The 66219-nt window shown below is 36.8% G+C and overlaps 1 pseudogene across 1 annotated transcript; it reads left to right on the forward strand.

Moving 5' to 3' along the window:
• Positions 1–31244: 31244 nt before the first annotated feature.
• On the forward strand, positions 31245–60642 carry LOC143623112 (uncharacterized; annotated as a pseudogene). Its single transcript, XR_013151837.1, has 9 exons — positions 31245–31464; positions 31604–31725; positions 32267–32364; positions 46600–46963; positions 56215–56664; positions 56740–56900; positions 57152–57225; positions 59714–60347; positions 60448–60642. The product of XR_013151837.1 is annotated as an uncharacterized LOC143623112 (transcript).
• Positions 60643–66219: the final 5577 nt, after the last annotated feature.

Genomic DNA, 66219 nt, shown 5'->3' on the forward strand with positions numbered 1-66219 from the left:
ATTGAATTCCACATATCCACATTGTTATAGCAAACAACTGCTTCAAATAAGACTTTCCATTTCGTGAAATTTTTCTGTCAATTAAGTCTAGGTATCTTATTAGTAGACACCTCTTGTTCTTCGTAACCAGACATTTTGAAAGGCAAAATCAGTTGATTAGTAAAAACAATTTTATTGAAAATAATCAGATCTGAGAACCGGATCTTCAGATCTGATGTATTTGGTTCGATTAAAGCAAAATTAAGTAATAAAGATGAGAACTTTAAACAAAATAAGTAAAAGAAAACACCGGTAATATGCAGATCTGGATGGAAATGAAGAACAGAGCAGCTAACGTCACTCTTCAATGAAACAGTGTTCTGCTTACGTCATTGTTCTTCAATAAATCTTCAGTCAGCAACAAATTCTTTACCCAAATCAGTAACAAACAAGCTCTGATACCACTTGTCGGTCCTGGATAATCACTCACAATCACAATCAAGTCATAACTCACACAATAAATGTGTCGACAAGAGAGTTATTGACAATTTCTATTTTAGGAAAGAAAATTGTTTGTTTAAGGTGGAATCAGAAACAAACAGTGTAGTTTCTAAAAGATTAATTAAAGGTAACTAACAAACAAGAATCACTCAAAATATTTCCATTCATATAACATAAATCATACAAACGATAATCGATTTAGGGTTTCTTGATAGGAAGTTATATCTGTACTATTCTATGACAGCCGTCACACTCAACAAATATTCTCTTAATATTAATTGGCTTGTCCGTCCGGAGGCGTGCCCTAAAATATTCCTTTTATAGGCCTGACACCTCCAGACAGCTGTCATTCCTTCTAGAAACCCTAAATAAATAATACATATTCAAATTACATATTCAAAACTATGCTAAGTGTAAAAAGAGGTCTTCCAGGTAGACTTTGCATAAGTTGTCTTCACCGGGTAGGCTTTGTGCCTTTGTCTTCTTCGGGTAGACCTGGTAACCTTGAAGTGTGCTTGGACAGTTCTCTGGTTAGGCTTTACTTAGAGTATTTTCCAAAGGAAAATACTTACCTAGCATACTTCAATCTTCTTGATCACATCAAACTTTTCCCGACATGACCTTACGAGCAACATTGTTCTTCAATGGTCCCTTCAACTCCTTGCTGTGAATAGCTTATAAGCAAAGCCAAGTGTGCTTGGTAACACTGTAGCCTGCTAGAGTTGAACCCTTCCCGATGTTACTTGAGATATTTCATCACTCACATCAAGCTTACTCGGACCATTGTTTTATTGATAAATACCTTGCCCGATCTTCCAATCACTTGGCTTCAAGAGCTTGGTTAGCCAAGAGCTTACCCGGAGGTAAACCTTACTCGGCTAAGAAGAACAATCTTGCTAGACATAGTGAACCCTACTCGAGTATACACTAAAGAAGAATTCTAGAAGATAACCTTGCTCGATTGACAAAATACCTTGCTAGGGTAGGAAAACCTTTCGCGGGAATCCAAGTGTGCTCGGATTCCATACTTAGCGATTTCTGAGGAGGTTGAGAAGATTCCAATCTTCCTTATACTTTTCTTAGGTTAAATCTTGACTCAAAAATGGCTCTGATAGTTGCAGTCTTAGCCTCAGAACTAGTTGTTGCCTTTAGAGTTTCCTTCTTGACATCTTAGGGAGTAATCATACTGTCGATATCCTCCAAGGAGAATTTGTTGGCAGACTTCTGAGACTTCTTGGCGCCTACAAGAATAAATTAACGGATAAGTATTCTATCTATCATTATTTATTTCAAATTATTACATTAATCTTACTTGACATGTTTGAATCTGAGGAAATCTCACAAAAAGCTTCGATGAAACGGACTTGGAAAGTTCTGACCTCGGTATCCAGTACAAGGAACCGTTTTGTTTTCTCTTCTGTACCAGGTAACTTAACCAACGAAGTGAAATTCTCAATTGAAAACAAAACGAGGATGCAAAGTTAGATTAGTCATCAAAGATCCTATCGTTACTAAGGATCTAGGATCCTACCCTTTCTGACCCACTTTGAAGGAAGCTCAGCCCTCCGGGTATGGAGTCACGTTTCACGAAGAAAAATTGATTCCTCTAGAAGGAATCATTCAATGTGACTTTCAAAATCGGATGGGGTTGTCGAGGTTTGAATTTCAATATGAATCGGGCTGGACCATGGGTAGTATGGGTATACATATGGGATAACTCTTGAAGGCCGAAGTCAACTTTCTCCTCTTCAATGATTCTTTCAATAGTGCCGAGGACTCTCCACACGATAGGCATAGCCTGGATGTAGGATATGCCAGTGGAATCGAAGAAGCTCTGTGTGAAAGTGGGGAACGGATAACGATAGCCAATAAGGAAAGGGCAAGCCGGAAAACACACCCAAGTCTGTGAGTATACGTCGCAACGTACGCTGGAGTCGTACGGTCGGAACACGGTCTCTGGCAGAAACAAAGAACGGAACTCATCGACTTCGGGATCCGTGAGTTTGCAGATTTCGATAGAAGGGTTGGCTATTAGGTCTTGTGTTTGCATATCTGACAACCCAGAGTCATCGGAAGATTGGTCGGACAGTTTAGGAGGAGGTAAAGAAGATGAAGTGACAGACATTATTATCAAAGCAAAGAAAATAACAGAGAAAAGAAAGGATACCTGCTGTGTCGCCTGGATATGTTGTTATAAAAGATATAGGGACGGCATATATAGGCGGTTATGATTAATATCAAGGGCTGGATGGTAAATATTTCTGGCAACCGTCTAATCACCCAGTGTTCGCAGAAGATTAAAATTTCAAAATGCCAGATGTAAAGCATAAACACCCGCCATTTTGGGGGCAATTGTTAGGACTGATATTTTCAATACTGAGGATATGTAGTTATCCTCTTGAAGAGTTCCAGAGCCATGTCAAAGATCAAGGATCCTCATAGGTTGGTATTATTAACAATTGTTTCACGTGTGTAGATTATTATTCAACAAGAGCAACGACTCTATGACTGGATCTACCAAAATATTCGCTACTGGAAGCTCCCAAGCACGTGGTCAATGAACGTTGGAGGAGTTGTGGAAGAGTGGCGGATAGTTAGGAATTCTTGTTATTTGTTATTTACTTTATAAACATAGAGATAACGATCAACTAGCAGACACTTGCTTTCACACACACTCAGAGCAGAACTCATAATTCTCTCTACACGCTATCATTCATTGTAACATTGATCGTAATCTCCAAAACACTTGTGTAAGTCCCGAATCTGGATCACTACAATTATGATATCAATATAACAAGTATAGGTGCGGAATAATGATACTTGGTGATTCAAGAACACGAATAAACCCAAGTAAGTAATACAAGATTGCTTCAAAACACACGTATATTAAGATACGTCGGGTGCTTAAGCACTGATCGTAATCTCCAAAAACACTTGTAACCTTTTTATGATTAATAAATTGAAGATCGATGAGTTGTCATCACCCGGGGTTTTTTTTTCTTTTGATCTGAACAAGATCAAAGGATTTTTCCTCGGAACATATCGCTGTGTTCATCTCAATTTTGTTCATATTTTCATTGTTATCAATTTAGCACTAAACCTCACCTAACAGATTTAGATACATTATCCTTAACTGATTTTTATCCAAAACACATGTCAAGATCAAAATTGGAGAAATGCGATGGATGATGAAATAAAATTAATTATCAAGAATGAAACATGGGACTTGGTAGAACTACCACATGGGCACAAACCTATTGGGGTAAAATAGATATACAAAACAAATCATGATAAATATGGAAACATAGATAAATATAAGGCAAGACTCGTGGTGAAGGGATATAAGCAAAAGTATGGGATAGATTTGTTGGGTTTTAACAAGATTATCAAAGTGATAAAATCCCTATTTTACCAAAAACGCAGCGGATATAAAAGTTTTAAATCTTGTTAATATGATATGTATAAAACCAACTTTTAAACATGCAAAACCCAAACCCGGATCCAAATACGAATTACACACTATCAAATGCATACATGTCACTATAAGTCCATGCATGTTACTACTACCTTTCAATATGACAAAACCGGGTGAAAGAGATGATGATTGAAAGGTAAGAACTTGAATATGGAAGCTCCTCAAGCTAGCATACCCCAAGCTTCAACAACACACCACTTCTAGCTAGGATTTGCACTTGAAATTTTCTTCTTCTTTTCTTATGTTGGATGAAAATACACAAGAGAGGAAGAGAGAAAAGTTTACTTGGAAATTATGTGTCTTATGAAAGAATGAAAGAGAAAGACTTGGTTTTATTCAAAGGCATCTTTCTCTCCACCAATAATAACCATTGCATGTCTCCACTCACCTTGCATGTCTCCACTCAAACATATAATAATATTACATTTGAAAGAGTATTATTCCTTTCCCTTTTTTTATAAAGTTTTATATATATATATATATATATATTTATTTATTTATAAGTTTATAACTTATAACTTATAAAACTTATTATATGTTAAGATACATGCTTGGTTATTATTATTCACATATTGTTACTCAACCAACTTAAATAACACTATGTAATGTTCTCTCATAAAACATAAATCATCCATATGATTTGTTTATTACATAAGTACATTTTATTTAGAAACCTCTTTCCAAATAACTCAAGTGTTAATATTCATTTGTTATGATCACATCATATGTAAACAAATATTATCGGTGTTTGTCTAGCTTTTTATTGGGTATAACCCGACTTGGATCATAACGTACTAGCCACATCAATTATAATAAACCGAGTCCAACAATCTCCCACTTGCACAAGATACATAGAAGATTGATGCAAGTAGCAAATACCGCCTAACTACGGTTTACTACCCCTAATACGCATGACGAAGTGCCATTCAATAACATCATCCCTTTCAAGTCCCATACTTGAAAATGATTTAGGTGAAACTAACATTTATCCTTTTGCCACAAATGTCATGTTAAATCCAGAGACACAAAGTGATCATTCTCTGTTGATTTAACTTGCCAGGCCTTAGACATTTAACTCTCAATGAATAAGAGGGACAAATCCCATATTCACTACATACGTCTCTCACTATCACCTTGTACTATACTTGAGCTTAGCCTTATGTACTGACATATTTCAGAGCAGCGAAGAACTAAGTCAAAGCATAATAGTCGATGAATATCAAGACCCAATATGTATCTCATGTCGGAGGATACTATGAAGTTCGCCTTTACTCAATTTACTTATGATCACAAATCCCAAGGATTCCATGCAGTAAAATTGAGGGCGGGTCAGTCCAATATTTATCCCATAAATATCTATGAACCTTGGCAACAACCCTTTTCTATATTCATACCTCATGAATATCTACCAATCCAAGTTCATAATAGTCTTACTTTCACATTTGTTCCCACAACTATGAACGACTACGGACGTTTAGAATAATACAAATTATTCACGGATTTAAACATACTAAAATGGAACATAACTTAAGAACATGACCATATGATTGAGTTAAAATAAAATTGTTCCAATATCCAAATACAAATTTTGATCAAATCCAATCACTAGAATATCGAAGTCCTAAGGCGCAAGTATGACTCTCATGCTTCGGCCTTTCAAGGAGTTTCGTGAGTGGGTCCGCAATGTTTTGATCAGTGTGAACTTTGCGAATACATATATTTCCTTTTTCAACTCATCCCTTATGTAGTTGAATCTCTGCTCAATGTGCCTTGTCTTTTGATGAGCACGAGTTTCTTTGATTTGAGCAATTGCACCCTCGTTGTCACAAAAGATCTCTAGAGGGTCCTGAATGGTACGAACCACTCCTAGATCGGCAATGAACTTTCTAATCCATGCAGCTTCTTGAGCTGCCAGGGAGGCGGCGATGTATTCAGATTCAGTGGTGGATAAGGCTACCACATCTTGTTTTGCACTCTTCCATGAGACAGCACCACCATTGAGAACAAAAACATATCCCGATTGTGATCGAGAATCATCTCGATCAGTTTGGAATCTCGCATCAGTGTAACCCTTTACAACGAGTTCCTCCTCACCAGAGCCATATATTAGAAACATATCCTTAGTCCTTCTAAGGTATTTCAATATGCTCTTAACAGCCATCCAATGGCTAGTTCCCGGATTTTATTGGTATCGACTTGTCATGCTCACGAAGCATGACACATCCGGTATAGTGCAAATCATGGCATACATGATGGATCCTATAGCATATGCATATGGGATACCACTCATTTTGTCTTGCTCATCCTTTGAGCTTGGACATTGAGAAGCACTCAACATCATTCCTCTTTGAATAGGTACCAAACCTTTCTTAGAGTTTTCCATCTTGAACCTTTTCAAGATCTTGTCTATGTATGCACTTTGATTCAAACCTATCAACCGCCTTGATCTATCCCTATAGATCCTTATTCCCAGAATATAAGCGGCTTCACCAAGATCCTTAATGGAAAAACAGCTTCCAAGCCAGGCTTTTACACCTTCCAAGGTTGGAATGTCATTTCCAAACAGTAATATGTCATCGACATATAATACCAGAAAGGTTACGATGCTCCCGCTAGCTTTCTTATACACACAAGCTTCATCAGCGTTTTTGATGAATCCAAATTTCTTAACTTCATCATCAAAACGGTGATTCCAACTTCTAGATGCTTGTTTCAATCCATAGATTGATTTCTTCAACTTGCATACTTTGTTAGGATGTTGTGGATCGACAAAACCTTCAGGCTGAACCATATAAACATCTTCATTAAGATGCCCATTTAGAAAAGCAGTTTTGACATCCATTTGCCATATCTCATAGTCATAATATGCGGCTATGGCAAACAATATCCTAATAGACTTTAGCATCGCTACGGGCGAGAAAGTTTCATCATAATCAACCCCTTAAGTTTGAGTAAAACCCTTTGCTACAAGTCTAGCTTTATAAGTATCCAAGTTTCCATGCATATCAGTTTTCTTCTTGAAAACCCACTTACTTCCAACGAGTTTGGAATTTAGAGGTGGAGCAACCAAGTCCCATACTTGATTGTCATGCATGGATTGCATCTCAACATTCATATCTTCTAGCCATTTGTCACAATCAGATTGCGACATTGCATCTCGGTATGTGGTGGGTTCATCCGAATCTACCACGTAGCATCCATCCATGAAAAATCCATATCTCTCAGGTGGGGTGCTAACTCTAGAAGATTTGCGAATGTTATGTGTGTTTTGATCAACCATTTGATCATCCTCAACAACCTCTTGTTGATTGCTAGCGTCAACCAAACGTGTATCGGCTTGTAGTTCTCGATCCTCTTCGAGTTCTACAGTTCTATCAGTTCCTTCCATAAGGAACCTTCTTTCCAAGAACTTAGCCTTTCGAGCTATAAACACTTTATGCTCGCTTGGATTGTAGAAATAATATCCCATCGAATCCGTGGGATATCCTACAAATATACACTTAGTGGATCGACATTCAAGTTTGTCAGGGGTGTAGATCTTAACATAAGCCTCACAACCCCATACCTTTAATTATGAATATTTTGGAGCCTTTCCATGCCATATTTCAAAAGGTGTCCTATCCACTTTCTTGGTTGGTGCCATATTTAAAATACGGGCAGCGGAGATCACAGCGAAACCCCAAAATGATAGAGGTAATGAGCTTCTAGCCATCATGGATCGAACCATGTCCAATAAAGTTCGATTCCTCCTCTCGGACACACCATTATGTTGTGGTGTTCCAGTTGGAGTAAGTTGTGAGACAATCCCACAACTCCTAAGATGTTCTAGAAACGCATCATTGAGGTATTCACCTCCTCTATCAGAACGTAGTACTTTGATTGTTTTGTTGAGTTGATTTTGTACTTCATTTTGGAAGACTTTGAACATTTCAAAGGCCTCATTTTTGTGTCTTAACAAGAACACATACCCATAGCGACTATAATCATCGGTAAAGGTAATGAAGTATCTTTCACCATTTCTTGTCATTGTCCTAAAAGGTCCACATACATCCGAATGTATGATACCTAATAAGTTTTTTGCCCTCTCATTTGTTCCATTAAAGGGCTCTTTGGTCATCTTTCCCAATAAACAAGATTCACATTCATCAAATGAATCAACATTTGATTTCAAATGACCATTATTTCGAAGTGTATGAATACGATTCTTGTTTATGTGACCAAGACGACAATTTCAAAGAAAAGTATTACTCAAATCCATTTTGAGTCTTTTGGTGTCAGCTTGGTACAACGAGTTATCAATGTATGAGTCATCATGAATTAATTCATAAATGCCATTAAACGGCATCGCTTTAAAATAAAAAACATTATCCATGAAAACATAAATACCATTATCAACAAACTTAAAGTCATAACCAGATTGTCTTAATACAGAAACAGAGATAATATTCCTAGTCAAACTAGGGGAATATAAAATGTTTTTCAAAATAATTTCCAAACCATTTGGAAGTTTTAAAACATAATCTCCTCGGGCTTGGACATCAACCTTTGCTCCATTGCCTATGAAAAGACTTATATCTCCTTTCTTCACTTCATTTCTTCTTTTGAACCCCTGCAATGAATTGCATATATGAGTTCCACATCCGGTATCCAATACCCATGTGTTAGAATAAATAATATTAAGATCAATGTGAATCATGAAAGTTGTACCTGAGGTTTGCCCCGCATCCCTCTTAACTTTCAACTCCTTGAGATAGGTCGGACAGTTTCTCATCCAATGACCTATCTCACCACAACCAAAGCACGGATCCTCGGCGCTAACCTTTAGCTTCTTTAGTTTTGGTTCCGCCTTTGCCTTTCCCTTGAACCCCTTCTTGACTTGCCCCTTGCCAACGGCAACCCTTACCTTTGGTTCCGGGTGATGCCTTTTCTTTGAGCCACCCTCATTGATCGCAAGAACGGGTAAAACCTTTTTACCCATGCCGGCTTCGGCTGTCTTAAGCATTGCGTGAAGCTCACCAATGCTTTTGTCCCATCCGTTCATGTTGTAGTACATGACGAATGTCTCAAACCTTTTAGTTAAGCCATTTAAGATCAAATCTGTGGCTAACTCTTTTGAGACGGGACAGTTAAGCCGTTCAAGCCGATCAATGTGGCTCTTCATCTTAAGTACATAAGATGAAACAGATTGGGTTTGTTCCATATGACATGCATGAAGCGCTCGAACCGTTTCGAATCGCTCAACCCGAGCTTGAGTAAGGAACATTTGCTTAAGCTGGGTAATCATGTCATACGCCCCATGATTCTCGAAATCCTTTTGGATCTCGGGAATCATTGTTCCCAACATGAGGCAAGAAACTTGCACCGAATCCTCGGTGTATTTTAACCAATTCGCGTAGGCATCTAAATCGTCAACGTTTGGTTCATCGGGAATAGGATCATCTAATATATAAGACTTCTTTTCTTGCTTGAGAACAATTCTCAAGTTTCGATACCAATCCATGAAGTTGTTATAGTTTAGACGATCCTTATCCAAAATGGATCTTAGTGATAAGTTATGCACGGGTGGGATAATAGCGTTTGGTGCGTTGTTTGCCGCCATCTAAAAGAAATTTTAACAAAGTTCAAATTAGTATTTTCGATATTAATAAAATTTTAATCTTTAATACCCTTTAATGTCTCCAAGACAATTATTGATTAAAATCTAGAACCCAACGTTTCATTCAAATAATAGTTAGGTGACCTTTATCCTACTATTCAAATTAACAAGGTAGTCAACGTTTGACGATTGCAACCCTTTGAAACTTCTAGTTTTATAGGATCGGTTAAACATCATATGTTTAGTTGGTATGTTTAATCCCATCAACACCTTTGAACGCCATGTTAAGGTGATCCTATAGTCATGGTTTCAAATCAAGTCGTTCTACTTATACACACGTGTGAGTTTACTCATACAAGTGGTTAGGTGATCCTAATGCCAAAAGTACTTGTAAAATCACCTTAAGATCACAAGTTTTCTTAAAAGTGCTTAGGTGATCCTAACTCACTTTCAAGTCTACAAGTGACTTAAGTGTCGTATAAAAAGATGGTGTTTAACTTGTTTTAAAAGGGATTTAAGTTTTCTAAATTCTAGATTGGAAAACTATTTATTGTACCTTTCATTTGCATGCATTCAAATGTATGGTACTTAGTTGGAAAACCCATTTTCAAAGTTCCTATTAATAAAACCCATTTTATTATGAAATCATTAGTTATTAATAAAACCAATTTTTTTATTACCTAACGATTTCTAAGGAACCAATTTTATGCTAGTTGATGTTAGTGCACGGTTTTGCGTCTAGAGTCTTTGTAATTATCATTAATATTTATTTGATATTTAAATGTAATATTTAATGTTTATTTTAGTCTAATTCGTTATGTTTAAGTCTAGTTCGCTAGGAATGTTAGCGAACTAAGACTAGTTCGTTAAGGTTAAGTCTAGTTCGCTAGGGATGTTAGTGAACTAGGACATTATAATGTATTCCCTCCTGATTCGTTAGGGGATGTTAACGAATCAGGGGGTGGTTCGTTAAGTTAATTTATTTAACGAAGGGGATGCCGGTTCGCTAGGGGATGTTTGCGAACCAGATCGTCTTCTATAAATAGTGAACCACTGTGCACTTGTAAAATGTGGAAGTTTTGAGAGAACTAATATTATTCAGAAAATTTAAAAGTTTATACTCTCTCTAAAGCTTCACGTTAAACTTATTTAATATATATACATACGTATAAAACCGAATCAAGGTAGATTATGAGATAGATCTATAATATTATAACTGACAGATCTGAGATCTGTGTTAATCGTTATTTGATTCGTTGAACTGATTCGTTATAATTCGTTTGATCAATTCGTTAAGTTGACTTGGTCAATTCGTTTGATCAATTCGTTATAAGTTGACTTGGTCAATTCGTTTGATCAATTCGCTATAAGTTGACTTGGTCAATTCGTGTGATCAATTCGTTAAGTTGACTTGGTCAATTCGTTTGGTCAATTCATTAAGTTGACTTGTGATTCGTTACACCTTCATCACATTCGTTATCTGTTTCGCCATTTGGGTGATTCGTTAACTTTATTTGTGATTCGTTAAGTTGACTCGTTAAGTTGACTTTTGATTCGTTAAGATACTCCATTTTTGATCAGTCTTAACTTCGTTAAGGATTGATTCGCTACAACTGTTCACAGTTCGTTACAACTGTTCACAGTTCGCTACAACTGTTCACAGTTTGCTACTGCTGTTCACTGATTCGTTAAGATATTTTATTATTTGATTAATTTTCAAAGATGGCTGGTATGTATGCATTGGCGTCTCAAAATATGTTGATGCAACAAATGTTGCAACTTGATACCGAGATAGGTTCACATTCTAAATGTCCAAGATTGATGAAGTTCAGTGACTTTGCCAAATGGGAACCTCGGTTTCGTGCACATTTGTGTTCGGTTCATCCTGACTGCTCATATTGTCTTGATGAGGTATATGTTGCACCAATGATTGGTGATGATACTATTGGGTATACTCCTAAAGCTGTCTCTCAATACTCACAAGAAGAGAAGAAAGCTTTAGAAATCGAGATAAAGGCATATTCTACTTTGACTATGGCTTTACCAGAGAATATTTTTCATCAAGTTGGAAGTATCAAGAGATGTGCATCTTTGTTTCAACATCTGCGTATGAGAAGCATGGGAAACACAGCTGAGAGTAAGAAAGTGATGCTCAAGTTTCAATTTCGAAACTTTAATTTATTGAAAGGAGAAACAGTTGAAGAGATGACTACAAGATTTAGTCATTTAATTGCTGAAATGGACAAGATGAAAATGGAAATTTCTGAAAGAGATAAAATTGACACTATCAAGAGTGTACTTCCTAGTTCCTACTCAACATTTCTCATGGTTTTGAAAGAAAATGATTATTTTCTGAATGAAGACTTGACAGCACTTGAATTTCTACAAAAGATCGAAGCTAGAGAATATGATCTTAAGTGTCAAAAATCTTCCAAAGAAAATCAAGATCCGGCTTTCTATGGTGGAAGTATGCCCCTCAGTTCAACAATCTCACCAATCACTGCTTTTCTTACTCATGCCGCAAGTGAAAAAGAATCTGTTATATTTAATGATCCAAAAGTTTGTTTCTACTCTGTTGGTAATTCCGGTGGTTCTGGAAGTTCTACTAGTACCAATCCATTTGCTACACCACCTAGTGTGAATATGAAGGAAGCTGAGCAAAACTTTGCTTTTCTGACGGCATTTATGTCTTCATATGAAAACTTGGTGAGTAGTAAAATTGCCACAAGTGAGTTAACTGATGAAGATTATGATCAGATAGATCCGGATGATCTAGAGATCTTGGATTTGAAATGGAATATGGCCATGATTGTTCGTAAAGTTAAAAGATTCATGCAAAGAACTGGAAAAGATCTTCCAGCGTTAAACAAGAAGTTGGGTTTTGACAAATTAAAGGTAAAGTGTTATAATTGTCAAGAATTCGGGAATTTTGTGAAGGAATGTGACAAACCAAGAAAAGAATACACTGGACCTCGTGGTCAAAGTCAAAATGTTTCTTCACCACGGGGAAGTGATACTGAAAGGAAACCATCTTCTTCAACAACACAAGCAATGTTAGCAGACGGGACTGATTGGTCACAACGGCTACTATGCAATGATGTTCAAGAAAATTTGGCTATGTTTGGGTTACATGAAGATTGTCAAGATGCTACTGGTAGTGTGATGTCTTCAGATAATGATTCTGGATCTGATTCTGACGATTCTTGCGACAAGCCTTCTGAATCAATATTTGCTTGCATGGCTAAGATCAATGAGGTTAATAATTATATTTCTTCTACTTCATTTGTTAAAGCATCATGTGTTGACTGCGAATCTAACAACTCTAAGTTAGATGCTTTGAAAAATCAAAATGATAATCTTATAAGAGAAATTGCTTCTCTTAAGGACACTTATCGACAATCTCTTGAGTCTCAAATGAAATCTCAAGAAAAGATTGAAGCATTGTCGACAAGTAATCATGATCTCAAAGCTGAGTTATCTGTGAAAATGACCATTAATGACCAAAAGTTTCAGGAAATCTTAAAACATCGTTCTAAGATAACTGAGCTTGGGAATGAGGTTCTTGAGTTGAAGAACAAGTTGGGTAAATTTCGAAATTCTTCATTTTTATTGAATGAAATTATTGAAGTTTCTGGAAAACAAAAGGACTCTAAGAAGGGTATAGGTTTTGTAGAAATTCCTCCACCTTTTCACAACGACTATAAAATGAATCCTTTTGCTAAAAAGGAAGAAGAGGTAATTTTGAAAGAACCTGTGATTTCAGAAAATGTTGAATCTGTTAAATCTAAAAATATTAAAACTCAAGTTGCTCCACAAAAATCTCATGTCCAAAGCAAAAAGGTGTTTGTTGAACACAATGACGAGGTCATTATCGAGGATGTGTTTGAACCAGAGATTATACACAAGAATAAGAACATTCCCAGTTCTAATCATATTATGTGCGAACCTCACGAATTTGAGAAAGCAATGTATGGTTCACACAAACCTTAAGAGAAAAAGGAAAATTTAAAGAAAGTGAACTCTATGAAGGCAAAGAAGTCAGTTAAACCAAAAATTTCTGATGAGGATTTAATGCGTTTCATTAATCCTTATAGTTCTAAGCCATCTGCTGCTAGAGTTTTTAAGTTAAAGGGAATGGACACAATGTTCACTGAACAAGATATTCCAATAAGTATTATCAAACCTGAACTTATTGAGAGTGTTTTTGTCAATGAAACTTCAAAAATTCAAGAACTTGAACGTGTGTATGCTCAAACAAAAACATCAGTTCAATCTGATCCATTGACTAAGGCAAAACAATTTTTAAAACAAGCTAAGAAGATTAACTTTGTTAAGTCAACTGGAACAGATACACTAAAAAGCTTTTCGAACAGTTCTAATTTAGATTTTTATTTAAAGAAGAAATCTGAATTATCTGATGAGTTTGCTAAGAGCATGACTAAAAATGTGAGTCATCATCAATCATCTGCATCATTTATTCCAATTTCTTCTACACATCATCATGTAGACATGCGAACTTGTTTATTATGTGGTCAACAAGGTCATGTTGGGAAGAATTGTAATCAACAAAACTTTCAAAATCTTCATCCTTTCATCAAGGACAAATCTAAGCCAATTCCAGTGGTTAAGGAGATTCTGAAACAACCTGTGTTGTATGCTGATGATACTCATATTTTGTTCTCTGATGTGAATCCTCGGAGGGTGTTTCATATCAATGAGACACACGGTCAAGTGAAACCAAAATTCATTCCAACTGAACCTATATGTCAAAACAGGAATTCAAACATTGTTCAGGAAGCATACTTAAGACGAAAGTCTAAGAAGCCAGTAACTTATTCACAAGTGGCTGAACAACAATTGAAAACTGTTAAAGTTAATGATCAAAGAGAAAACCAAAAGGTGCCCAAGACTGAGGCCTGGGCTGCCTTTTTGAACTAATCACTTTTGTTTATGTGTAGGGTTCATCCAAGACCATTTCTGGTGAAAACTGGATCATGGATAGCGGATGTTCTCGTCATATCACTGGAAATCTCAACCTATTAACCAACGTAAGAAATATTCATGGGGGTTATGTAGCGTTTGCTGGGAATTCTGGGGGCATGATCACACAAGAGGGTGATGTTTCAAATGGTCATATTACATTTGAAAAAGTAAATTATTGTGATAAGGTTGATCATAACTTATTGAGTGTATCGCAGATATGTGATAAAAAGTACACTACAATATATACTGACAAAGAGTGTCTTATCTTGAAACCGGGTTTTATTATTCCTGAGGACATGGTTGTCATGCGATCACCACGATCAAATGATATTTATGTCTTAAACATGAGTTCTAAGATATCAACATCGATCGAAACATGTTTTTTCTCGAAAGCAACTGAGAAAGACTCGATTCTATGGCATCGAAGAATGGGTCACATTCATGTTAGAAAGATGAATTATTTAATGACAAATAATTTAGTTGAGGGTGTTTCGTTAAAGAACTTTAAGTTATCTGATCACTGTGTTGCATGCAAGAAGGGCAAGCAGATGAAGAAGACACATCCTTCTAAGTTATTGAATTCCATTAATACTCCTCTTGAACGACTTCATATGGATTTGTTTGGTCCAGTGAATCGTGCGAGTATTTCTGGAGACTGGTATTGTCTGGTAGTGACAGATGATTATTCAAGATATTCATGGGTGTTATTTATGAGTTCAAAAGATCAAACACCTGTTTTGGTACAAAACCTTATTACTAAGATAGAATCACTGTATAAACAAAAGGTGAGGAGAATCCGAAGTGATAATGGTACTGAATTCAAAAACACTATTTTGGATGTCTTTTGTATTCAAAAGGGAATTCACCCAGAGTATAGTGCACCTTATGTACCACAACAGAACGGTGTTGCTGAAAGGAAAAATAGAACTCTGATTGAAGCTGTACGTACAATGCTTGCTGATTCAAAGTTTCCTATTCAATTTTGGAATGAAGCAGTGAACACAGCTTGTTATACACTTAATCGGGTTCTAACAGTAAAGCGACTCAAGAAGACAAGCTATGAAATATTAAATAACAGAAAACCTAATTTAAAGTACCTGGAACCATTTGGGTGTCCGTGTACAATGTTGAAGAAGGAATCGGGTAAATTTGATGAAAAGGCTATCGAAGGATATTTCTTGGGATATGCGTCTCCAAAGAAAAGAGTATTTAATTTTACATCTGGCTGTGTTGAAGAATGGTACCATGTGGACTGTCAAAAGTACACAACTCCTTCTCAAGGGAAAGGTCCAGACTGGATGTTTGACTATGATAGTTTATTTAATTCTTTTACTCCTTCAGCTGAACACATCGATGAAGATCTGGTTAGAGCATACTTTGAAGAAAATTTGAACATTCCGAGCTCTTCAAGTTCTAATGCAGTTGAAGTTCAACCAGATGCTACAACTGAAGAATCTCAAGTTGTTCCTCCAGTTGTTATTGACTGTGCTTCTACTTCTTCCGATGATGATCAAGCTGAGATTCAAGTTATTGTTCTTGATAGTGATAATGCTTCATCTCCCGAGTTGGGTGAACATTACACTAATTTATTTGATAATGTTGTTGTTCCTGAAAATCCTACTCTTCGGATTCATGGATATCATCCACAGGACAATATCATTGGAGAACTTGATGTGGGTGTTCGTACACGTCATCAAGTTGCTTCGTCAAGCGACAATAACGTATTGTGTGCTTACACTAATTTACACTCTTCGGGAATTGTGAATATTGCTAAATTCAATTGCTTTCTATCTCAAGTTGAGCCAACGACAGCTCGTAAGGCACTTGATGATCCTTCTTGGGTAGAAGCTATGCAAGAGGAATTACAGCAGTTTGCACGATTGGGTGTTTGGGATTTAATAGACAAACCTGTTAGAGTCAAGAAAGCTATTCCGACTAAGTGGGTATTTAAATGAAAAAAGGACGATCGAGGGGTGATTGTCAGAAACAAAGCACGTCTAGTGGTGCAAGGTTTTCATCAGCAAGAGGGTATTGATTATACTGAGGTTTATGCTCCAGTTGCAAGATTATAGTCGATTCGAATCTTCCTGGCTTATGCTGCTTACAAGAATATCAAGGTTTATCAAATGGATGTTAAAAGTGCTTTTCTCAATGGTGAACTACATGAGGAAGTGTTTGTTCAACAACCACCTGGTTTTGAAGATCCTGATTATCCAGACCGTGTTTACCGTTTAAACAAGGCCCTGTATGGTCTACATCAAGCCCCGAGAGCTTGGTATGGCACGCTCGCCGACCATCTGACAGATAATGGCTTCAAACGAGGAACTGTAGACTGCACTTTATTTCTTAAAACTGTTGGTGATGATCTTCTTCTAGTCCAGATTTATGTTGATGATATTATATTTGGGTCTACAAACGACACTTTATGTAAGGAATTCGAGAAGTCCATGCAAACCAAGTTCGAAATGAGCTCGATGGGAGAGATGAATTTCTTTTTAGGGCTGCAGGTTCATCAATCTGATACGAGAATCTTCATTCATCAGACAAAATATGTGAACGACGTCTTGAGCCGATTCAAGATAACTGCCGGAAAAATCCCTTCAACTCCTCTTCCAGTGGGTCACAATTTATCACCGGATGAATTGGAGGATACCGTTGATCCGACCCTTTATCGTGCTATGATTGGTTCTCTAATGTATTTAACTGCTTCACGACCTGACATAATGTTTGCTGTTTGTGTGTGTGCTAGGTACCAAGCTAGTCCCCGAGTGACTCACCTGGCAGCGGTCAAGCATATTTTGCAATATCTAAGGGGAAATCCTGACATCGGGTTATGGTACCCCAAAGATAATACTTTCGATTTTACCGCCTACTCAGACTCAGATTATGGAGGATGCAAGATCAACTTCAAATCAACGACTGCAGGATGTCAATTCTTAGGAAACCGACTTGTTTCCTGGCAGTGTAAGAAGCAGACAACGGTCTCTACTTCAACCGCCGAAGCTGAATAAGTTGCAGCCTCGAGTTGATGTTCCCAGGTTCTGTGGATACAACAACATCTTCGCGACTACGGTTTGAAGTTTCTTACTACTCCCATCTTGATTGATAATTCTGCTGCTATTTCTATCACCAAAAATCCCATACAACATTCTAAAACAAAACATATCGAGATTCGATATCATTTTATACTGGATTGTTATGAAAAGAAATTAATTGATCTTGAGAAAGTGCACACAGATTTTCAAAAAGCCGATCTATTTACCAAAGCGTTTGATAAAACACGTTCTACTTTTTTGCTTGGTTTAAATGGATTGAAGACCCTTGCTGAGATCCTAAAATTAGGATAATTATCTTTTAATTGCTTTAAAGATTTAGTCTTATTTTTTTTATGTTTTAGATTTTAGGGGGAGAAAAGTATAGAAAATACAAAAAGAATGTGTTTTAGCTTGTATAGATAAAATCCAAAAACATTAAAAAAAAATTTCAAAATTCAAAAAATATTGTGATTTCTGTTCTTTAATGTTTTTCCTTTAAAATTTAGAAAAATCAAAAACATTTTAAAATCTGAAAAACCAAAAAGAATGTGATTTATGTTTTTGTACAGAAATATCTGAAAAACCAAAAAGAATGTGATTTATGTTTTTGTACATAAATATCTGAAAATCCAAAAATATTGTGAAGTTTATTTTGTTTATAAGAAATTTGAAAAAGACAAAAATATTGTGTTTTAAAGTTTGTATAGAGAAAATCCAAAAAGATTTTTAGATTATTTTCTCGCTGAAAATTACGTCGGTTATTTAAGTTTGTAAAGCATGCTTGCATGTCTTGGTCCTATGATTCACTTGTGAATTGATGGTTAGCCATTTATTTATTCTCTAAAGTTAACTGGGGCGATTAAATTTATCTTTTATTTTTTTTATGCTCCTCAAAATTTTGAGTTTTTGAAGCAAAAAGGGAACATGATAGTACATTGATTATCTTGACCCCAAGTTCAGCAAAAAGTAAGCTTAAAAGACTGTGTGCTTAATTGCATTGGTGCATTGGTAGGTCGTAAAACAACCCAGTAGAGTAAAGTATGTGATATAAACATAAAGAAACGCCAAATTGAAAGGGGTGTTAGTCTCTAGCAAAAGTCTTGGTGAGGATGGCAGAAATGTAATAACCAGTCATACTCAAGCCTTATATTTGTTGATCACCCAAAAATCAAATAAAGCAAATAACAAGCGTTAAGATTCTGGACACTGTGAGTCTTTATGCGGCTTAACCATCTGGGTATTCATATGCATGAATATTTCACTCGCTTTCTAGAGCAAACCCAAAGTCATTAAACTTGATCACCGCTGTACTTCATACAATTTAAATTACTGACTTGATCAAAATCCGCTGTTAGTCATACAATTGTTCCTCCCTTGTGTGCGTCTTAATACCATTAAGAAACGGACCCCAAGGGATACAATGTATGTAAGCCGACAGATGGACTCGTGCATACTCACTCACAGTAAAGGAAACTTGATGCATTGCTCAAAATTTCTACAATTGGTATCAAAATTTTGATCAACAATATAATGGTTTAAGTCAAGTTGGGGTGATTTGGCAAAAATCAAATTAAGCTTGAACCGAGATTAGAGGCTAATAATTTCTGATATTCTGTGCTCTAATTGAACTATTTAATCATATCACAAAAATACTTGAATGTGTGTTATTAGATTTATGTGGACAACAATACCAATGACCGACTTATCGCCAGTCATAATATCGCTGAAATATAAAACTGTGACGAAAGGGCAATTTGGTCAATATGATTCTCTGCTCAAACTCAACAAAATTACAAAAATATGTACTGTTTTTGATAAAATCATTGAAAAATACAAAAAGATTGTCTGTTTTTTAATAGTTCGGATATTTTTTTTTTCTGTAAATACATTCTTTAATTCTTTAAATTTTTACAAAATTCCAAAAATATTTTCGTCTTCTTTATACAATATATTTAAAAAAATTTTTAAGTTAAGTTTCGGTAATCTGAAACAATTTTAACGTATTAAGTTGTCGGGATATAAGGGTTTCTCGATAATTTAACTTATTGATTTAATTTAATTCTTTATTTATTTCATTAATTTATTCATTCATTTAATTATTCACTTTAAAATTAAATAAAAGGGTTTAATTCGCTAAAATCCAATTCGTTATGTATGGTTAACGAACTAGATGATTCTTTAGCGAACTAGCTTCTGGTTCGCTAACCTAATTCGCTTCCGCACTCTGTAACGAATCATCCCTTCGTTATACATATTTAACGAATCATGACACGAATCATGTCTTGATTCGCTATCGTTAATTTAACGAATCACATTGTGATTCGCTAACATAAGGTAACGATTTGAGTTAGCGAATGGGCTAATTCGCTAACTTTAAGTTAAACGAATCGTCTGATTCATGCAAGTTGTGCCTAGGGGTTCGTGCACTGCTATATAAGACAAGATAACGAATAGGATTCCATTGTTCGTCTTCTTTCTTCATCTTTAAGAAACTATTCAAATTCTCTCTGATATTTTCGATCTTTAAGTTTGAACATTTCAAAGTTCAATTTGAGTTTCTAAGGTATAAATGTTCTTGGCGATATCATTTTCGTCAAAAATGACAATGAATTAACTGTTGAATTATGTAGTTTTAGGGGTTTAAGGGTTTTGAACCTTTGAAACTCGTTTGTGTATAATTTATGTTCTTAGTTGTCTGATTTTGATATCATTTTGATCGGAATCACTTTCCGATACCCTTGGTGGACTCTAATCAATATTTGATTATTGTTTGCCGGGTTAATTATTGTTATGTGTTCTTGATATTCACTGTTGGTTCGTTTGATTATTAACACATTTGGGTTATGAGTCTCAATCTCATTCACCTACATTAACGAGTATGTTTCCAAGCTTAACAAGCTGATTATCTTGATGGTTCAACGATGGTTATGGCCGAATTGAATCTGGGTTTAAGTTGTTGACTATTATTGTTCTTGATAATTTTGACCTTGACTTTGTGAAGTCAAAGAATAAGTCTTAATTTTGACCATTCATTAGTCTTAGCGAATTGGAACTGTTTCGTGTCCAATTCGTTAAGATTTTACACGAACTAGCTTAGTGAATAAGACGTCACACGAATCAGAGTTTGATTCGTTTAAAATATGACGAACTAGAGTTTAGTTCGTTAAAATTAATTAGTGATTCGCTAAGTCCAGTTCGTTAAGTTATTTACTTGATAGCGAATCGCCTGATTCATTATCTTTGTATAACGAATCAGTGTGATTCTTAACGAATGACATTAAAAAAAAAAATTAGTTAACTAAATTTAATATTCATTTAATTTAATTAAAGGATTTAAATTGTCTAATACGCGTAACTAGATTAATTATACATATCTTTTGATTATATATGGTGATATCTATTCTCATATTGGTTTTATTTATACAGTAAATCATGGTTGAACAAGAACAACCACAGGAACAACCTCGTCAAGAACAACCACAACAACAAGCTCAACAAGTCGAAATGATTCTATTACCGTTCGATAAGAAGCACAACATCTGTGCTTATGTCGATCATGATGTGGCTGATTTAAGGACGTTCGGAGCTATGTTAAATTTCTTACGCCGTTCGAAGATACATTATGCAATCACTGCTAAACCTAAGGTGTATCTTAGTATAATCAGGCAGTTCTGGAACACGGCGGTATATGTTGAAGAAAATAATTGGGTTCAAGCTACAATCAATCAGATTCCTATTACGATTGATGTTGAGGTCATTCGTCGGGTACTTCAATTTGACGATAGTGATGATTACCCGAGTGAATTTGACAGGACGCTGGTTAGGGGTCTATCCACAAGATTAAATTATGGGGGTGATATTCGTCGGTCCATGTTGAACAAGAATGGTTTGTGTCCACATTACAAGTATTTGTTGCATGTCTTGCTTCACTGTATGAGTGGACGTCGCGGTGGTTTTGATGAATGCAGATTAAGTCTACAATCAGCTTTTGCTGCACTAATCCTGAACAAGCCCTTCAACTATTCAGAACTCATCTTTGATCATCTGAAAGAGCAAGTTCAGCAAACTCTACCGTCAAAGAAGTTCTTGATGTATCCACGCTTTCTACAATTAATTATTCATGATCTGATACCGGATTTGGTGATCGATCGATCGTTGGTGCACGATGTTCTTGATATGGAACATATGAAAGCTGAAACGGTGCATCGGATGTTGATTTATCGAAAGGATAAGCCACATGACAAAAGGATGATTGGTCATATAATCAATCCAGATTATGTATGTCCTCCTAATGAGCGATGGATCCATGATGATTCGGACTTTTTTTAGCGTGAAGGGGGAGAAGGTGGGAACAATGATGGTGGAGATGATGATGATGATGGTAATAATGATGATGATAATGGTTATGGTGGAGCTAGTGAACGTGCTCTGAAAGAACAACAAGATGCAGTTGATGCTGCCCTAGCTGCCACCATGAAAGCTCAGCTAGAACGAAAACGAAAGGACAAAGCGGTAGCTACTGATGAACCATCGAAGAAGCCCCGTGTGTCTGCTGGGGCTGGGGTAATTATTGGAACACCACTACCACGTCAATCAACTACTCAAAGCTCGGCGGTGCCGCTAACTACTAGCACTCTGATGCTCACCTTGACAACGACGATGGTGTCACATGAGAGGCTCGGTTTAATTCCTCAAATGGCGTTGACCGAAATACCGAGGCCTCCTGTTGTGCTGTCAACTGTTTCTTCCACCACTTCAATGGGACCTCCCCCTCTGCCAACAACTACTTTTCCTCCGCCTCCGCCTAGTGATGTCTCTTTCATGAGAATCACTCGGCCTCGGGGACCTATTCAACCATTTCATCCATCTATATACAATTTGTCACCTAGACGTCAAACGGAAATGTTGCTTAATCTGCTACATTTTTATGAAAATCAAATGGCAGCTGACCGACTCAATCAAGAACGACTCATGGAGAATCAACGAAAAATGATGAGTTATATTTCGTTCTGTCAGAAAGAGACCAAGTCGTTGCGTGCGATTGTTGAGTCTCAGGGGGTGAAATTAAAAGAACAAGATGAGTTAATCTTACAATTAACTTGTAAAGATGATGCCCTCAAGAAACTCAAAAATGACGATGATGACCCTGACGAGTCTGATCCAGGAGGTGAGCCTAAACAATCGCACGGTTCATCCTCTGGTGCTTATGTCAGTGGCGCTGATGATTCGAACAAGCAAATAATTTCATATCAAGATCCAACAGCAGCCAAGCCAATAGAAATGATTGAGGCTAACACGGTGATATTTATTGATGAATTGGGAATGGTTAGAAGTATGGTGAACAAAGATGAGATACAGATCGGTGAGTTTGTGATTAGATCTTTGACAAAGGAGCAGATCTCGATTCTACTTGGGCTGAATGACGATCAGCTGACTGCATTAGAGACTGAGCCCGATGTTAAAGTGATCAATGAGGATGAAATGGAAGTTGATCCATTATTTTTGGATACGGATTTTATTTATGAGAACGAGGAGATTGAAATGGAGGATGTGACAGCTGAAGAGTACCCGGACTTGTATCAACACGCAAATGTTGATCAAGGTGCTCCGGTATTTAATGAAGACGTAATTAAGGAGACTGAGAATGAACTGGAGAAGATTGTGCAACGGACTGTTCCTTCACTCAAAGAAGTGACTGATGATGACATTGAAAGATGGTTCAAACGCCAGAGAGTGGGTAAGATCATCAGTGCTTATCGGTACGTAGATAAAGAAAGAAAGGATACAGCTGCTGCTTGGATTGAGGCAAATCAGATGACTACCTTCAAGACTGTTTCTATGGAACATGGTGATATTGTCTCCTGGCTCTATGATTCAGACCTTAAGGTATGTATTGTTAAATGGGAAAAAGGTGTCCAATATTACGAGAGGATAATGGATGTTTTAACATTACCCGCGTTGGGATGTACGCACCCTCGCGAGACGTCCATTTATCAATCGTGGGGGTAACCGAACTGCTGAGTGGTTTCATCAACACTTACTGTTCGAGGTCAATCATGGCTTCAAATTCTTCAAGCCCCAGGTCCCAAGACGTAAACGTACTGATGAGATTGATCCAAGGACCGGCTGGAAGAAACTTGTTTTGAAAGTGAAGCCACCAAAGACAATGAGAAGGGTTCCTGTGAAGACAATCCCTCAAGATATTTATCTGTCTTTCAACCGTTGGTACTATGACAATCGTACTGGCGAGGCCGTTATAGTTCGTGGTCGAGGACTACAGACTGAGCTCATCAAGATAATCGATCCGATGTGGTTGGTTAATTTATCAGAGACAGACAATGACGTGCTACACAGGAAGCAGATTTTGTTTGAACGCCAAGAAGATTACGACCTGGCTATGCAATTCCAACGTGTCGTTCGTGTATACCATGAACATGGGATTCATAGTTGCAGAGATTGGCAGACAAAGCGTTTCAAATAAGTTAAAGACAAAGAGCTCAAGATGAGGGGATGTCTGTTAGTGCACGGTTTTGCGTCTAGAGTCTTTGTAATTATCATTAATATTTATTTGATATTTAAATGTAATATTTAATGTTTATTTTAGTCTAATTCGTTATGGTTAAGTCTAGTTCGCTAGGAATGTTAGCGAACTAAGACTAGTTCGTTAAGGTTAAGTCTAGTTCGCTAGGGATGTTAGCGAACTAGGACATTATAATGTATTCCCTCCTGATTCGTTAGGGGATGTTAACGAATCAGGGGGTGGTTCGTTAAGTTAATTTATTTAACGAAGGGGATGCCGGTTCGCTAGGGGATGTTAGCGAACCAGATCGTCTTCTATAAATAGTGAACAACTGTTCACTTGTAAAATGTGGAAGTTTTGAGAGAACTAATATTATTCAGAAAAGTTTAAAGTTTATACTCTCTCTCAAGCTTCACGTTAAACTTATTTAATATATATACATACGTATAACACCGAATCAAGGTAGATTATGAGATAGATCTATAATATTATAACTGACAAATCTGAGATCTGTGTTAATCGTTATTGATTGTTGGTTATTGTTCAAGTACGGGATCAAACAGTTGATTTTAAGCAAACCATATTGCAAATAATACAAACATAAGTAAATCAACCATGCAAGCATAAAATATACACAACCACAAGTTCATAACCATAGCCTCCTAATGTTGACCACACTTGTTGACCGAAGACAAGTGTGTCAAAAAGTCTCTCCTAAGGGACCCAAAAGAACATGCACTTGTGTCGGTGAACTCCCACTTGATTCCGCATCCATATGCTCCAAGTGTTTACCCCGGTGTTGTGGTCTCCATCATTTTATTTGGGCTTCCATCCATGCATTTTGTTTTACAAAATATATCCTAATACATTTTTCTTGTAAAAGAAATACATCTAATCTACTTATTATTACAAACCAAATGAATGAATAAATAGATTACAAACCCAAATAAATATTACAACCAAATCGAATGAACAAACAACCAACACAATCATTCAACCAAACACAAGGCCATGGCTAGGTTATGAACATCTATTACACATCCAAATATGCAATAATACAAGACCAAAATGGTTCCCCTTTTTGCCTCAAACCTTTTGGCCAAAGCTTAAGCAAACCGAAAGTTTCGGGTTTTGTCCAAACAAACTAAACAATCATCCAAATGACTTGGTTTTTCAAGATTACCACATGCATGTAAAGTATAACCTTGAAAAACCATGGGGTAACCAAAACCCCAAAAAGTTTCGGCCAAATGGTGAAACCCACCATAAACCCGAAAAATTTTGGGTCTAATGAAGCATGCATTCGTATAAGCGGCTCTGATACCATTGTTGGGTTTTAACAAGATTATCAAAGTGATAAAATCCCTATTTTACCAAAAACGCAGCGGATATAAAAGTTTTAAATCTTGTTAATATGATATGAATAAAAACCAATTTTAAACATGCAAAACCCAAACCCGGATCCAAATACGAATTACACACTATCAAATACATACATGTCACTATAAGTCCGTGCATGTTACTACTACCTTTCCATATGACAAAACCGGGTGAAAGAGATGATAATTGAAAGGTAAGAACTTGAATATGGAAGCTCCTCAAGCTAGCATACCCCAAGCTTCAACAACACACCACTTCTAGCTAGGATTTGCACTTGAAATTTTCTTCTTTTTTTCTTATGTTGGATGAAAATACCCAAGAGAGGAAGAGAAAAAAGTTTACTTGGAAATTATGTGTGTTATGAAAGAATGAAAGAGAAAGACTTGGTTTTATTCAAAGGCATCTTTCTCTCCACCAATAATAACCATTGCATGTCTCCACTCACCTTGCATGTCTCCACTCAAACATATAATAATATTACATTTGAAAGAGTATTATTCCTTTTCCTTTTTTTTATAAAGTTTTATAAATTTATTTATTTATAAGTTTATAACTTATAACTTATAAAACTTATTATATGTTAAGATACATGCTTGGTTATTATTATTCACATATTGTTACTCAACCAACTTAAATAACACTATGTAATGTTCTCTCATAAAACATAAATCATCCATATGATTTGTTTATTACACAAGTACATTTTATTTAGAAACCTCTTTCCAAATAACTCAAGTGTTAATATTCATTTGTTATGATCACATCATATGTAAACGAATATTATCGGTGTTTGTCTAGCTTGTTATTGGGTATGACCCGACTTGGATCATAACGTACTAGTCACATCAATTATAATATGTCTCTTGGGCAGACCGAGTCCAACAAGATTATCAAGAGGTATTCGCACCTTTAATTAGATTTGAAATTGTACATTTGATTTATCTGCACAACATGGATGGCACTTACATCAAATGGATGTACAATCAGCTTTTCTAAATGGCTATTTACATGAAAAAGTCTACATAGAACAACCTCAGGGATATATCCAGCCTGGAAGCGAACATAAGGTATGTCTACTAAAGAAAGGCACTCTATGGTTTGAAACAAGCACCACGTGCATGGTATAGCAGGATCGATGAGTACTTTGAGAAAAATGGCTTCAATAAATGCTCCTTCGAACATACACTATTTCTGAAGTTCACAAACAAAGTAAGATTAATGATATGTTTGTACGTTGATGATCTCATTATTGCAAGTAACTCCTTAGAAGAAATTCACAAATTTAAGAGTGAAATGAAAAAGGAATTTGAGATGACAGATGTGGGAATATTGCATTATTTCTTAGGAATGGAGATAACTTACTCAGATAACACTATTGCAATATCTCAACGCAAGTATGCTCAAAACATGCTTGAAAAGTTCGACATGATGAAATCCAAGCCAACCATCACTCCTATGGATTATGGATTAAAGCTAAACAAAGATGATGCAGAAAAACCTATTGAACCAAGTATCTACAGAAGTCTAGTAGGTAGTCTTATGTATCTTACAAATACAAGACCGGATATAATGTTTGCAGTCAGCAAAATAAGTAGATTTATGGAAGAACCGACAAAAACTCACTGGGATGCAGGTGTAAGAATCCTACGCTACATAAAAGGAACATTGAATCATGGAATTACCTACTCTAACAATCAAGGTAAACTAGTAGGATATAGTAATAGTGACTATGCTGGAAATTTGGATGATAGCAAAAGCACTTCTGGTTATGCATTTCATATGGGATCAGGAGTAATATCTTGGCAATCTAAGAAACAAAAGGTTGTAGCCTTGTCATCTACAGAAGCAGAATATATAGCCTTATCCTTAACAGGTTGTCAAGCCTTATGGTTAAAAGGAATATTAAAGGAATTGCACATTGAATCTGATGATCCGTTGACCTTATATTGTGATAATAAGTCTATTATCTGTCTTACAAAAGATCTTGTACAATATCACTTCATTCATGACTTGGTAAAGAATCAAGATGTAGACATACAATTGTGTGCTACAAAGTTGCAGATAGCGGATATCTTCACTAAAGCTCTCCAGCCTAAAGATTTTCTTCGCTTCAAGAAACTGCTAAACATTCTATCAATCTAGCTTACGGGAGGATATTAAAAGAATGAAGTTATTATTTGTTAAGCTAGATTTGTATTTATTTATTTGTATATATTATACTTTAGTTTAAATATCATTACTTAAATACCATATCATACCCACCCGAATGTATGTGGGTCGGATGATAACATTATGTCAAAGGGTCTATATAACCATAGGCACATTCATATTGACGGTTAATCGATTTCACTTTCATACAAACATATTCAATTTAACTTCCAGTAGCGATGGTATCGCAAGAATTGATGTAGTTCTCTTCTACTAAACTATTAACATGTCATTTTGTGGAACTTCATTTCATACCTTGCGAAACTGTCCTACTTTGTCTTATACTATTTTTTATGTAAATGGCGAAACTAGAAAGTTTAGTAGCGAGTCTCTGGTAAACTATCTAGATTTGGCCTGTACATTTGCTTGTTTTTCTTCATTTTTAGACACTCTAGCATATTTCCTCAATGATATTTGGCCTTATCTATTGTGTTTGTGATTGATTACTCATGGATTAGCTTGTTTATTATCATACTCTTCCTCTTTACTACACTTATTTCTGATCAAACAAAAGATCTGATTGTTCTTCGAGATATGTAGTGTGAAACTTCATCTACTTCTGTTTGGATAGATAGTATCTACATATCCCACCAAGGTGCCTGTATCCATGGTTGAGTGTGTAGATCGATATGTACACGACGAACTTAGGAAAACAAAAATCCAAAGGAAGTAAGAAATTATCAAGATTCCCCAAAAGTGTAACACGATGAAGGGATACGCCTAACACTGGATGCATTGAGAATTAGACCTTAAGTTTATGTTTATGTTTGTTTGGCACTTGTAATATGTTTTACAAAAAGTCAATAAATAAAGATTTTCTATTACTCCTTGTATTAACTTGTGGTGACGATAATGGTGGTGGTGAAGGTGGTGACGCTGATTGCGACGGTGGTGGAGACAATGGTGGTTATGTAGTGGTGGGGGTGGTGGAAACAATAGTTCTTGGCGGTGGCGATGGCGGACAGTCGGCGGTGGTGGCAGCGGTGGTGGTGACGACGACAACGACATTGGTGGTGGTATGGTGAGGGTGGCAATAGTGGGAATGACGATAATGGTGGTGATCAAATGGTGGATCGGTGGTGATGGTGATGGTGGGGGCGATAATGGTGGTGGTTGTGGTAGTAGTAGCGGCGATGGAAACGAAGGTGGTGGTGGTGGCGAGGGTTGTATTGTGATAGTCATGTGCTGGTGTCAAGAAAGTAGGGTGAAAGAATGAATTAAATAAACAAAAAACTATATAGGCGGGGTGGAATGATTTTTGTGTGTTTAAAGGGAATTTGATTTCTTGTATGATTGGTGATTTTACTCCTTGACTAACAAAACACTTTACTTTTTCATTCCTTTACAATGATCTATTAAATACCACCTACCATTCCTACATTCCGGAAACAAGCTTTATAGATGGGTTCATTATTTTGACTAACCAAAACACTTTGATTTTTCATTCCCTCATAATAATCCATTCCGTTCCACCTAACATTTTTTGCATACCAAAAACTAATGTTTTAAAAATCAGTTTTTTACTCGTATCGGATTAAGCTAAAAAAGGATACAACCGGGAGGTTCAACTGGTTGAATAGTTTAACTTATAAATTCCTATAAATGCAACTTTAACTCCAAAAATAACTCAAATGTAAATGTAACTATAACAAAAAAATATCCCAAAAGTTAATCCATATTAAAATAATAATACAAAAGCATTCAGTTTTAGATAAATAGTACTAAAGTTTACACGTTTAAATGTTAATTGTTGGGTTAAAAGCAATTTTGAATAAATATGGGCCACGAATATCAAAATTTCCCCAGACTTAAAACCGGTTTCCGGTAAAAACCAGTATTTTAGAAAAAAAAAACGGCGGTACGATATTCTACCAAATCGGCCAAAAATACTGAGCACAAAATACCGCCTTGTTGTGCGAAATCCATTTCAACTGGCCGGTTTAAACCGGTTTTTAGTACACTGCAAAATAAAAAAGATTTGTATTTAACTTTTATGTATTTGTAATTATGTTTTTTAAACAAAGAAAACATACCAACCTAATTATCTTAATAGTTCTAGATTGTGGCGTATAAGTGACATTCACTATTGTAATTGACTATAATCAATCAGTATTTTATTAACTATGAGCTCAACCAGGTAAGGTATAAAAACCCGTTTTTGTAAAATGTTGTAATAAATTGATTTATTTTTATATATTTTTTTTTGGAAACGGTTTTTTTTTTCTAAAGACTTTTTTAACGACCTTTATTTATATTGTTTGTCTTCGATGGGATGTGATAGCTTATCTTTTGTAAAAAGAAACTCTTGTTCAACTCCTTGATACCATTAGGGCATAGACGCTTGGCTATTTGTTCATTTGTGATGTTGTTTTTGAAAATCGTTCTTTTATCAATTTTCTTCTTTATTCGAAACGTTTATATGATTGCTTACTACGTGTTTATTGAACAATTACACACTAAACAAAAGGTGGTGTTTGAAGCCTTCGGGCTCCTCGGGCTCAGGATTTTCTAACGACCATCCCCATTGAAGGATTAGGCCAACGTATGTCGGGTTTGGAGTATCGGGCTATCCTTAAATACCGGTTAATGATCTCTATGTTCCCGACTGATGAGCCTTGCCCAATTTGTCGCAAGGTCTGTTTGGATTCTTTTGGTGACCATGCGGTGCATTGTAAAGAATTGTCTGGCTTTAAATACAGACATGATTTGGTTAGGGATGCTGTATGTGATGTTTCTTAAACGGGCAGAGATTTCTACTAAAAATGAGGCCCCTGTTAACTTTCTCACGGATCCTCTTGAAGGGAGGTCTACTTTACGACCAGCTGATATTCTTGTATTCGGGTGGGAAGGGGGGAAACACGCATGTGTGGATCTTACAGGAGTGTCTCCTTTTGTTAGGCTCAGGGACCGTGGGTTTGTTGTGGGTCAGGCTGCGTTGAAAGCTGAATCGGGCAAAGTTGTTAAACACGAGAAAGCTTGTTTAGATTATCAACATGTTTTTCTACCATTTGTCTTTGACACATTTGGTTTTATGGCTCCAGAGGCTGTGAAATTTTTGAGTAGGGTTCAGCGTGTCGTAGATGAAACCTCTTCAGCTTTTAGGTCCCAAAGCTTCGTTTTTAGCAGGATTGGTTTTGCTATTCAAAAGGGGGTTGCGGCGCAGCTTGTTGTCCGTTTGCCTGCCACTTTATTGTAATCATCTTATAGTAAATTATATATATTATAAGACCCAAAACTAAAACTATATATCTATTTTGATAAAAGGAAAACAAAATCGGTAAATCCATGTAGTTTTAATCCTAAGACCTAATCCGTGTCTTGTAAGATGGTAATCGTCGCAACCCCATTTCGTCATCGACTACATTGTTGTCGACTTTTATATTTGGACGGCAGAAGTTTTACAGAGATTTATTGGAATATGCTTACAGATGGGTACCATATAATAATTATATATTACGAAATATACTAGGAATCTACTCTAAGCATACAATGATATTTGCCATTTTGTACCGCCAACAAGAAGATAGAGATAAAGGTATTAGAAATTGGCTGGATGAAGATATTTGAATCATATGGGGTTTGGCTTTTGAAACAAGTTTTGTTGTGAGAATGGAATACAACAACTCTTTGATGACGGGTCGTCTGATCTTGGCCTTCGATGCAACAAAAGATCGAAATGAGCAGGAGTTTATGAATGTTATTAAAGAGATTATATCGAGCGGTGGAGTGCTCAATCGGGGAGATACCATTGTTGTGTTTGGTGTTCTGCACAAGATTTCGCATCCCTGTAAGTGTGCATATTTCATCATGTATAGTATTGTGCTTTTGTTTTTGTTTTCGTTTTTTTTTTTTTTTTTTTTTTATCAACAGAAATTAGTGCATATGCTCGGGATTTCTAACGGATTAGTTTCGTTTTTGTTGCTCAGTTGGTGTCCAAATGCAGATAGATGGAGTCAACATAAGAGCTATGGAAGAGGAAATTCAATTAAAACTAGATATGTATGCCAAAATGCTAAGAAGAAGTGCCGAAGATTGTAAAGCAGAAGGGGTAACAAATGTTTTAACCATCTTGTGTCTGATGAAATACGACTTAATTTATGGTCTAGGAATCACCCATACCCCTCCATGGTTACATGCCCGTTGAAACTAATTGAACCGCATATATCAAATCAAGTCAACTGAAACAGTTGGGTTAATGGTTCCGTCAGATTTAATACATTGAACCGACTGTTTAACTTTGTTTATTTTATATACTTATTTCTAAAATATATATTTTAGGTATATGCCTTATAATTATTAACCATCTTTATCATTTTAATTGTTTTAATACAACATTTTTATAAAAAAAATTAAATAAAAATAAACTGCTTTAAACTGGTAAACCGACAAAAGTAAACCGCTAAATGGTCAATTTGACCGGTCCGATCAACCCACCTTACGCACCCGACCAATTTGGTTTGTTGTTTTCTGAAACCGCAAATAGCGGCACGGCTCGGATTTTTTGACAAAATGTGCCAAACCGGACTGTAAACATCCTAAGTGGCATGTGTTAAGTATGTTACTTCTCTTTTCTTCTACACATGATTTAGGTTGACATTGAAGTCAAAATTACTTGTGGAACTCCTATTAAGAAGATTATTCAACAAGAGGCTTTAGCTTGTAATGCAACATGGGTGGTCCTTGACAGGTAAGATTTTATTGTGATCTACTTTAAGCTTTAACTCATGCACGGTATTTAACAAATAGTATAGTTAAAAATAGTAAAGGGAAAATTCTTAATCCTTGACAATCATTGGATCAAATGCATTGCTTAGCCTTGATTAAGTTTCACATAATCTCAAAAGCGTTAACCTTCTAGTCCAATGGCATGGAGTCAGTGGTGGACCCAGAAATTTTTGTTAATGGGGTCTCATATTTTCGGTGTACAAAATTTTTAGGTTGGTTGTTGTTCGGGTGAGGTCGAGTTGAAGAACATAATAAAAAAACAATATCATAATAGAACATTCTTTCAATCATTACCACTCAACAGGTGTCACACCCTCAAAATCCACTAACAGAGTTTTACCGTCAGAGGGTGTGAACTAACAGGATCGGAATCATCAGTTATAATCAAACCATAAAATAAAGTTTCAAAACCATGAAAACGTTTACGAGTAATTAAATGCGGAAGCGTAAAAACCTTTAATCTAAAGTTGCGTCACGCAGGACGACTTAAAACCAATGATAACCGTTAAAAATAAGTTTGCATAATAAAAGCGTTTTCAAGCAATGCATGTCCTAAACCGCGCGTCCGCCTCGGCTACCTGATAATAACATACTAAAAGTGTCAACACAAGGTTGGTGAGTTCACAAATTATATAAAAATAAATCGTTTAGCGTTTGCGTTCAGCGTTTTGCGTTACAGCGTTTTGCGTTACAGCGTTTTGCGTTACAGATAGTGTTACGTCAATTATATATCTATAGGTAGCTAGCCTATAAAGCAAGTATTACTAAGTGTTCGACACCGAAGCTGACTCGTTTATTAAGTGCCTTGTCACCAGGTCCTCCAGACCATGGTACGTGTTAGCCAAAATTACACCCGCTCGACCTCCAGTCGAGTTTAGCGTTGAGTGGGGTTTGTCAAACCCAGTAGTACTACTCAACAGTGACTCGCTATTCTAAATATTAACCGGTTCGATGTGTAGGACTTCAAATGTTTCGTTTGCCACTTAGCCTTTACAAGTGATATATAATTTATAACAAAATCTTAAATGCGTTGTGGAGTATGTTATCTCCCCCAAGTGAAAAGCGTTTGAAAACAGTTTAAAGAGGGGAAAGTGAAACTCACTGTTTGCGAAGAATTTCCCAATTTAAATCACCAAGATGCGCGTCACCGAAAAACTCTCTCTAGCGTTCTAAAACAACAAGGAGATTTTTCTAAGTGTCGGAATATTATCGAGTCTCTAGACCCGGCACATAATACCTATGCACATAACATGTTTCGTGTTTCGTTTGTGAATCGTGTGTGACTTTAACAAGGGTATTTGTGATACATTACATATGCAAGCAATCATATACGTGTCGTGTATTCATAAAGTACATCACTAGCAGTTACTCCCCGTAAGGGCAATTTGGTCAACTCATAACAATTAACTAAACAACTATTCCCCACGAGGGCAATTTGGTCAAATCATTACAATCAATTAGCTATTATTCCCCGCAAGGGCATTTTGGTCAAAACACGACAATTAATTTGCAATCATTCCCCTCAGGGGCAATTTGGTCAAAACACAACAATAAATTAGCAAGTATCATGTTTCATGCATTTTCACAAAACTCAGCAGCTAGTTTCACCGAGACAGAAATCCTACTTGAAAGATTGTACTATTCCACCGATCATAGCATCTCAATTAATTTACCAAAAATCATCACAGAAGCATATATGTCTTAGGTTTCCAGAACATATTTAATTATATTTTTATTCCACATAATTTTCTCACAATAATCAAATCATTACAGCAAACTCATAACAGTCAAATTCATGCGCAACAGAATGTTGTTTGCAATTCCCGTTAAACGAAAAATCCAATAAATGCAAGACCACTTGGGCTAGGTTCCTAACTCAATGAGTCAACTTCCAGAAGTGGAACCAACCCAATTGGTCTCGTAGTTCATGAGATGCAACATTTACAAAGAAACCTAACAGCAGGTCTAACAGCTCAGCTTTGCACAACGTTTTTGTAAAATCATAAAAGCTAACTTCTACTTGTCCAAAAATTACAAGTTTATATTATTTAGAAACTAGACTCAACCTAGTTTACTGTAGTACCAATAATCTCAACCAATTTTCACGTTTACACTTCGTTACAGTCACTTAAACATCAATACATATTCTGTCCAGAAACTGTTTGCATCCAAACTCAATATATTAACAACCTATGAACTATCATACATTCATCTGATCCTCTAGACTCCATAAACACCATCCATGCACATCAATTACATATTACATACTTGATTAGGGTTTGTGTTTGAACTCAAATCAAAGACACAACAATTTACATGTAACAAGATTCAATCTAGTTATCAAATCATCATTCAAATAACAACAATCATATTAACTATACACACACACCAAAATCGGCTGTTATGGTTTACAATTAACCCAACAAACATCAAAATTAAGTAACAAGGATGTATAGGGTAATCAATTATACCTTCCTAGCACCTAGTTCTTCAATCACAAGCTTGATTTCTTGGTTGAATGTGTGTGTGAAGGCGACGGCAGCAAGGGTTTACAAGGGGGGGGGGGCCGATCGGGGTTGGGATAATAATAATAATAGTTAGGGTTTACTTGTTAATGATCTATTTATAAACACAACAAGTTACACTCAAGTCCCTCCACTTTCAATTTTTGTTTTTTTTCTAACTTAACTAACTTATTTCTTGTTTCTTGTCTAGCATTACACACAATATAATCAAGTAACACATATGTTAACACATAATTATTATGTTGACGTTTTTCGTTTAATCATCAATCGTTTGCGTCAACTCGTTTGCGTTTCGGTGCAAATCCCGAAAGACTACACATGTAGTAAGTGTTAAGCGTCATTTAAACCCTAGTTTAAATGTAATGAAGTGTGTGTTATAGATTCAGTGATCTTAAGTTTGAATTGACGGAGTTGAGTTAACGGAGTTAACCTGAAATTGACGATTGTCACATCATTCCCATGTTAAAGAATTTTCGTCCAGAAAATTTGAGTCAAGTCGTGATGAGTGTCTGAAAAAGTAAGAAAAATTTTCAGTTTGTCATATCCTCCCCTAGTAGAAAGAAATTTCGTCCCGAAATTTAATTCATACCTCCGGTAATGTCTGACGGTTTGCCGGGTTTCGCGGTTTTCTGTGTTTGGTTAGCCCTTCAAAAAGGTGAGGATACTTTTTCATCATTTGATCCTCGCGTTCCCGCGTGAACTCCGGTCCACGTCTCGAGTTCCAACGAACCTTAACGATTGGAATTTTGCTGTGCTTGAGCGTCTTAGTTTCCCAATCCAAAACCTCGACTGGTTCCTCAATGAAACGTAACTGTTCATCAACTTGCAGTTCCTCCAAAGGGACTACTTGGGTTTCATCAGATAGGCATTTCTTCAAATTGGACACGTGGAATACATTGTGTAGGCCACCGAGTTCCGTTGGTAGGTCCCGTCGGTACGCCACCGGACCAATGCGCTCAGTTATCCGGTAAGGACCAACATATCGTGGGTTGAGTTTGTTTCGCTTACCAAAGCGAACCACACCTTTCCAAGGTGAGACTTTGAGTAACACTCGATCATTCACTTGAAATTCGAGAGGTTTTCGGCGCTTGTCGGCGTAACTCTTTTGGCGATCTCGTGCTGCTGCCATGCGATTTCGGATTTGAACAATCTTTTCCGAAGTTTCGAGTACCAGTTTCGGACCAGTGATTTGGCTGTCACCCACCTCTGCCCAGCAGAGTGGTGATCGACACTTCCGTCCGTACAGCGCTTCAAACGGCGCTGCCTTAATACTTGCTTGGTAGCTGTTATTATACGAAAATTCTACCAAAGGTAAGTGAGGTTCCCAACTTTTTCCGAAATCCAATACGCAGGCACGCAACATATCCTCCAGGGTCTGAATAGTTTGTTCACTTTGCCCATCCGTCTGAGGATGGTATGCTGTGCTCATATCAAGACGGGTGCCTAGCGCGCTTTGCAGCGACTTCCAAAAGTGCGACGTGAAACGAGAATCTTGATCGGAAATGATCGAGACAGGCACTCCGTGTCTAGACACCACTTCTTTCATGTAAACACGAGTTAGTCTTTCCATTTTGTGCGATTCCTTAATCGCTAAGAAGTGTGCAGACTTAGTCAACCGGTCAACGATCACCCAGATGGTATTTCATCCCGTCGGTGTCTTAGGTAAACCCGTGATAAAATCCATTGAGATGTGTTCCCATTTCCACATTGGGAGTTCCGGTTGTTGCAGTAGACCAGATGGTTTCTGGTATTCTATCTTGACTCTGGCACAAGTCAAGCATTTGCTCACGTAGGTGGCAATGTCGGCTTTCATGTTCGGCCACCAGTAAAGTGCCTTTAAATCATGATAGATTTTATCTGAGCCAGGGTGGATAGAATATCGGGACTTATGTGCTTCGTCCATCACTAGAGTTCTCAACTCTCCGAATCGTGGAACCCAAATCCGGTTCTCAAAATATCGGACCCCGTCCGATCTGGTTTCAAGTTGCTTGTTCATGCCCCGCATGAGTTCCGATGGAAGATTATCATCTTTCAAGGCTTCGAGTTGGGCATCGCGAATTTGATCGGGTAGGTTGGCATGAATCGTGAGTTGCAATGCTCGCACTCGTCTGGGTTTATCTGTTTCTTTTCTGCTGAGGGCGTCAGCCACTACATTGGCCTTGCCAGGGTGGTACTTGATGGCAAGAACCGCATTCCAATATCAAAACAAAAAAAAAGTAACAAACGATAAAGTTATATGGTCATTACACACAGCAATTATACTCTTTGCTTATAAATATACAGAGTACTACAATAAGTATGACATAAACAAACTGCATTACAATAAAGAGTATCTAAAAGCTTGACCCACTTGAACATAGTCAGCATACTTCATAAGTTCATAGTACCATATCAATTTATTATATTTGCATAATACTATACTATACGTTTAAATTGAAACCTGAACTATTATGTAAGGCCCCGGTCCCAGTGCCCTACATTGACGTTGAATTTACTCATAAACACACTTCTAAATTTAAGAATGAATTAAAACTTTTCGCAGAATAATAAATAACAACCAATCGTTACATAAGTCTTAAAATTTAAACAAGAGAAAATTACTGTTTGCCTCCCTGGAAAACAACGTCGCGAGATGGAATAACCACTGAAAAAGAATTTGCACAAAATGGACCACTGGATTTCTCGGGCAGGTATTTTTGACTCCCACCGTTAATCAAACCACCGTTGACCATCCAGTTGACCTGTGTAATGACTATTATGCCATTTCAAGCTGCGCAATTATAACAACTATGTTTCAAATAATTAACAAATGTACCCCTGCAACCTAATTCCCTCCAAAATATTTAAAAAATCATTTTTTATTATTTATATCACTGACCCAACCCCAAAACGAAACGAACCTATATAATTTACTTTTTTATTTATAATAAAATATTATTTATTATTTATACTTTTCACCCGAAAACAACGAAACGGACCTATATATTTCATTTTATTTATATACGTTTCACCAGAAAACAATGAAACGAACCTATATATTTCACATTTTTTATATAAGCTTTTCACCCGAACCAACCCCGAAAACATCCAAACAAACCCGAACCCGAACCGACCCCAAAAACATCCAAACAAACCCGATCCCGAAACGACCCCAAAAACATCCAAATGAACCGATATATTTCATTTTTTATATAAGTTTTTCACCCGAATCGACCCTGAAAACATCCAAACGAACCGATATATTACATATAACAAAACACCCAAATTCTAAACTTCGGGATTTTACATATAACGAGTCGAACTCTGTAACATCCGGCTTCTCGCACCACCAATATTGTCTGCTCTGCTCACGGATATGTTTTTGGTTGCCCAAAACGCGTTGGTGATTGAAGAGGCAGGACATTACTTATGAACCAGTGATCTCTCTTGTCCACGGCCGATGTGGGATAGCCTAAGAGTCTGACAATGTTGTGTTTGCAAAGGGTGTTACAGACAACCCCCCATTGGACTCATCGTCCTTGATGAGGCATGTCCCAACATCCCAAACGGCACAAGAGTGGCTCTGATACCAACTGTAACATCCGGCCCCTCGCACCACCAATATTGTCCGCTCTGCCCACGAAGAGCTCACGGATTTGTTTTTGGTTGCCCAAAACGCGTTGGTGATTGAAGAGGCAGGACATTACTTATGAACCAGTGATCTCTCTTGTCCACGGCCGATATGGGATAGCCTAAGAGTGGGACAATGTTGTGTTTGCCAAGGGTGTTACAAACTCGAACACTATGGAGGGAGCTGTGGGCCAAGATTCCACCTCCAACGGTAGGTGATAAGGGCTTCCCCTGCTAACGTAATCACAAATCAAATTTTGATTCTAGGAATCCGGATCCGGACTCGAAGATTGATTTCAATCAGGACTCCAAAGAGATCCCGATTGTAATTTACATTCAATATCAAAACCATTGTGACGGACGTGGGAGCGGCTAAGGGGTGCGACAGACGGGGGGGCCGGGGACGGACGCACGGGGGAGCCAGGGAGTGCGACGGGTGAGCGGAGACGGGTGATGACGGGAAGTGCGACAGTGGTGAGGTGAGGTGTGCCGGGAAGTGAGACAGTGGTGAGGTGAGGTAGTGGCCGGTGTTGGAGTGTGAGGTGTGAATGTGGAAGGAAGAAGATGGTGATATATAAGGAAGCAAGAAGATGGTGATTTGGTTACGGAAGAGGTAAGGAAGCATGAAGGTGGAAAGAAGGAAGGGTGGAGAAAGAAAGAGTGTGGAGGAAGAATGTGGAGGAGGAAGAATACCCGGTGATGATCAGACTGCCATTTTTCCTGATAAGCCGGTTTTCCAATCTCATTAAAAAAATAATAAACAGAATGGCATAGATATATCACCCAATTTTTCATTTGTAAAAAGTCTAAAATACCCTCCCAAATAATGGCGATTAACGGAAAAAATTAACGGTGGGCATCAAAAAAACCCGCCCGAGAAATCCAGTGGTCCATTATGCGCAAATTCTTTTTCAGTGGTTATTCCATCTCACGACGTTATTTTCCAGGGAGGCAAATGGTAATTTTCTCTTTAAACAATATAAAATGTGTCTTTAAGTTCAAAATATCATAAATTAAGTATTCAGATGCCAGCTTCTTTATTCTTTTGTCATGTGCACCTCTTCAAGCCTGTTGTCTCATCATACTCACCTACGTGCATACTAAAAGTCAGCTACGCTGAGTGAGTTCTAATTAATCAAGCAACATACAATACGTTCACACTTATATACATACCCAAATATATGTATATATTACATACTTAACTTGTTCATCGTACTTTCGTACAAACATCCATACATTCATTCTTTCATACTTAAATGATATATGCATAACTATCATTTCATTTTAAAGAGCATTCTGCCCTATAACCTCACAGATATTGTAAGGGTCTGGTCCCTAACACCACATATATTATAAGGGTCTGGTCCCAAACGTCACAGATATAATAAGGGTATGGTCCCTAACATCACATATATTATAAGGATCTGGTCCATATCCTTACAGATATTATTAGGGTCTGCTCCGTTTATTCCATGCAACCATAACCATGTCGTCTTTCATATTTCATATAATTACATGCATACTTTTAACATTTCTATAACATTTAAACATTGTTCATAAAACATTCATATGGCATACACTTACCGCTTAAGGTAAGTGTATTAACTAATCACAATGAGTATGCACACAGCCCCGAAAACATGACAAGAAAATGGGGCTAGAAACTCAACTGGACCCGGTTGCATTCAAAACTAACGGTAATTCCCTTCTTTAGTTGTACACGGCTAACTGTTAATCATATATATATATATATATATATATATATATGTGTGTGTGTGTGTTAATTAATCGTGCAACTAGCTAACAAAACTAACCAAGTTAGTAACTTAGTTAGTTAAACCTACTTAATAAGTTAAGGCGCGTTCGTTTAGTTTAACGAATCTAACGGGGTTACTTATATATATATATATATATATATATATATATATATATATATATATATATAAGGGAGAGATATTTTGAGAACTTGATGAGTTGTAAGAACTCAATTTTGGACCACACATTTAATTAAATGATATGAATATGTGGCTGAGATTAAATTTAATTAAAAAATGAATCAGGGGGAGAATAAGTATTATTGATGATTACTCAGGTTTAAATGTTAATTACCCATGTGTAATAAGTCGATTCGGTGTGTAAAAAAATACTGTAATTTTCTGCGCATTACTTACACTTACGTATTACACATGTGTAAAAAATATTTTTTTTAAAAATTGTTACGTTGAGTTCTTTCGAGTTCTTAAAACTCAAAGCGGATCTCAAAAGTAATCAATCCTATATATACACACATACACACACGCGCGCGCGCGCGCGCGCACACACACACACACATATATATATATATATATCTTTTATTCCCGGTTAACTTGTCATCTAAAAAGTTATCTTGAATTAGGGGGGTTGAATGAGATCGGTTAACTTGGTTAATCATGTTGGACTAGCTTTGGGCTAATTAGTGAATAGGCTTAATCAGCTCTTTGGGCTTGGCTAGGTCAGGCCCAGCAGGCCATGATAGAATCTGGGCTCAAGCGGATCGACACAGAATCCAATCAAATCGAATCAAGCCAGACAAATCGAAATGGATCCAATCGAATCGAATCCTAAATCAACCAACCCATCCCCCTTTGAACTGATCTGCATTGGCTCCAAAATGACTGGCGGGAACCAGGAATCGAACTCGGGACCTCCCATTCACAAAGCCACTCTCCCACCATGCTGCCAAGGCAGCTTGGTGTTAAGATATCTGATCTCGATTCTTATATCCTCAACTTGATCTGTCTCCATCCTTCACTTCCTATCTACTTGATGTTGTTGCTACGATTTATTATTATTATTATTATTATTATTATTATTATTATATTATTGTTTATATTATATTATTATTATTATCATCATTTTGCATATGCTGTCGTTGCAGCTTATTACTATTATTACTAACTAGGAAGATTCCCAGCGCGTTGCGTCGAGTTGATGTTATTGACAATCGTACTCGTATAACTTATTAAATCGTGCATTGCGTCAAGATGAATTCGATCGATTCCAGGTTATGAAACCAGTAATTAACCCCCCTCCCCTAAAAAAATAAATAAATAAAACTTTGTTAACGAATATGCAACAAATTAGCATAACAAAACATGTGTTGCGGTTACGAACCGATAACACTTCAGTTGGTATCTGGTTACGAACAAAAAAAAAATGCATACCATAAATTTGTCCACTCTTAAACACAACAATTTAACATATTTAAATTTTAAACAAAATGTGGCGAACAAAAACATGTGCGTAGCATTTGCGACCAGATACGAATTCGTTGTTTATGGAATCGAGGGACAAACAAAAATGATAAAAAAAAACCCACGTGTTGCGTTTGCGAATTAACGCGAATTTAATCGGAATCGACGTTGTTGAGACTAAATCATACATAAAAAACCATGTGTTGCGGTAGTGAACCGACACAGGTTCGGTTGGTAACATGTTACGACTCCGAAATTAAAGCAATAAGTTAATTCGTCCACGCTCAAAATACAACAAATTAATATATTTACATGAAAAAACACCGTGGCGAAAACCAAATATATACGCACGCTATGGCTTTGACCTGACGCGAATTTGTTCAAAAACGATGGACTAAAACAAACACACGGGAAAAAACCTTAGGTTGTGACTGCGAGCCGGCGCGAATTTGGCCAGAATCATTTGATGGTATCAATGATAAAAAAACCCCTGTATTTTACAGCAACGAACCAACACGAATATGAAAACATGAAACAAATTGAAAGCAAATAAGAAATTTGGCGACCAATCATGTGATTGCGTCTCCAAACTTTTTATTATTATATATAATATGTTGTTGTTGTTATTATTATTATTATTAAGTATACTTATTATTTCACAAAATCATTATTATTGCTATGCTTACTAACAAACTTATCCTGATCTAGCTTGTTTTTGGATAAAGTTCAAACCTTTATCTTTTCAAAGCCTCGTTTGGCTAGATCTAGAAATGTCAAATGAGCGGAATTAAACGAATGAATCTCTATTATGGAACATACCTCACACCGATCTAAGTCTTGAACGTTATATTACTTGTCAAGACGCTCGAATCACTCACATCTTCGGTTCTCCCTTGGATCGAATCCGGAAAGGAAGAAGATGCTTGTGTGTGTTTTGAGTGTTTGTTGGTAAAAACGGAAAGTGGCTAGGGTTTAAGGGCTTAAGGGGTACATATATTCCTTAAGTTCATGGACCTTAGGCCCATTAACACACTAGTCCATGATTTATTTTAAGTCCATCACTATTAAAGCCTACCATCCTTTATATTATTTTATTATTCATTTAACGATGGTTAAATAAGCGAAAATGAATAACATTATTTCTTTATTTATTATTTTAGAAACGTCGGATGTTACATATTGCATAAACTGCATTGTTAAAAAAAGGTTAACGGTTATTTAGTTCGGTTTTCGGTATGGTTATGGATTCTACAACTTTACAAAACGCTGAATTTAGTTTCCGTATAAACCGATTGACAGTTTCGGTCAAACATTTTGGGAGTTACTTTGTAGTTGTATCTGTTTAACAAATCTTGGGATTCAAATCGGTTATTCAGTTTGAAACCTATTAAACTGGAAATCAAGCTATATTTAAAGCATCTCAAACCTTAATATTGAAAAGCATGCATAAACATAATTTAACATGATAACGTACACACAAAAACTAAAAAGATAACCGCTTTGTGTTACCGGAACCACAAAAAACACCAACCAAACGCAAAAACAAAGATGAACAACATAGATATTCTGTCGAACAACTGGGGTGCAACACATCAAACAAACATAATAATCCTCAAAAACTGAGATTCAAACATCAGACTAACAAGAGGAAAAAACGATTCAAATAAGACGCCTTTCAAGTTAAGCCTGAAATTTAAGTTGTACGACCTAAATTCAAAAGCTTTCAATATCGCTAAACTTCTGCTCATTCTCGAGAGTTGAAGCACATGACAGGATTGCAGGGAGATGCGAAATAAATCACACAAATAATCTTATTTTTTGTGCCTTCTACCAGCATGGCAACAACATCAATAACCATTCGCCATCGGTCTCCGATCGCCTTGATTTTCAAAGCATGAAGTTGGAGATGTAGAGAGTGATAATTTGGAAGGAGAGGGAGAGAGAGAAGCATAATCAGATTGTGATGGTATGGTAGGAAAGAGAAGGCAACATGTATGAAGATAACGTGTTGGTGGCAGGTAACATGGAAAAGCTCAAACATGTAATAACAAAGTACAACACTTAATCCACATGTTACAAAATAGAAATGCACAATCCTCCCAGTATTGTTATTATATAATTATAAATATGCAGGCCATCGAAAAGTTAACCAATCCCACAATTTTTTGGACTAGATGTATATGTCTGCTTGATTTATTAGATTCGTCACAGTAAATTATATTTTTTATTATATATACAAAAACACGTGATACGGTTTATTCAAGACAAACGTTGATCTCCCAATTACACAAGAGAATACGAGAAAATAGACCATAATAATTCTTTCTTATTCTATTTCTTAAACAAGATTACAATATATAGAAAAACAAAGACATAAAAATTGAAAAAAGATAAACAATAAGGAAACATAATTTAACCATAATAAGGAAACTAAGGAAAAGAAAAACTTAAATAATAATAATAATAACAATAATAATAATAAACTTCTTAATGTAATAGGATCGTATCAATTCCCGACCCCTTGAACACGACATTTTCCTTAAGGACTGAATGTCATTTCCATGGCGGTCGCCACTCGAGCCATACAACGCAAGTGGGGCGGTCTCAATGTAGCCACGGTGGCCACAATTTGAGTCTTGCAGTGCTATACCCGATCTTCATATTTGTGGTAGGGTATTGCTTCGCGAAAAATCATGTTTTTTCTCATCAGAAGTTTGCAACAAATTTTGGCTGAATGGACAAAAGTTGTACTTGGTGGTGTGTTTTTCCTTTTGATGATAAAAAAATTTAACAACCTTTAATAGTTTCTTTACGGTTTTCAGTCCACCAATTGGGATAGAAACAAAGGTTTTTGACACCGATTTGGTTGTTTAAGTTGATGGAAGTGGTTGAGGTGGAATCGGGGGGTGGCGGCGGGGTAGCGGTGCGGGTGGCGGTGTGGTTGAAGACGTAGAAACATTGCTAAGTTCAATCGAACCAGGGTTATCTAGGGCACTAATACAAAGTTGATAAAACAATGCATCACTGAAAATATCCCATGTGATGATGTCTGAACTCCGATGCCAACCATTGAACCACCCGAATGGTTCATCAGCGAAGGATTCAACAACATAGGGAAACCGCTCGTCGCCATAGATCGCGTAAAAGATAAAATACCGTTCGGCTTGAGATATCCATAGAGCGGGATTAGATCCAATAAAAAGAGGCAATCGTGGATGCTCCCAAAAGAGTTCTTCCAATACCATATAGGCTAAGGCTCAATGAAAACACCAATCGGTACGGTATATTCGAGACAATCGTTAATCTCCCAAAAACACAAGAGAAGAAGAGAAAATAGACCAAAAATAATAATTCTTTCTTATACTTTTTCTTAAACGAGATTACAATATATAGAAAACAAAGGCATAAAAATAGAAAATGATATACAATAAGGAAACGTTATTTGACTATAAAGAGAACTAAATAAAAGATACAAATAATAATAATAATAATCATCATCATCTTTGGTAATGTTAAAATACAAAGTACAACAATAATGAGAAGGGTGAGAAAAATCTAATTCATTGATCTTAAATTTGAATTGTGAAAATCAATTTAAAAATAAAAATTAATGAAAATGCCATTAAGATACTAACTCACTTATTATGACTTTTTCCCTCCACATGTAAGACACATGTCAATTCCCCAATTATTATAAAACGTCCATAATTTTTTCATACGACATTTTTCTATAAAAATAAATCACCATAATAACAAGCGTTTTTTTCATCTTTAATATGAATATCATATTGTTAAACAAAAAATAAATAAAATAGTGGGTTTTTTATATTGTATTATTAGGTTGTTCATTATGCTTTTTAATTGAGTTTTTTTAATGCGTTGTGTTATAGATTTGGTCATTGTGTTTTTCAACTGATACTCATATTTAAGATAAAATTAGAACAAAGATTACATCATTGTATCTTTTTGTTCGTCATTGTGTCTTCGTGCTCAAAATTTGTTTTTCTACTTATCATTTCGTTTTAGTCATTCTGTAATACGTTCATTGTGTTTTGTTCGGAAATGACATGTGACATTTACTTATTTTAAGAAAAATTGTATTATGTTCATTGTGTATTACATTCAAGTCATTGTGTAATATGTATTTTTCATTGTGTTTTACGTTTCAAGTCATTGTGTTATATGTATTCATATTGTGTTTTACATTTCAAGTTATTGTGTAATATGTATTCAACATTGTGTTTTACATTTCAAGTTATTGTGTAATATGTATTCAACATTGTGTTTTATGAATTAGATAATTTGTTGGTATTTTTCATTATATTTACAAATTATTATTACATAACAGTGTTATTGGTACTTAAAAAACACAATGACGAAAAAACACAATGACAAACAGAAAGACACAATTGTAAGCAAAAAGACACAATGACGTAATTTTTGTTTTAATTTATATATAACAAAGTTATACTCATATTAAGGATAGAAAAAACGTGTAATTATGGTGAATTTTTTTATTTTTTTAAATAGTATATGAAAAAGTTATAGACGTTTTAAAATGATGAGGGAATTAACATGTGAATTGCTTGTGAAGAGAGAAAAATGTGTACTATTACTTTTGTACCCTTTTTCCTTTGGTCCCCACTTGGCGCATGTCAAACAATTATGGCTTCTCACACTTTTCATTTTTATTGGCATTTGTAGAATAACCCAACCCTAATAAACTTATTAATGTAACAGGATCGTATCAACACACCGGTTATTTTACCCTTTTTGGTGACTTAATCATTTTTCTAAACAACGTAACGTATTTTATTTGATGCTTGACAGACATTTGAAACGAGATGTGAGGTTTTACCAAGGTCAAATCCACTGCAAACTCGCCACAGTTTTAGATAACTTGAAAATAAAGGCTTTGACTACCGAGCCTACTATAGACACAGATAACACAGAAGTCAAAGTGGTTCTTTACAGGTCTAAGCATGTTCAACTGTCAGCTCCTCCACATCCACAGGATAATGAAAATGTCGACCAGTTAGTTATCTCCCATAGCTACTCCGCAGCATCATTTAGCTCCATTGAAAACCTTGAAATGCCTTCAAAGAAACTTCCGTCTTCATCAATTTTCAAACCCTTGGTCAAAGTTCCATATTGTCTAGTGATATTGATATCGCATCAAAGCAAGATGTGTCAGGTCAGAGAGTTAATGTTAGAGGTTTTAGACTAAGGGGGTGTGGGGGCTTTGGTAGGGGCTCCAGCAGAGCCAAGAACCAATAATATTATGACGTGTGGCAGAGAGAGAAACTGGATAAGGGGGAGTTGGAGCCCCTGGTGTGGAGGGGCTCCAGCAAGGGCTCCAGCGAAATTTTTTTTTAATTTTTTTTATAAATATATTCAAATAACATATTATTAAAAAAACACATAAAATATTAAAAAAAACACACATTAATAAAAAAACACATTAATATCTAAAATTCAAATTACAAAAAAAAACATACTAAAAATTAAACAAACAATAATACTTAATAATAACACTAATCTAATACAAGATCATCGGGTCGCCTCGCCCACAAATGTTCAACCAACTCATGTCGAAGATTCCCGTGTGTCTCACGGCTCTTGATATTTGCTATGTTATGAAGTCTTTGTTGATCACTGATTGTGGACGGTTTTGGCGGAATGTCACCTTGGTAGTTTTGGCAGATAGCTTTGCCCTCGTCTTTTAACGTCATGTTGTGTAGGATCAGACATGTGTAGACGACGTCCATTATCCTCTCCCGAGTCCAATAACGTATCGGGTTCGTCAGCACATAATATTGTTTTTTTAGAACTCCAAAAGCTCTTTCAATATCTTTTCTAGCAGACTCTTGCTTCTTCGTAAAATACTTCCGTTTATCGGCGATTGGATCTGTAAAAGCTTTCACTAACAAAGCCCATTCGTTGTAAATACCATCAACCGGATAGTACCCGTACTTGAAGAGTTCTCCATATGCAACAAAAGCTTGAGGTGGTTCAACCCCGTCGATAAGGTCGTTGATCAAATGTGACTGATCGATAACATTAAGGTCGTTATTTGACCAAGCAACACCAAAAAAAGCATGCCAAAACCAAAGATCCTGTGACACCGCCGCCTCAAGTATAAGGGTCGGCCCTTCATGATCACCACGGTGGAACTGACCTCGCCAGGCCGTTGGACACATAGCCCATCCAACATGCGTACAATCGAGGCTACCTAGCATCCCAGGAAAACCATGTTTTTCTGCGTGCACCTCATATATGCGTTGGATGTCATACATTGTAGGTTTACGCAGATATCTCCGAGAGTAAATCGATATGACTCCTACGTATATAAATACGATATAAGTATATATATATCTATAGTTATAGGCATTAAAATAATCTATAAACATATAATATATATTAAAAAATGTAATAAATATTTAATAAAAACTAAAATTAATGTTTTTTACCTTGGCAGAAAAAATGAAGGGATTCATGTGCAACCCTTTTCGACATCTGTAAATACTCATCCAAAGCGTCCGACGAAATGCCATACGCTAATTGACGGATAGCAGCCGTGCATTTTTGAAGAGAGGTAAAACCGGGGAGACCCTTAGCATCCTCCCTTTGTTGAAAAAAGGGATACCGTGCCTCTAAATCACTTGCTATACGCATGAACAATTGTCTGCTCATTCGGAAACGAGTTCGAAAATCCGACTCCTCGTATACCGGTTGAGGGCTAAAATAATGCCTAATCAAAGTATCGTTAGCACCCGATCGATCCGATCACGAGGTGGTGCTCTAACTCTCGGGACTCGAGGTTGTTGGGCTTGATTTTGCAAAAGATCCACCACGGTTGCGGTCAAAACTACCCCTACTTGAAGAAGCAAATCATCCTCTTCGGAGGAGTCGGAATCAGACGAGAACCACGACATTTTTTTTTGTTAATTTTGAGAGGATTTTAGGAGAAAAGGTGTATAATTATGAAATGGAGTATATTTTATAAAGGTATATATTAAAAGTTTAAGAAAATATTTTTTTTTTAATTTAATACGAGCCAACGGCTCTTTTTGCTAAAAACAAGGTGACTTCCTCTCTCTCTTCTCCCGCTACCAAGCTCACGCCTGCCTCTATTTGCCCTCTAGCGCCCCTGGTGGTGTGGTGTTAGCGCCTGGGGCGAGAGCGGAGGGGCTCTAGCGCCCCCGTTGAAGCCCCCACACCCCTCAGTCTTACCTCTAAGGGGTGTTTTGGGTTTTGCTATATCTTTAACTGGCCACATGTTAAAATAAGGGATGCTATATACAAACACCACCCCCATATGTTTCATATAGGTCTGTATGAATCGCATATGCCATGCGTGACTGACAAGTGTACATTAGAAATAAAGAGACAACTGTTGGTAGCGTATATGACTTGTATAGCCCTATACGAGTTGTATAGGGTTTCAAAAGCTCATATAGAGGCTGATACCACATAAAACCTATATGGTTCATATAGGATCTATACGACATGTATAGAATCAGTTTGCAATATAAATTTGTGTCTATGCGATTTGTATAGTTCTATATAATTCGTATAGTGCTATACGGGAGGCACATAAAAAGAAACTAAAACATGACAACAGAAACTGATACAATTTAGGTCTTATATGACTCGTATAGGCCTATACGAGACTAGTGTGGTGTTTCTTATATATATAAATAGCTAAACAAAATGGGTCAAATGACTCGTACATATTGAATTTCCTCAAAATGTTCTTTTAATGTATGCAACCTTACAAAATCGTTCTATTTGAAGACCAAAAATGTTTATGAAACTCTTTATACAAACGTTACAAGTTTGAACAAAGTATCTCTAGTCAGCATGTTTGGATTTGTACCAAACATCATATATTTTTACCCGATCGAGGATTGTTTGAGAGGTTCAAGTTTTTATCCCTATACCCATCGTATAATTTAACTAAAATAAACATTTATAGATAAAAAATGTTCATTTTTCAAAAAAAGCCACTACATCATTTTCATCGTGTGTGTACTAGATTAGGTACATTTCAGAAGTGTTTTTAGAAAGAGAAGTACGAGAAGTCATTATAACCAATCATATTTTTTCCTTTACTTTTATCTTTAATTTATGCATGAGGGTATAGTTGTAATCTCTACAAATTTGTAAATATGGTAACTAGTAAATGTTGTAGGGGATTTCAAATAAAAATTTATTTTTATAGCAAACAAACAACCATTTTTTGAGTTTCGAATTTAACCATTTTTTATTATGATATATACATAATTCAAATTCCCATGATCGATACTTTTCTGTTTATAGATTATCAACAAACAAATATATATCTACTTTATTTTATTTTATTTTTAATGTGAAGATTTTTATCTAAATTACGCATACACACCTCGAAATACCACCTACACATTACATAAATGAACCTGCACACGATAAAAATTACACGTATACAATTCGAAATACCTCCTACACAGTATATATATGAACATACATATGATAAAATTACACACACACAATTCAAAATACCACATACACGATACATTTATTAACCTACATAGTACATACCTGAACCTACACAAGCAATTCAAAATACCACATATACAATACATATATTAACCTATATTGTACATAAATGAAGCCACACACGATAAAATTTACACATACAAAATTCGAAATATCACTTACAATACAGTATATATGTCGAAGCACGAGATGAATCTGACCTGATCCATGACGATGCTTTCCACGGATTTCGAGATGAACGAACCACGTCTTGATCTTCTTCTCCGGCTGGTTGGGATCTGCAATGACTTTTTGGGGGTGTGGAGGTAACCGCTAAGAAATCTCTAGAATCTCTTGTTCACAGACACAAAAATATGGTGGTGGCTCTTATTGAGAATGACCAACCCCTAATAAGGAGGTGGAGACCTCCTTATATAGGGAGCCTCATGGCCACCATCATGGTACCCTAATGGGCCTAGCCCAATTAGGTTACCTCCACAAAACCCCCTCAGCCCAATAACATTGTATTAGTACATATAATAAAATAAGCCAAACATAATAAATTTAGGGTCGTAAAACCGGGTTTAGTACCATACCCCTACAAGCCCCCCAAGTCCAGCGTTGCTCCTGGGCGCGTGAGCGTTTTGGTGGAGCGCTGGACTTTATGAGGTGTGATAGTGATGGTGCACTAGCATGAATAAGATATAGCATGCCGAATAATAAAAGCCAGTGCGCGAGGCGACTTACGAGCTATGAGAATAATAAAGCTTGCGCGCGAGGCGACTTATGAGCTATCAGAATAATAAAGCTTGCACGCGTGGCGACTTACGAGCTATAAGAATAATAAAGCTTGCGCGCGTGAGGCGACTTACGGGCTGTAAAAATAATGAGGCCTGCGCGTGAGGCGACTTATGGATCTATGAGAATAATGAAGCCTGCGCGCGTGGCGTCTTACGAGCTATAAGAATAATAAAAGCTTGCGCGCGAGGCGTCTTACGAGCTATAAGAATAATAAAAGCTTGCGCGCGAGGCGTCTTACGAGCTATATGAATAATAAAGCTTGCGCGCGTGAGGCGACTTACGAGCTGTAAAAATAATGAAGCCTGCGCGCGAGGCGACTTACGGATCTATGAGAATAAAGAAGCCTGCGCGCGTGGCGTTTTACGAGCTATAAGAATAATAAAAGCTTGCGCGCGAGGCGTCTTACGAGCTATAAGAATAATAAAAGCTTGCGCGCGAGGCGTCTTACGAGCTATAGGAATAATAAAGCTTGCGCACGTGAGGCGACTTACGAGCTGTCAAAATAATGAAGCCTGCGCGCGAGACGACTTATGGATCTATGAGAATAATGAAGCCTGCGCGCGTGGCGTCTTACGAGCTATAAGAATAATAAAAGCTTGCGCGTGAGGCGTCTTACGAGCTATAAGAATAATAAAAGCTTGCGCGCGAGGCGTCTTACGAGCTATATGAATAATAAAGCTTGCGCACGTGAGGCGACTTACGAGCTGTCAAAATAATGAAGCCTGCGCGCGAGACGACTTATGGATCTATGAGAATAATGAAGCCTGCGCGCGTGGCGTCTTACGAGCTATAAGAATAATAAAAGCTTGCGCGCGAGGCGTCTTACGAGCTATAAGAATAATAAAAGCTTGCGCGCGAGGCGTCTTACGAGCTATATGAATAATAAAGCTTGCGCGCGTGAGGCGACTTACGAGCTGTGAAAATAATGAAGTCTGCGCGCGAGGCGACTTACGGATCTATGAGAATAATGAAGCCTGCGCGCGTGGCGTCTTACGAGCTGTAAAAATAATGAAGCCTGCGCTCGAGGCGACTTACGGATCTATGAGAATAATGAAGCCTGCGCGCTTGGCGTCTTACGAGCTATAAAATGATGATAATGACTGGCCCACAAGGGCCTCCTCCGCGCAGGATGAATATCCCAGCCTGTTTTCAAAATAATAATGGAGGCACAAATGGCCGGATAATAATAATGATGTCATAGGTGTTTGTGTGGCTCGTAGCCGAACCTGCAAAAACATGTCAACTAAAGGTGGATGTATTGCATGGTTCCCATCCTCGGGCAAATTATGAGGTGTGCCCAACCTTTAAGCTTGGCGCGTGGCCTATGGGTTTATGAGGATTCCCAACCTTTAAGTTTGGCGCGTAGCCATATGGGATATTATGAGGATTCCCAACCTTTAAGTATGGCGCGTAGCCATATGGGATATGAGGATTCCCAACCTTTAAGTATGGCGCGTAGCCATATGGGATATTATGAGGATTCCCAATCCTTTAAGTATGGCGCGTAGCCATATGGGATATTATGAGGATTCCCAACCTTTAAGTATGGCGCGTAGCCATATGGGATATTATGAGGATTCCCAACCTTTAAGTATGGCGCGTAGCCATATGGGATATTATGAGGATTCCCAACCTTTAAGTATGGCGCGTAGCCATATGGGATATTATGAGGATTCCCAACCTTTAAGTATGGCGCTTAGCCATATGGGATATTATGAGGATTCCCAACCTTTAAGTATGGCGCGTAGCCATATGAGTACAATCATGGTTGTTCTTATCCTGATTTGGATTAGACTGTTCATTTGTTATGTCGCTTACGCGCGGCCTGCGCAATGTCTCCTTTATTCTCACGCGCAGATGTGGTGCGTGAGCGTGCATGATGCGTGAGCATCTAATATGCATGAGCGTACGTGAAGCCCAATAACATATGTGATGCGTGAGCATATGAGATGCGCGAGCATGTGATATGCGTGAGCATACGTGATGCGCGAGCATACGTGATGCGTGAGCATATGTGGTATGCGTGAGCATACGTGACACGCGTGAGCATGCGTGAGGCGTGAGCATGTGATATGCGTGAGCTGTGGCGTAGAGTAATCGCCGGGAGCGCGCATGCGATCCGCTGTGGCGTAGAGTAATCGCCCGGAGCGCGCATGCGACCCGCTGTGGCGTAGAGTGATCGTCGGGAGCGCGCATGCGACCCGCTGTGACGTAGAGTGATCGCCGGGAGCGCGCATGCGACCCGCTGTGGCGTAGAGTGATCGCCGGGAGCGCGCATGCGACCCGCTGTGACGTAGAGTGATCGCCGCGGGCGCGCATGCGGAATCTGAAGTTGATCCACAGGGAGCGATTTTGATCCGCGGTGGCGCGCACGATCTAGAGATTTTGAATATCCACATCAGGTAGGTTTTATGTAAACCCAACAGATCTAATAGGATTTATAGATCTATGAATATGAAGTGTGACTGTTGCTCAAACGAACCCAGATCTGAAAAAATCATAACTAGATTTGGTATATTTCACTTAGAAAAAACACAGATCTAAGGGTTTTCCCCAAAAGTTCGGTGGTATTTCTTCCTGTGTATTTCCAGATCTGGAAGTATTTTTTAGATCTACGGATTTTTGGATTTCCATAGAACATATCTGAAAGAAGAAACCGTAGACCCGAGATATTGATGAACAGATCGAAGGTCCGAGACGAGAAGCGAAGCGTGGTTCATTGCGGTCCCACGGATGGCGCCAATGTCGAAGCACGAGATGAATCTGACCTGATCCATGACGATGCTTTCCACGGATTTCGAGATGAACGAACCACGTCTTGATCTTCTTCTCCGGCTGGTTGGGATCTGCAATGACTTTTTGGGGGTGTGGAGGTGACCGCTAAGAAATCTCTAGGATCTCTTGTTCACAGACACAAAAATATGGTGGTGGCTCTTATTGAGAATGACCAACCCCTAATAAGGAGGTGGAGACCTCCTTATATAGGGAGCCTCATAGCCACCATCATGGTACCCTAATGGGCCTAGCCCAATTAGGGTTACCTCCACAAAACCCCCTCAGCCCAATAACATTGTATTAGTCCATATAATAAAATAAGCCAAACATAATAAATTTAGGGTCGTAAAACCGGGTTTAGTACCATACCCCTACAATATATATGAACCTATACAGTACAAAATAACCATTTCTTTATTACATCAAACTACAAAATAACCTATACAGTACATCAAACTACATCAAAGAATGTGCCGACATAATTCTTTTTCATGGTTCCCTTAACTGCTTTATAAGTTTTTCCTCAACAAAATCCTGCAAGAATGCATAGCAAAATAACATTACGGGTATTTTTGGCAAAACTAGCTGGTAGCTGTAGCTGGAAGCTGGTGGCTTGTGGATTGAAGCTGATAGCTGTAGCTTTTTTAGATATATTTAGATGTTTGGCAGAGTAGCTGAAGCTTTTAATAAAATGTATAAAATTACAAAAATGGGCTTAGCTAAAAACAATAATAATTAATGTATTTATATTGGAAGGTTATTTAAGTAGATTAAAATACTAAAAGGTTGTAGCTCTTTCTAAACACTACTAGTAGAAGCTTTAAGCTTTATCTTCTGACTTTAAGCTTCAAGCTCCTTAAACCAAACAAAACTTTTAATTGAATAGAAGTTTTTTCTTAAAAACTTGGAGGTAGAAGCTCTTAAAAGCTTTCTGCCAAAATACCCTACATAAATTACTCTAAATAACAAATTTCATGTACCAATTAGGTAATTTACATGAAAAATTAAATGAACAAAAAACCCCACGTAACCTAACTGAAGTAACCGAACCCAACTCCGAAAGCATGGGCTTGGTTTTTTTTGTCTCTCAAAAACCAAAATTTCCAGTTTAGTTTCGGTTTTGCACGTACTCATATATGAAAAAAATTCAACCAAACACAAAGATAACATGAACTATGTGCCTGTAATGAATAATAAATAGTGTAGCCTAAAATTCTTAAATCAAATACGTGATAATCGATATATCATTATTTAAAGAAAATGTTTAACTATGGGTTTGACACGTGTAGGGAGAGGGGTTGTTATTTAGTTATACGGTTATGTAAATTTGTTATCTATAATATATTCAACTGGGTCTTATTTTTATTTAAATTATATATAAACTAGTTTTTATCTTCCGTATAATACGGTTTGTGTTTCTTTTTCGTGTCTAATATTTATATTTTTTGGATTTAAATTTTATTTATTGTAAGAATGTTAATAATATACTTAGGGTTTGATGATGAAAGGGTTTCACAAATAAATGAGATGTTATAACCCGTTTAAAAGCTATGAGTTTTGTAAACTCATGACCCACTTATTTTTTTACTATAGAATTGTTACTTATTATAAAAAATATCTTTTTCTTAAAAAAATTGGATATTAATATTTAGTATATCCCTATTTTATAAGCTTTTCATATCAAGGTGAGATTGTTTTTTAAAATAATGAGATGTTATAACGTGTTTAAGGTTATCTGGGTTAAGTAAGACTCATACCCGTAAATTCGGGTCAAATGAATGAGAAACCTTTATTTATAAATAAAACAATCCTGTGGCTTGAGAGAATGTAAGAAGCAACCAGAGAGCATTTAAGAATTTCGTTTATATATATTTAAGAATAAGATTTTTTGTTCTATAGTTTTTTTTATCATTTTTCTTTTTTTTGCGCGCAACATGTATTGTAATTTATTTGCATCCTCATATGTTGTTTGACATTATTTGTTTATAATATTTATATAATTTTTTTGAATTTTAATTTTATTTATTGTAAGAAAGTTAATAATATACTTAGGAGTTGATGATAAAAGGGTTTCATAAATAAATGAGATGTTATACCCGGTTTAAAAGTTATATGAGACCATCAGTGTTATAGTGTTAAGTTGGTGCATACAATTAGATTAAAGTCGTAATCTTTTAAACTTGGGGGACTAAATTGGTAATGGTCAAACCACACCCACAATTCATGCAATTAGTTGTTACTTCGCCGTTCAAAACAAAATTAGTTATTTTATGTACTAATATTTAATTGGAAAAAAAAGCATGCTAATGCTTATGACTTCCCTCATATTGATCAGTTCAATCTCATATACAGGTAGCTTCTCGCGAGCAGGAAATGATCATAAAATTTCCTCACATACGATTGGAAATTCACGAAAAACTCCTAGACGAAAAAGAAATACTAAACCGGTTTTGTGTAACGCTTGTGGGATGACAACTGAGTTGTATATCAAAGACTCCATGAGATTCGGTTACCAAGAAATCCATGCAGCCACAAATTTTTTTTCAGCTGACAACTTGTTAGGTGAAGGAGGTTATGGTCTAGTTTACAAGGGTCAGCTCAGTGATGGGCAGGTTATCGCTGCTAAGGTGCGAAAACAAGCCAGCACACAAGGATTTGAGGAATTTCATTCTGAAATATATGTTTTGAGTTTCGCGCTCCATAGAAATATTGTGATGCTGTTGGGTTATTGTTGCAAGGAAAATGTTAACATACTGGTTTATGAATATATTTGCAATCGGTCACTTGAGTGGCATATGTTTGGTAAGTGGTGGTTAAGTGTTAACTTTAACCCTTTTGACTTTCTTTTTTGTGACGGATTCTTGGTGTATTTGAAAGACGAAGGAGGAAATGTTCTAGAGTGGCATAAAAGACGAGCAATTGCTATAGGAACTGCGAAAGGATTGCGGTTTCTTCATGAAGAGTGTCGCAGTAGTCCGATCATTCATAGGGATCTTAGACCAAGCAATATATTGCTCACACATGACTTTGTGCCAATGGTAATTATACCTCACATTACTTCATTTTATTTTTATGTGTACTTTTCATTTTAATTGGCATTAACGCATTATTGTGTACCTTGTTTCAGCACACGTTTTGGTTTTACACTAATTTGAAAAGTAATTTTATTTATCAAAAGGTCATAACAATGTGTTGTTGTTTCTTGAGAGATAACTTGTGTGGTAAATGTTTAAATTTTAGTGATATATTACTATGGTAGTACTAATGCAAGCTATGTTTACGCACACAGTTAGTTGACTTTGGGCTCGCTAAGTGGAAGACAAATGATTCTCCTATCCAGACTAGAATACTTGGTACATTGGGGTGAGGTTTTTCTTTAAGGAACCTAATTTAGATTGATAGAGTACTTAGAGTAAATCTCTAAAATGTTATTTTCGTTCTTTTGGTTTGACAAATAATGCAAATTAGTTCAAAAAGTTTATTTTTTGTATATGAACCGTCCATTTTCCCAATTTTGTCAATTACATCCAAATCATTAACCCTGTTAAATTGAATCGTTAAGGCAGGAGTAGACATGTCTATTCACTCTTTCTTTATTATAATACTTATTCCAGTTAACTGCGGTTTTCGTCCTTGTGGTTTGTCCAAATTTGCGGTTTTAGTACAATAGTTTCATGTTTGCAATTTTCGTCCCTATCAAATTTATGATTTTCGTCATTGTAGTTTCATTTCACTTGCAGTTAAACCCGAATTTATTAAGCTCGTTAAGTCTGGTCGTTAACCCAGGCGTGTCCCTCACGTGACGACCAGTTTTGTCGTTTTTCTCCCCAAATAAGCCCAGTCCTAATTCGCAAGCCCCCTCACGTGAAGGACTGGGATGTAATTGGAGATAAAAGGAAAAAAAAAACAAGGGACAAAACTGCCCCTCATGTGAAGGACAAATTGATGGGTTTAATGACCAGACTTAACGAGATTACCAATTTCGGGTTTAATTGCAAGTGAAATGAAACCATAGGGACGAAAATTGCAAATTTGAAACTACTGTATTAAAAGCACATATTTGGACAAACCACAAGTACGAAAACCACAGTTCACTAAAATAATTATTATAATAAAGAAAGAATGAAAAGACATGTCTACCCCTGACTTAACGATTAAATTTAACATGGTTAGTGATTTGAATGTAATTGACAAGAATCGAGAAACGTGGATGGTCCATATGTAAAAAATAAGCTTTTTTGATTAAAATGACATTATTTGTCAAACTATAAGAACGGAAATGACACTTTACTCCGGTACTTAAAACACGTGTAGACTATAATGGGAAACCGGTTGTAAACAATCAGTATTCTCATTAAAAAAACACAAATAAATGCAAATTATTTTCTAATACCCCTTTCAAGCGAACATGTGTAGCCCTACATGCAGCTTGCCACGAAAAATTCTTACGCTTGGTGAAGGTATAAGTTATGAACACTTTAGTTCCAAGCCCAACTGATAGCTATAACATGACATTGGGCGTAAGCAACAACCCAAGTTAAGAGTTAGTTGAAGCCCAAACAAATTATTGTCACCGTATATAAACAAGCAAATGAGTAGAGTGTTGATGATGAATGAATTGTGTGTGAATGTTCTTACTTCTTGCTTCTCATCTCAATTTTCTCTTCTTCAATGTGATAATAGGGCCATGTTTGGGATTCCTTATTTGCACTTTCTTTTGACTAAAATAATGAGTTTTGATAAGTTATATTTTTCTAACTTATCAAAACTTGTTTTTCCTTCTTTAAAAACTTAAAAAGATCACATTACCCAAACACCATTTTAACTTACAAAAGTTGATAAGTTATAAGGAGGTAAAAATAAGGAATCCCAAAGTTGATAAATTATGTGTTAGACTAATTTGATTCCAATTCTATATCATATTTCATATATGATCACATGATAGGTGCTTTTATTGACTCGATTCGTTGGCACTAATGGCTGACGAGAATCTAACACTGTGTTCCCGAGTATTATTTAAAGAGGGGAGGGAAAGGAAAGGAGAAGAAAATGTGAAAAAATCATGTTCCAAGTGATTTTTTAAGGATGGGAGGGGAGGGGAGGGGAAGGGAGAGAAAAGACTAGAAAATTTAAGTGTATCATTAATTGCCTATTAACTCCTACATTTTCTTTCCCTTTTCTTCCATTTTCATTAAAACGAGAACACGAAATAAAGTGACACATTTTACCATGAGTTGTTTAGTTCATTTCTTTGCTGGTTATGATTCGAATTTTGGGGCTGATTGGTTAAGGAGAACCTTTGGTTTTGATCCTGGTCCAAATCTAATTTACACGGCTTCTTTTAATCTGCTGCGATGTAAATTCCAACGGTTGAATATCACGGAACCCCTTTTGGTTTTCTGTGCTCCGTTACTGGCTGTACTTCAACAATAATGCCTACCACTGCTCCGGTGACCCAACCAAACAGAGTCACGGATTCTGCCAGTGTTCGATCATTTTACATACTCTTCCGACAGAGAAGCGCCACTAATTCGAACTAGAACTGGGTACTAAATTGGATGTCGCTTTATCCTCAAACTCGACTAAATTGGTTTCTAGATTGGCTGTTCCTCGCCTACTTCATGATCCTAAGTCGGTTTTCCATCTAAAAGTTAATCGATTGTTACCGTCTGGAATACACTTGCTCTTATAGCTACTGCGGTGATTCGGTTCCAAATTGGGAATACACGTCTTACTTGAGAAGGAATAACAATAGCTGAAATCTCTTATCCGAATGAAGACGTTTACAAAACACCACCGCTAGTTGATATTATACTAATTCAACCTATCACTCTTGTTCAAGTGTTAACAGCCACAGTGGTTATTTCATTAAGTGCATCTACACTTTACCTAACCAACACCTTGTGGTTGCAATTCAAGATATTGAATCATTCTCATCTTCATTCGAGTTGGCACCAGCAAAAATTATTACAAATGCAACTGAATGCATGTGGAAAAACTTGGTTGTAGGAGTTACGTCCCCATTTAAACAGACACTTGACAAGCTTGGTAACGCCGGTGAATCTATTTCTTATATTTTTCTCTTTACTAATGGCTCAAATGCTCAAGCTAAATGGTTATGGAAAAAACTTTGTTTTAAACCTAGTCCGGTTTTTATTAACACGCCTTCTTCTAATCGCATTACTAGCATGTTTTACCCTATTGCCACTGTTTCGCTTGAGTCTTGTAACCCGTTTTTACACCGTGGGCCTATTTTTCTTGCTCAGGCCATGCTGACTTTTGCAACCCCTTGTCCTAAGCTATTTGTTTTAGCTACTGATTCTGACCCACCCGACCCGTATACAACCTTTACTTCAGATGTTGTTCAGCCTCGTTTTTATAAGGACGTTGTGATGGTTGAACCAATTTGGAAGTTTTGGAACATTTATATTGTTGAGCTTTTATTGCTCCAGGGTGCGAGTAACTGGCAGTTAGATATAGATTCAGTATTATTACAAACTTTGTGTGGAAACCGGGTTGGTATTGTGGTTCAGTTTTGTTGTTCGTACCCACTAGTGATTATGGCCATGTTGGAAATGTGGACAGGCCCTTGGTGATGCTACTCAATCTGCCACAGCAGCACATGCACTTTTTGATCACTTTTCATTTGTAGCAGGTGCACTCGAGTCACTACTTCATGTGACTAGTGACTCTAATCATGGTTCATGTCCAAGTACAATGGAATTGCTTTTGCCGGGAGGATATGCGTGCATACTTTATTTGCAGTATGAAAATTTTTAGCCATAATTGGAATGAAACATGCCACAGAGTTGAGTTTATTCAACTCATTGACCCAAAGTCAAAGTGTAATACCTATTTCCAATAATAAGCACTTACAACAAAATGCAAACTCAAATAATAATGATAATGGGTTCTCAAAGTCAACCTGATAGTTTTCTTCTACCAAGTAAAATCCAAAGTCAGGAACTCCCTCATGTTGGTGTTGTTCGGTTTCACCTCAACTAGTAAGTGGTACCCGGCATACTCTTCCAACAGAGTCTTAACTCGAACCAATGGAGTCAACTTCTGTTTTGGTTTTCTGGTCAACCGTATCCTCATGTTTGGCTTGCGGGTGCAATTGTTGGTGCGAGAAACGCTTTTAAACTTAATAAAGGGTCGGGAATTGGTAGCAAAAATTTAACTTTCAACCGTTACCAAAGTTCATTCTCAACTTTCATCCTATTGACCAAAGTTGCAGCATATGCAGACAACAAGCCACAACCGCGGGTGCTTGTTCTTCATGTTTATTATGATGGTTATGTGGGTGCATGAAGAAGCGTGGATCGACTTACCTTGTATACGATCTGTTGGAATACCATATGCCCGAGACACATAATTATGTTAATATGGCTAGCCGTGTTTGATCCAAGACGGGTCATACCCAATAACGAGTTAGACACACACCAATTATGTATTTGTTAAGATAAGATCTATAGGACAAATACAGAACACGACACATTCAGAAAATCGGGTTTCTGAATATTTACTTGAAAGTGTTAAATAAATTCATTGGTTAATTTATTTATTCAAATAATTATTATTGGAATGATTATTTAATTATATGTTCTTTTATAAAATGGTTTATAAAAGATGGGGTGTTTATATATTTTATAATGTATAAAATAAATAAAAAAAAAAAAAAAAAATAAATAAATATATTGGGGCCGGTTTTAGGGTGGGCCCCACACCCCATGTCTTGGTCAAATCTTGAGTATGGGTTACTTAAACCAAAATACCTAACATCATGGGATTTTGAATGATGATAAGAAATGATGATCAAGATACATTTTTGATATATATATATTTCAAGTAATCATAATCAAGACTTTCAAGTAATATCAACTATAACAACAACTCTTTCTTTCTTTCTTTTGGGTTCGGCCGAAATCAAGAAGAAAGGTTGAGTCTCGGTTTTTCGTGTTCAAGCTCCCTAACATAGCTCGGTGTGTGTTGGAGGCTCGGGGTATATTCTGTTTGAGGATTTTCCCTTTGAAAGTCTAGCATCGACATCATCATCTTCTTCAACATTAACTACACTCTTAAAAGGTTAAGAATGTAAGTGTTTATGGCTTTGATAGTTTAGCTTTTCCCGTATTACTTGATCCTTGCCTCGGGTTTCTAATATATAGATTATTGGTAATCTTATATCATGAATAAACTAGGTTATTCATGAACATATATTATATAGTTTTGTAATATATACATATATAAACACATGTGTACATAAGTTTAGTTTGTTAATATCTCGCTTCCGCCTTAATTGTGACTAGTTAAATGGTTAACTAAATTTATAAATTCCATAGAAACCCAACAAATGGCATCAAGAGCCGGGATACGGGAAACTAAGCTTCGGGTTCTCGGTTTTATATTTTTTCCCCTTGAAAGATTTTATACAAAAATTAACATGCATGATTTTTTTTGTATTTAATCTTGTTATTGTTTTTGGCTTTGTTCAAAAAAAAAAAAAAAAAAAAATTAAAACCGAGTAAATGGGCCGAAGCCCAATTCGGGTGAATTTGGGCCGAAGCCCACTTTAACATGGTTATTGGGCTAACCGGAAATTAAAGGGAAAAGCTATATGGGCCGAAGCCCATTTTTGGTTAAATGGGCCGAGCCCATGAGTTTTTTAATTGGGCCGAAGCCCATGTGTTTTGCACATGTGGGCCGAAGCCCATAATCTAGTTATTGGGTCAAGCCCAAATGGGTTGGGCTAGGCCCGATAAAGTCAAGGGGTTTTGGAACGGGTTCCTAAAACATAACGGGTTATGTTTGTTAAAACTAGACCGAGCCGTAGACCAAAGTGGATGTTTGTTTGTGGTTGATGTTGTGATTGTAGTTAATTATTCAAAGTTTCGGTTTGTAATAATTAATTAGGGGCTATTTTGTAATTATTTATTCATATGGGTATGTAATAAATAGGTTATTTGTAATATCTTTATTTTATAGAAAAAATGTATTAGGACATTTGATTTTGTAAAATTAAAGAAGATTGCAAAATTGGAAGTTTGGGCCTAATTGGGCCGGGTATGGTGATAATGGGTCTCACAAGCCCATTAAAGGGATTCAAGCCCAAAAGGACCTAAGCCCACCAATTAAGCCCAAATGGAAGCTTATGGAAGCTAAGGCCCAAGTTCAAGCCCAATGGATCACAACGGGGTTGAAGAAGATGCTCGAAGCATTTGGATGCGGGATCGAGTGGGAGCTACAACATCCATGTGTCATGTGTCCCTTAGGATCGGACCTAAGACACACACTTGTTTCGGCTAACAAGTGTGGTCTAACTTAGTGGCTCGTGTCTAGTATAATTGTGTATGCTTGTTAATTAATTGATTGTTTGATTGTGTGGTTGTTAGATATTAGGATATCAACTTCGTCACATAGAATTAATTAACAAAGCATAAAACGGGTTCTAATAATTATCGGTAATTACGTGACACATAGTTTAATAAAATGGATTTATTAACTAGCCGTCTCACGCCCATAATAAAATGGCTTTATTATAAATTAGAATTTTGAAAATGGTTTCAAAATATCATGTTACTAAATGCATGTTAGAACATGATTTAAAGTTTTACAACTAGAATTATTAAAACTAAAAATCCCTTTTAAAATTAAGGATAATAAGTTAAACACCATCCTTTTGTATAACGCTTAACATATTAGTAAGCTCTTAGTGGGAAAAAGGTCACCTAACCGCGTAAGAGTAAATTAATATTTTAAGGTAATATTGGCATATAAATGGGAAAAAGGTCACCTAACCGTTTGTATGTTAATATTACAAGTTGATACAAGTAGGACGACTTAAATTAGAACCATGTGAAGAGGGTCACCCAAACATGGGGTCTAATAGGTGTTGATGGGATAAACATGCCGACACGAAATATGATTTCGAACCGGTCCCATAAACTCTAGAAGTTGCAAAAGGGTTTGCAATTGTTATGAATAACTACCTTGATAAATCGACAATGGGAAAAAGGTCACCTAACCGGAGTCGGGTTTATCGTTGGATTCTAGATTTTAATTATTAATTATATTTGGTATATATATAAAAGGGTATTAATAATTAAAAAGGTAAAACACTAAAATGAACTTAATTAAAACTCTGCAGATGGCCGCACACGTCGACGACAACATAATCCCTAACGTCCAAAATGTCTCTCTCCGATCTATTCTCGCTAAAGACCGTCTTAACCACAATAACTTTTCGGATTGGTTCCGAAATTTAAGGATTGTTCTAAAACAAGAAAAATTATATCATGTTTTGGAAACACCTATCCCCGAAGAACCGGAAGAGGGTAGTGAGGTCGAATATATGAATTGGGTCAAACTTACGGAAGATTCCATTCAAGTGTCATGCCTCATGTTGGCGACTATGGTTCCCGAAATCCAAAAGGATTTCGAAAACCATAATGCGTACGACATGATTACTCAACTTAAGGAAATGTTCCTTAAGCAATCAAGAGTTGAAAGGTTCGAAACAGTTCGAGCCTTGCATGCATGTAGAATGGATGATAATCAACCAGTTTCAACTTATGTACTTAAGATGAAAAGTTACATTGATCGCCTCGCCAAACTCAATTGTCCCATCTCAAAAGAGTTAGCAACGGATTTGATCCTTAACTCTTTGTCGAAAAGGTTCGACACTTTCGTGTTAAATTATAACATGAACGGCTGGGACAAAACCATTGGAGAACTTCACTCAATGCTTAAGACAGCCGAGGCGAGCATGGGTAAAAGGGTTTTACCCATGTTTGCGACCAATGAAGGCAGATCCAAGAATTGATCTCAACCCAATCCTAAGGCTAAGGTAGCAAAAAGAAAGGGTCCACCTCTGCATCTTAAGGGTAAGGGCAAATCACCGGTTATGGCAAAGAAACAAAAGGTTATGGAACCGAAGGGTCATAAGGATGATCCTTGTTTTGGTTGTGGGGAGACCGGACACTGGAAACGCAATTGTCCGGTCTACCTAAAAGAGCTAAAAGACAAGAGGAATGTGGCGCATACCTCGGGTAATGTCTTTATGATTAATGTTGAGCTAAATCTTATTTCTTCTAACACATGGGTATTGGATACCGGATGTGGAACTCATATTTGCAATTGGTTGCAGGGGTTCAAAAGGAATGAAGACTTAAAGAAGGGCGAAGTGAATCTTTTCATGGGCAACGGTGCAAGGGTGCACGTGGTCGCTAGAGGAGACTTCACTTTATCGCTTCCAAGTGGTTTGGAAGTTGTTTTGAAAAATGTTTTGTATGCTCCTAGTTTGACTAGGAACATTATTTCTGTGCACCTTCTTAGACAATGTAACTTTGACTTTAAATTTGTAAGATCAGAAATGCATGTATCATCTAATGGTATCTTTTATTTTAAAGCTGTACCAAACAACGGTATTTATGAATTGGTTCATGATAATACCTCAAATAGCTCATTATATCAAACTTCTACTAAAAGACTCAAAAAGGATTTGAGTGATTCCTACATTTGGCATTGTCGCCTTGGACACATAAACAAGAATCGTATAAATACTCTCCAAAAGAAAGGTCTTTTGAAAACAAACGAGTTAGGTTCGTTTGATGAGTGTGAATCTTGTATTCAAGGCAAGATGACCAAAGAGCCTTTCAAAGGTACAAATGAAAGGGCTAAGGATTTGTTAGGTATCATACATACGGATGTATGCGGACCTTTCAAGCCAGCTAGTAGGAATAGTGAAAGGTACTTCATTACCTTTACCGACGATTTTAGTCGATATGGGTATGTGTATCTAATGAAACACAAACATGAAGCCTTTGAAATGTTCAAGGAATTTCAAAATGAAGTACAAAATCAGCTCGACCGAACAATCAAGGTACTCCGCTCCGATAGAGGAGGCGAGTACCTAAGTGATGCTTTTCAAAGTCATCTTAGAGATTGTGGAATTATTTCACAGCTCACTCCTCCTGGAACTCCTCAACATAACGGAGTATCTGAGAGGAGGAATCGAACACTGTTGGACATGGTTCGATCAATGATGGCACGAAGCTCACTACCGCCGTCATTTTGGGGATATGCGCTACTTACAGCGGCTCGTATTTTGAATATGGCCCCGACCAAAAAGGTGGATCGAATACCCTATGAAGTGTGGCATGGAAAGGTTCCATCCTTTTCATATTTAAGGGTATGGGGATGCATAGTTTATGTTAAACGTGACACCCCAAATAAGCTTGAGGCTCGATCCATCAGGTGTATCTTCATAGGATACCCAAAGGATGATATAGGATATATATTCTATGATCCTAGTGAACAAAAAGTGTTTGTTTCACGCAAAGGATACTTCTTAGAAAC

Source organism: Bidens hawaiensis, unplaced genomic scaffold (genome assembly GCF_021521415.1).
Source record: "Bidens hawaiensis isolate Kalapana, Puna unplaced genomic scaffold, B.hawaiensis_p1.1 tig00003291_1, whole genome shotgun sequence".
Taxonomy (NCBI): domain Eukaryota; kingdom Viridiplantae; phylum Streptophyta; class Magnoliopsida; order Asterales; family Asteraceae; genus Bidens; species Bidens hawaiensis.